Source organism: Oncorhynchus mykiss, chromosome 14 (assembly GCF_013265735.2).
Source record: "Oncorhynchus mykiss isolate Arlee chromosome 14, USDA_OmykA_1.1, whole genome shotgun sequence".
Taxonomy (NCBI): domain Eukaryota; kingdom Metazoa; phylum Chordata; class Actinopteri; order Salmoniformes; family Salmonidae; genus Oncorhynchus; species Oncorhynchus mykiss.
The window spans coordinates 15,192,228-15,264,316 of NC_048578.1; the positions used below are offsets into that span (position 1 = coordinate 15,192,228).

General features: G+C 41.2%; 2 protein-coding genes across 7 annotated transcripts; both read left to right on the forward strand.

The window, feature by feature from the left end:
* Positions 1–21,402: 21,402 nt before the first annotated feature.
* On the forward strand, positions 21,403–32,068 carry LOC110488893 (T-cell leukemia homeobox protein 1). Of its 4 annotated transcripts, none has more exons than XM_021561337.2 (5): positions 21,405–22,556; positions 28,072–28,290; positions 28,742–28,976; positions 30,989–31,169; positions 31,569–32,068. In XM_021561337.2, exons 1-5 carry the CDS (start codon positions 22,091–22,093, stop codon positions 31,635–31,637), a joined length of 1,170 nt encoding a protein of 389 aa, XP_021417012.1. In that variant the 5' UTR covers positions 21,405–22,090; the 3' UTR covers positions 31,638–32,068. The 4 variants fall into 4 exon arrangements, with proteins under 4 accessions (XP_021417014.1, XP_021417012.1, XP_021417011.1 ...); XM_021561336.2 differs by having other exon boundaries at positions 21,407–22,556; positions 28,739–28,976; XM_021561338.2 differs by having other exon boundaries at positions 21,409–22,556; positions 28,739–28,976; positions 31,715–32,066.
* Positions 32,069–36,662: 4,594 nt separating this feature from the next.
* On the forward strand, positions 36,663–57,766 carry npm1b (nucleophosmin 1b). 3 transcript variants are annotated; one of them, XR_005035942.1, is made up of 12 exons: positions 36,663–36,772; positions 37,074–37,156; positions 37,916–38,035; positions 39,769–39,862; positions 39,991–40,082; positions 40,215–40,270; positions 40,387–40,465; positions 41,826–41,924; positions 53,988–54,098; positions 54,940–55,018; positions 55,124–55,198; positions 56,400–56,450. XR_005035942.1 is itself a non-coding variant. In XM_021561340.2 (11 exons), exons 1-11 carry the CDS (start codon positions 36,721–36,723, stop codon positions 56,451–56,453), a joined length of 915 nt encoding a protein of 304 aa, XP_021417015.1. In that variant the 5' UTR covers positions 36,663–36,720; the 3' UTR covers positions 56,454–57,766. The 3 variants fall into 3 exon arrangements, 2 of the variants coding, with proteins under 2 accessions (XP_021417015.1, XP_021417018.1); XM_021561340.2 differs by lacking the exon at positions 54,940–55,018 and having other exon boundaries at positions 56,400–57,766; XM_021561343.2 differs by lacking the exons at positions 54,940–55,018; positions 55,124–55,198 and having other exon boundaries at positions 56,400–57,766.
* Positions 57,767–72,089: the final 14,323 nt, after the last annotated feature.

Genomic DNA, 72,089 nt, shown 5'->3' on the forward strand with positions numbered 1-72,089 from the left:
AACCCAGTCAAACAGACACCCCACTCACATACGTCACATCACCCGGTGGCAGACAGAGGCCAAACAAACAAAGCCATCTTATCCTTCTTCATTTGCCTCTTTGGCCTTGTGCTGGAGATGGCTCATCTGATAAGGGTAATCAAGTTTTAACATCACCAGTTCTATAATAAAACATGCACACAGCCAGGCACACGCACACACTTGTCACGTGCACACCAACACACACACACATTATTTTCTTCCTCAAAGGGACAACGAAAAGGGACAACGATATGAGAAAACATCTATACCACTTAAGTTGATGTGTTCTGCCATAACACTAACATGACACATGAAGCAGAAAATGGTATTTGGACATCATAATCACATGTTGTCTCAGAAGTTCTCAAAACACTTCCAAGTGAAGCCTTCGGTTATCTTCTGCCGGTTTGGAATGTAATGGTCCAAGTACATAATACATAATTACACTACTTTTATGGATATTGATGTGGGCAATGGGGCAGAGAGGATCGCACCATCAGAGCTGAGTCAAGGTCAGGCCTTGCACTGAGCTGCTTGAAGCTGGGATGGTAGCTACAAGTTCCAATACCACTGGGGTGCTGCCCTCTGGGGGAGGGGAGTTAGAGGAGTCTGGCCTGTTGAAAGTGTAACACACTTGGAAGTGCTTTGCTTCATGCTTTTTGAGATGGACCGTTCGCCTTTCCAGTTGGTGATAAGCTCTAATGACGTATTCATTCATTCGTTTTTGTTTATAACCTTTCTTGCAGAGTCTGCGGCAGTCCTCTTTGATAATCTTTCATGCACCATCTCATTACCGAATTATCACTTTTGTAGCAATTATTTACCCATGAAAACGGCACTGTAAAGGAAATTTGTCTGAAGTCACATTATAACCAAAACAGGCATTTTACATGAAAATTCTGCCCTAGGGTGTCCCAGTGGATTATGCAAATAAATGAAAACGTAATGATTATCTGTATTGTTTGCCTTTTCTAAAACAATATCAAAACGACAAATTATTTTAATTTCAAATGGAGACAAAAATAACATAATTAAATGCTAGTCTGCTGCCTCTGGGCATCTCAGACACCATCTTAAAAATGGTGTAAAAAGATTAAAAACAGAGCCAGGGAAAACGAAAGCACTTTTCCCAAGCTGGTGAAAGTGCACCTTACTCTGCTGCCCTGGAATGCATCCTGGGTAATGTGTTGTCTAGTTGTCTAGTCTTCATGTCCGTCATGTTAAATACTGCGAAAGACGGAAGACAAGTGGACCTTCTCTAGATTTATAGCCATTTAATGCTGTCTCCTATTTTCCTTTCAGTCTCATACTGTTGTAGTTGTTTTGAAACTAGTGCGTTCAGGTAATAATAGCAAAGTCTCCAGACTCGGGATTAATCCCACAGATGTCGAGGTGATTTATATTGAAGCCTTTACTCTTTTTAACGACTCCACGCTCCACAGGTCACGGCGCAATCCTAGAGGTCAAAAACCAGAGCGACAGGGTCAAGTTTAGGAAGACTTGTAACAGATGGTGTCCCAGTCCGGTCTGTCATTCTAAACGCATGAAGGGGGAGATAAAACACTTTCCACTTTTAGTTGACCGGTGTGCTTCTTTTTTGACCACCAGCCCCCCTCATATCACAATCCTCTTCAAAATGAGACGCCACGATCAAAACGACTGCAAAATGGTCTCCAAATACCACTTATTTAAATCAAATCAAATGCGCCAAATACAACAGGTGTAGACTTCACCGTAAAAGATCCTTATGCTACAATCAAATAACTCTGTCACTTCTCCCACCTTTATAATGACGGTCCTTATTCCTCAATTAGTAGATTCATTCATTTATATCAACATGTGCTATTAAACCTACAGTAAGTATTTGATTTGTTTATTTAGTGTCACTCAAATAAAGCATGCTACGTTATGTTTTACAAGTTTACCATCCTACTCTCATAACAGCTTGTTTGTGTTTTAATAACAGACACATTTTAATGTTGATTAAACCTCTTGAGTCATTTGGTATCGAACCATTTTAGATTGGGACTCCAATGATATATGAATTGAAGGAAAAACAACAGTCAACTGCAATGAACTATAACACAAACATAAAAGTATTTGAAATAATAAAGGTGGCTGGATATGAGATCCACAAGTTTGAAATGGTCAGCTGACTCTTGATGAAGAATTCCCTGATAGTGTACTTGGTTGCTTTCTGAAAACATGCTGGTGTAAACAGTCAGGGAGCAGCGACGCATCTCCACTTTACCAAGTGTTTACTCAAGTTACCGCATATGGATATCCCACCACATGGTCCCTTGACCCACCACAACAACATCTCTCTGCAATGACAACTTCTCTCTGCCCTTGAGAGGGGGGACACCATTCATCCTCCTTGGACAGGAATGAGGGATTGACACCCCTGACAACTGGATGCCATGCCAGCTTAAGTGCTGCACTCATACTTGGCTCACTGAAACCCCAGGCCCCAACCACTGGAGCGCTGCATTATTGATGCTGGAGACATGCTTAGCACTCACAGGCAACCAAAACACTAGCCCTCTGCCAATGGTGGTGATGTCACAGAAGAGAGGTGATCAGGGGCCTGGCACCAGTTAGTCACCGCTCCGTTCTTAAAAAGGGGTTAGAAGGGGAACCTTCGAGGGGGTGCAGCGGCGGGGGGGGGTGTATGATGAGGATGAGAGGGGGACGATGAGCTGTAGCACTCATCCATCACAACCACTTACGCGCCATAGGATCTGTTCTTTAGCTGCGGAGAAATTACGTTAGGCCCAGCTGCAGATACCTGCTGGCTCATTACAAAACTCCTCCTGCTGAGGCAGCACCGCATAGTGGGGCAAGAGTGTTTTATCCCCAAAACAGGCACCGAGTGAGAGACCACGAACAGTGTGATGCTGTCACACACGCAGCGAATTAGGCTGATTGGTCGGGATTGGTTTTGACCAAAAATGTTTCATTTGTTGCTCGTTTTCATTTTTAGAGATTTGAGGGTTGATGGAGGCTATAAACGTGGTTTAAATACCTTGTGGAATTAATATAATCACTTTAGAATAGTTGTATGATGTGTCTAGATAATCAAAGAATACTCAATCGCCTTATTCAGCTGTCATTTTTTATTTCATTTATGGCGATTGAATCAGAGTCACCAAGGCTTGAAATATATTAATGATGGTAGCTAGCGAGGAACTTGTGACTACACTTCATTAACTGCCATCACTCATGGATTTGGAGCTGAAGAGATACAAACTTTCCAGCATGATAGTTATTGTTTTGAAAGGTAGACTGAAAGTAACCAGGTTTTTTTTTGGACAGACATGCATGCTTTTACAGCGGAATCTGGGTATTAGACTGCATGCCTGATTTTTCACCCTTTGTAGAAAGGATGACAGGTGCTAAACATACAGTGCCTTGCGAAAGTATTTGGCCAACTTGAACTTTGCGACCTTTTGCCACATTTCAGGCTTCAAACGTAAAGATAATAAACTGTATTTTTTTGTGAAGAATCAACAACAAGTGGGACACAATCATGAAGTGGAACGACATTTATTGGATATTTCAAACTTTTTTAACAAATCAAAAACTGAAAAATTGGGCGTGCAAAATTATTCAGCCCCCTTAAGTTAATACTTTGTAGCGCCACCTTTTGCTGCGATTACAGCTGTAAGTTGCTTGGGTTATGTCTCTATCAGTTTTGCACATCGAGAGACTGACATTTTTTCCCATTCCTCCTTGCAAAACAGCTCGAGCTCAGTGAGGTTGGATGGAGAGCATTTGTGAACAGCAGTTTTCCGTTCTTTCCACAGATTCTCGATTGGATTCAGGTCTGGACTTTGACTTGGCCATTCTAACACCTGGATATGTTTATTTTTGAACCATTCCATTGTAGATTTTGCTTTATGTTTTGGATCATTGTCTTGTTGGAAGACAAATCTCCGTCCCAGTCTCAGGTCTTTTGCAGACTCCATCAGGTGTTCTTCCAGAATGGTCCTGTATTTGGCTCCATCCATCTTCCCATCAATTTTAACCATCTTTCCTGTCCCTGCTGAAGAAAAGCAGGCCCAAACCATGATGCTGCCACCACCATGTTTGACAGTGGGGATGGTGTGTTCAGGGTGTTGCTTTTACGCCAAACATAACGTTTTGCATTGTCGCCAAAAAGTTCAATTTTGGTTTCATCTGACCAGAGCACCTTCTTCCACATGTTTGGTGTGTCTCCCAGGTGGCGTGTGGCAAACTTTAAACAACACTTTTTATGGATATCTTTAAGAAATGGCTTTCTTCTTGCCACTCTTCCATAAAGGCCAGATTTGTGCAATATACGACTGATTGTTGTCCTATGGACAGAGTCTCCCACCTCAGCTGTAGATCTCTGCAGTTCATCCAGAGTGATCATGGGCCTCTTGGCTGCATCTCTGATCAGCCTTCTCCTTGTATGAGCTGAAAGTTTAGAGGGACGGCCAGGTCTTGGTAGATTTGCAGTGGTCTGATACTCCTTCCATTTCAATATTATCGCTTGCACAGTGCTCCTTGGGATGTTTAAAGCTTGGGAAATCTTTTTGTATCCAAATCCGGCTTTAAACTTCTTCACAACAGTATCTCGGACCTGCCTGGTGTGTTCCTTGTTCTTCATGATGCTCTCTGCGCTTTTAACGGACCTCTGAGACTATCACAGTGCAGGTGCATTTATACGGAGACTTGATTACACACAGGTGGATTGTATTTATCATCATTATTCATTTAGGTCAACATTGGATCATTCAGAGATCCGCACTGAACTTCTGGAGAGAGTTTGCTGCACTGAAAGTAAAGGGGCTGAATAATTTTGCACGCCCAATTTTTCAGTTTTTGATTTGTTAAAAAAGTTTGAAATATCCAATAAATGTCGTTCCACTTCATGATTGTGTCCCACTTGTTGTTGATTCTTCACAAAAAAATACAGTTTTATATCTTTATGTTTGCAGCCTGAAATGTGGCAAAAGGTTGCAAAGTTCAAAGGGGCCGAATACTTTCGCAAGGCACTCTAAATAATAAGAAATATAATCATCATTTTATTGGTCGCATACACGTTTTTAGCAGATGCCATTGTGGGTGTAACGAAGTGCTTGTAAAATACGGTTGTCCTGTGTCCCCAAAGATGAAATATTTCATCAACATGGTCTTTTTTCACTGTTTTAGCCATTAACACGATCTCTTTTACATCAGACAAGGTTAAGGTAATACAAGTCAAGCAGAAGATGGCTGTGAGATACAGTCAGAAGGACTGGGGGCCAGCTTATTGAAATAGAGCCATGATGGTACTATTTCTGTTTCCCCAAACACCCTCAGCTTTGTCACAGGATTATTATGGACTGACTTCAATGGCGCAGCCTCATAGATCATTCAGCCCATCATGGTGGCTGAGGGCTTTCTCACATCCTGGAAGGAAGAAGTGGTGTCTTGATCTGCAGATCCATATCAAGCCCTCACCCAAGTAACAAATGAGATAACTACACAGGGTTCATCGGTTATTGGAGCTCGTGCGAAATGATCGCTAAATCTATGTGGGAATACTGGAGTTGTCTCATTCTTGATTTTCAGACAAAATAAGAGTGTTGTGTTTGTTGTATGCTTGTTAGACCAAACGTGTTTTGATCAGTAAACTTGTGAATAGAAAAACACCAAAGTCCCCGATACACCTCCCCTCGGCGGTTTATGAATCCCCTCACGTTCGGCAGCTGTCATCAGGTCACCCAGAGGGGACTTGTGGGATGGATGACAGGTGGAACAGAGGATCAGGAGGAATGGAACAGCCTGGACTGCATGGCGACAAAACGTTTCAAGAGCCTTGATAGCTCCGAGGGGCCAGACAAGCCTGAGAGAAGAGATGCTGTCCAGACTCTTTCCCTGTTTTCTTCCACAAGTCACTGGGTGGAGGAGCGTGGTAAGGAGCCGAGTAGCTGTTGATCTGCAGACTGCCCTGTCTATGATCTCGCTCCGCTTCGCCGACACAATGGCAGATGGGAATGCATCAATATTAGCGGGAAGCCCCGACGTGTAAGGACACGCCGTGCAAAGTTCAACAGTGTCAAGCTCCTCTTTGACTCGGTTGTCTTGACGTTTTAAGGTAGCTTGCTTCTGCCCCTTTGAAGAGTGTTTCGATGTTGATGATTCCCCATGTCAACCTATTGTTGTGGTGGTTTAAATGTTTAGAAACCATCAGCTAAGACTCCTGAATGGACAGCACAACCCAGTAAGAGACCACAAGACTCAGAGACAAAAAGATACATGTATTGGCAATAAAGGTAAAAAATACAACATAAAAGCCCATCCAAAGAACAGGTCATTATAGGTCATTTAATATAGACAGTGGCTACAGGTGCCTGTAACAAGAGTGTTGAACAGTTTATAGCCCCAGCCAATGCTAGGACTTAACTCGAAGAACACCTGCAAGGCATACAAAGCTGTTATCATGGAATAGCATGAAAAAGAAATAACACGAGACTTAGTCAACCAACATTTTAATCCCTGGCATAAATTTACTTGCGTCCTACTCAAGGAAGTGACATATCTGGTTTCTTTGGGGTTCTTTTTTTATTACTAATTTCTATTGGCTAATGCATTTTCCTCCTGGAAAAAGGCTAAGTTCAACCAACAGAGACATTTCAAACGGCATGTTGAAAATAGTGGCTACTTTACTCTCTTAATCCAGATATTTCAATCTTGACACTTTTATGGAAGTACAAGGAAAAGAGCGTTGAAGTTGCATTACAGTGGAACAAAAACAATCCCTTGGCTACAGTAGCTAGGGATTTAGCCATGGTGGAAAGACGCAGATGTGAAAGATCAAGTTTCAGATGTGTGCTGATACACCAGTAGCCAACAAGCCTCTGCAACAGCTCACACTTTCCATAGGTTACGAAGCTACAGGAGGTGACACAGTGTCACATTTTGCTGTGATATACAGTATCAGTCAAACGTTTGGACACACCTACTCATTCAAGGGTTTTTCGTTATTTTAACTATTTTCTACATTGTAGAATAATAGTGAAGACATCAACACCATGAAATAACACATATGGAATCATCTAGTAACCAAAAAGTGTTAAAAGTGTTAAACAAAACAAATTAGATTTTAGATTTTAAATTATTCAAAGTAGCCACCCTTGGCCTTCATGACATCTTTGCACACGCTTGGCATTCTCTCAACCATCTTCACCTGGAATGCTTTTCCAACAGTCTTGATGGAGTTCCCACATATGCTGAGCATTTGTTGGTGCTGCTTTTCCTTCACTCTGTGTTCCAACTCATCGCAAACCCTCTCAATTGGGTTGAGGTCGGGTGATTGTGGAGGCCAGGTCATCCCATGCAGCACTACATCACTCTCCTTCTTGTTCAAATAGCCCTTACACAGGCTGGAGGTGTGTTGGGTCATTGTCCTGTTGAAAAACAATTGATAGTCCCACTAAGCGCAAACCAGATGGGATGGCGTATCGCTGCAGAATGCTGTGGCTGGTTACGTGTGCCTTGAATTCTAAATAAATCACAGACAGTGTCACCAGCAAAGCACCCCCACACCATCACACCCCTTCCTCCATGCTTCACGGTGGGAACCACCGGAGATCATCCCTTCACCTACTCTGCGTCTCATAAAGACACAGCGGTTGGAACCAAAAAAATCGCAAATTTGGACTCATCATAACAAAGGACAGATTTCCACCGGTCTGATGTCCATTGCTCATGTTTCTTGGCCCAAGCAAGTCTCTTATTATTATTGATGTCCTTTAGTGGTGGTTTCTTTGCAGCAATTCGACCATGAAGGCCTGATTCACCCAGTCTCCTTTGAACAGCTGATGTTGAGATGTGTCTCTTACTTTAACTCTGTGAAGTATTTATTTGGGCTGCAATTTCTGAGGCTGACAACTCTACTGAACTTATCCTCTGAAGCAGAGGTAACTCTGGGGCTTCCTTTCCTGTGGCGGTCCTCATGAGAGCCAGTTTCATCATAGCTCTTAATCGTTTTTGCAACTGCATTTGAAGAAATGTTCAAAGTTCTTGAAATGTCTAACATTCATCTCTGAAAGTAATGATGGACTGTCGTTTCTCTTGCTTATTTGAGCTGTTCTTGCCGTAATATGGACTTGGTCTTTTACCAAACAGGGCAGTCTTCTGTATACCACCCATACCTTGTCACAACACAACTGATTGGCTCAAACGCATTAAGAAGGAAGGAAATTCCACAAATGAACTTTTAACAAGACACACCTGTTAACTTCTTGGTGACATGGGGGCAGTATTGAGTAGCTTGGATGAATAAGGTGCCCAGAGTAAACTGCCTGTTACTCTGTCCCAGATGCTAATATATGCATATTATTAGTAGTACTGGATAGAAAACACTGAAGTTTCTAAAACTGTTTGAATGATGTCTGTGAGTATAACAGAACTCATATGGTAGGCGAAAACCTGAGAAAAATCCAACCAGGAAGTGGGAAATCTGGGGCTTGTAGTTTTTTTAACTCAGCCCCTACTGTGGATACAGTGGGATATTGGTTATGTTGCACTTCCTAAGGCTTCCACTAGATGTCAACCGTCTTTAGAAACTGGTTTGAGGATTCTATTATAAAGGAGGGGCTCATGAGAGCTGTTTGAGTAAATGGTCTGGCAGAGTGTCTCAGGCTCGTGACGCACGGTCCCGACAGACTTAGCTCTCGTTCCAGTGCTTTTCTACAGACAAAGGAATTCTCTGGTTGGAACATTATTGAACATTTATGGTAAAAACATCCTAAAGGTTGATTCTATTCTAAGTTTGACAAGTTTCTACGGGCTGTAGCGGAACTTTTTGAACTTTTCGTCCGACATTCTGGACAACCTGAACGCGCTTTTCAATTTGTTTACCAAACGCCATAACAAAAGAAGATATTTGGACATAACTGATGGACATTATCGAACAAATCAAACATTTATGGTGGAACTGGGATTCCTGGGAGTGCATTCTGATGAAGATCATCAATGGTAAGGGAATATTTATAACGCTAATTCTGACTAATGTTGACTACCCAATATGGCGGATATCTTTTTGGCTGCTTTGTTGTCTGAACGCTGTACTCAGATTATTGCATGGTTTGCTTTTTCCGTAAAGTTTTTTGAAATCTGACACAACGGTTGCATTGAGGAGAAGTATATCTCTAATTCCATGTGTAACACTTGTATTCTCATCAACATTTATGATGAGTATTTCTGTAACTTGATGTGGCTCTCTGCAAAATCAGTGCATGTTTTAGAACTACTGAACGTAACGCGCCAATGTAAAATGAGATTTTTTGATATAAATATGCACTTTAGCGAACAAAACATACATGTATTGTGTAACATGAAGTCCTATGAGTGTCATCTGATGAAGATCATCAAAGCTAAGTGATTAAGTTTATCTCTATTTGTGCTTTTTGTGACTCCTCTCTTTGGCTGGAAAAATGGCTGGATTTTTCTGAGACTTGGTGGTGAGCTAACATAATCGTTTGTGGTGCTTTCGCTGTAAAGCATTTTTGAAATCAGACACTGTGGCTGGATTAATGATAATTTTATCTTTAAAATGGTGTAAGATACTTGTATGCTTGAGGAATTTTAATTATGAGATTTTTGTTGTTTTGAATTTGGCGCCCTGCACTTTCACTGGCTGTTGGCAAGGTGGGACGACATATTTCAGAGAGGATAATTGAAATCTATTCCAGGTGACTACCTCATGAAGCTGGAGAATGCCAAGAGTGTGCAAAGCTATCATCAGGATCTCAAAATAAAATATATTTTGATTTGTTTAACACTTTTTTGGTAACTACATGATTCCATATGTGTTATGTCATAGTTTTGATTTCTTCACTATTATTCTACAATGTAGAAAATTGTAAACAATAAAGAAAAACCCTGGAATGAGTAGATGTGTCCATACTTTTGACTGGTACTGTACATTTGACATTTACACATTTAAGATGAATGTTTGACCATTAAAAAAGAAACATAACATGACAGCTGAACATGAAAACCTGAAATAGCTGACGGACATCGCTTTGGCACTATGACCATGTATAGGTCCCTGCCACTAGAATGCAGACACTGCAAGTGGATTGGCCCTCTTTGTAATCAGAGACTCAGTTGTAGTGTGGAATTCACAAACTTTAATCTCTGTAGTCAAAACCTTTCATCGCATATGGCTCAAAGGGTTGATCTGCCATCAGTTATCTTGCCTAAAAGTAAACACTCGAAAAAATGCATACACTTTGGAGAAACAGAAAATGTGTTTGGGATTATGTGAACTATGAGACACATTTTAATTGTGAGAAAGTTACACTAACTATAACTTAAGTACCACGAAGTAGCCTTCACATGACCACGACAGCTTGGCAGATAAATATCATGCAGGTAATAGGTTAACTTCAAGGTTTCACCAATGATTTGATTCATTCTATATCTTAAAAACAAGGTATTATCAAAAATGTCTGAGGAGATCCGAGAGAAGACACCCATTATGAATTTGACTACAAAAGGCACTGTAGGTTAAGAAAGGAGTAATGAAGCATACTCTCTCTATTAATACAGATTTAATCTTGTTATAATTAACAGCCGTTGATCTCAAATCTGCTGTAGATACTCACCTGTAGAATGAATGAGTGTACCTCTCAGGTCAGGATGTACGCATGCCACAAATTAGCTGTTGTGTCCTTCTTCAATCTGTTTGTAAAGGCAAGTCATGAAAATGTATGTGTGTGGTCTGTCATCTTTTTTTATGCTTCAACGGTGAAGCTCTTAACACACTGATACTCAACAATGACATTCTGCACGTGTTTTCAAGCCTCATATGACGTGAAATGCTTACCGTATGTTGAGATTTGTTAATCACCCACAGATGATTTGAATCAATGAGAAAAACAGTGATGTGCTTACGCGTTCTACTGCCTTAAGATTAATTTCTTCCCTATACTGAAAGTGCAATCGTTTCTTCATTAGTCCTTTATTTGTTTCCAAGTGTTCGTCTTCAGGGCTAACATCTAGTTTATTTGGATACTCTTAATTACACATGGGAGAATGGGTTCCCTTCTTAGAAAATGAATCTCTATCACCAACTCCTAAAGGGCGAAAATAACTTAGGGGTGGACAGTGTGCGATTGTATTTCCAAGATTGATGAAGTTAGTAAAAGACTGACCAGATCAATTTGACCCTATTTCGTCATCTTGTAATGAAGTCATTATATTGGGTATTTTTGTTGAACCACAGAAAGGAAAGATGATGAGGAGAAATGTTCTTCACCTGTTTGTTAGTTTGGGGATTTATTAAAGGAAGCCTGAGGTGATAGACTGAACCACAATAAATTACATCTATGGCAGTGTCTCTCCGGATAACAACATTTGGTAGCACGGTTTCCTTCAGGATCTTTTCATTTTTCTCTGTGTTATTAAACACAAAGATGAAACTCACAGAGGTCTACCATCAGGGACGGTTCTAGCCTTTTGGGGGCCCTAAGCGAGATTTGGTTGGAGGGCCCCCCACCTCACGGCAAAACATTTTTGTGGCCCCCCTCTTGATAGCAGAGAGAAACATTTGCATTTTAAAGTTAATTCTCTGCAATTCTGCACATTTCGCCACAGTGCGTAGAGAACATATTGCAGTTTTAAAGCAAGTTTTCTGCAATTCTACCTATTCTGTCATGGAGTCAACATAGATTTTGACCATTTTAAAGCTAATTTCTTGCAATTCTACACATTTTGTAATGACTTATGCCATGATATCGAAGTGAGAATGACTAGTCAGGGCCCCTCATGTGCCTTGTGTGATTAGATAGCTGGATCGGCTAAACACCAATCTAAAAATTGTTAGCTGACATGGCTAATTGAGTGACTGTCAGTGACTGACATAACAAGAGAAAAACTGCTGATGCACAACCAAATGTTGAAATTCCACCTGGTTAATTCTACTATTCTTACTCTCAATAGTAAGTTGTAGTGCTGAGCGATTAACCAAAATGTTGTATATATTTTGTTGTTATATTTTGAGCCTGTAGCTCAGGACCTGAAGCAAGGATATGCATATTCTTGATACCATTTGAAAGGAAACACTTTAAAGTTTGTGGAAAGGTCAAAGGAATGTAGGATAATATAGCACATTAGATCTGGTAAAAGATAATAAAAATACATTTTAAAAAAATTGTACCATCACCTTTGAAATGCAAGAGAAAGGCCATAATGTATTATTCCAGCGCAGGCGCAATTTAGATTTTGGCAGCAGTGTATGTGCAAAGTTTTAGACTGATCCAATGAACCATTATATTTCTGTTAAAAATGTTGTATCAAGACTGCCCAAATGTGCCTAATTTGTTTATGAATAACTTTTCAAGTTCATAACTGTGTACTCTCCTCAAACAATAGCATGGTATTCTTTCACTGTAATAGCTACTGTAAATTGGACAGTGCAGTTGAATAACAAGAATTTAAGCTTTCTGACAATATCAGACATGTCTATGTCTTGGGAAATGTTCTTGTTACTTACAACCTCATGCTAATCGCATTAGCCTACGTTAGCTCAACCGTCCCACATGGGACCCACCGCTCCTGTAGAGGCAAATGTATTTTTAAAGCCCTTTTTACGTCAGCAGTTGTCACAAAGTGTTTATACAGAAACCAAGCCTAAAACCCCAAACAGCAAGCAATGCAGATGTAGAAGCTTTTCTCTGGTCGGTCACTCAAGGCTCTGTAGAGAGGCCAGACCGGATGACACAAGCTATAGCTGGCCATCAACACCTCGAGACAAGGCTTGTCTCAAGTCACAACATAGTCACAACATCAAATCACAGATCATGGCTCTATCCTCTTCCAATGAACTACCACCAGAGGTCATGTCATGATTCATGTGTTTTATTTGTCAAAGAGACTTGTGGTCGAATTTTAGACCAATATTGCATAGCATGTGCCTGTTTCTGGTATGAAAAACACCTCATGAACATTCTCTCAATATTTTGACAGTTAAAGGTTACACACAGTATTCCCGTTAAAGCTTGACTCCTTAGATGCTATATACATTTTAGGACTTATAAATTAATAATATACACCCATTGATTCTTGAAGTGGATAACTTATGTCTCAGGAGCTAAGTTCAACTGTCATACCCCATCAGAACCCACATACAAGCTGGTTTTACTCCAATGGTTGTAAATAATGTAAGCAAACACTTTAGCCTCAAAACATGGTTAAAACTATCATTTTTGGTATCATGGACGGTCAGTCTTTGCATCCATAGCTCTGTCTATGAAATTGAGAGTGATTACATTTCTGCAGGCCCATCCCTCAGCTTTTTACCAAAACACATTGGTAACACGTTGTTCTTTTTTAAATTATGGACTTGCTTTAAAGGGACACCTGACAAAATCGCTCTGAAAAAACGTAAAGGTGGATGTCGCTAAAAGGGTCAACTCATCCATACATGATTGTCGCCATGGAGCAGTGAGAATACGGAGTACGTTAATTTGGTTTAAACTAAAGCCATTAAAATACAAAAAAAAAGAATACTGGTGCTTGCAAATGGCAAACTATCGGACTGACAGAGGCATGATGCATGGTGGTTATTGCATTGGCTTCATTATGATTAATAACATCGGAAGGATCCTCAGCTCTTCTTGTCGAGATGGAAAACGTAATTAGTCGGACTGGTTGGCGCTAAGGGCCTCGGCTTGGCTGAGCGCTCATGTTAAAACAGCTAGGCAGCTATAACAGAGATCAACGAGCCAGCATCCACCGTATGAAGTGTACGGGTAATGCATTCTGTTTCTTGACAGCAAAATCCGACTTATTTCAGATTTCCTCTCCCGCCTTGAGCTTTTATTAAAAGCTCTATTGAGCAAATAAATATTGTTGTGCAACAGAGGTCCTTTCGCTTTTTATGAACGACGGCGGCGGAAACGGCCCTGATGTGACAGAGGGCATTGAGGTTGGGAGGGAGAAAGAGACTGAGAGAGAAATGGAGGCAGAGTGCGTTTTCATCTGTCTGTTGGTGCACCTGCGTCAGGCACCTGTGAAATTGATATTATTAATGATAAATGTAGTCAGGGCAATATCCCCACGGCAGCAATGGTCACACTCACACTGACTCACAGGACCCTGCTCCTTTATGCCTTTTATTTTCCCCTCCTTTTTCCAGCCAAACATACTGTTATCATCGATCCAGCCTCAGAATGTTCTTTATGAAAAATGACTGCACCCTGTTGTATGATCCAGCTGAACTTTAAAAGGCGAGGGGGGGGGGGGGGGGGGGGGGGGGGGGGGTTGGCATGCCTGCACTGTTTGATTTGGCTACACCATGTTATATAGCACAGTACCTCAATGTTTTGGCTTAATTTGGTCTACCTGGCATTCCACCTTTTAGTGACACATTTTTGGAAAAATGTTGTGCTTGGAAGGCTACATGTTATTTTTTATAATGATTTTATAATACTAATGAGTATTTGAGATCACTGGGTGGCAAAATACAAAACACCACATGAACAACATGATTACTTATCATTAGAAGTGCACAACTAATTACCACTACTGTTTTGGTTAACAACTCCAGCTATTAACTGATGGGGAAGACTTTGAGCAGTCATCAATCACTCTCCATGCTCATCATCATAGACAGGGTAAGGAAAACATAAGCAATCAATCAATTGTTTGACTCGGCTTAAGTCTGGGTAATATAGCACATTTATTTAAACTCGATGCTGAGCATACGCCTGCCCCGTGACTCTAAATGACATCCCCGTCTTTCCATTCTGTTGTTTCGGCCTGGTTGAAATACATACTTATCTTTTTTAAATAGGGACTTCTTTATAAGGAGAGAGATCGAGAGAGAGGAGCCATGCAGGTTTTGTAATAATGATGTTTTCTCGGGCCTCTGTGGCTATGATGTCTATCACTCTGCTCCATCCCACCCACTTTCCTTCTCTCTCTGAATGGAGAAACACACTGTACATTTAAGGTTCTAAAGGTTCTAACCAAATCGTCCATTGAATTTTCCAAACCACTAGCCTACACACGTTGATGACTCAAACCGTTTTGATTTTACTCAGCTTGAATGGTCATTGTTGCATTCAGCCACCCCTCGTCCTAAAGCGCTATTATACTTGGTTGAAATCCTATTATGTATTGCATGTTAATTACATTTATGTAATTTATCAGCTCGGGATTTCCACCTTTCGGTTACAGGCCCAACGCTCTTCATCAGATCTGTATAGGCCTAAACCTCGGTCCGCTATGTTCTCCAGGCCACACTGCTTCAACAGAGCCTGGGGTGGCGAGCTGACAGCCGGCCGGCCGGTGGCTCCTCATTGCGGCGGAGGGAATTAAATTACTGCTCGTGCAGCTCAGTTTGTAAACAACACAAAGCCAATGATACGCCCAATTACACTTCAATGCAACGCATGTGTACAACCATGGACTGCCCTGAACCCAACAGGCAGCATAGCAGCCACAGCTCAACAAACACAAACAGTTTGGGATACAATTAATGAAAAAGGGATATGTCAACGTGCTCTAAAAACTAAAACACTCACTTTTCTGGCAAATGATACCTGTAGTCTGTGTGGAATTATGTTTCTGCTACACAAAATGTTTTTTTTCTCTCACAAAAATATGGATAACAGCCCACTGTTATTTAGGTTATTGAGCCACAACACACATTCTCATCAAGTCCTTGTTGTAATGTTTGTTATAGAATAAACCCCCAAAACGATCTGCAATTCATTTCTGACCTGTATTGCATCATTATTGCAATGCCTTATTGGCTACAGTAAAGCTGATCATTCATTGCTAATACTTTTCTGCCGTTTTCTTTGTTTCTGTATATCTGACCAGAAATGTGCAAATATATTTTTGTTCATTAAAGGCCCAGTTCAGTCAAAAACATGATTTCCTGTGTTTTATATACAGTATATTTCCACACCATGAGGTTGGAATAATACTGTGAAATTGTGAAAATTATGATAATGCCGTTTTAGTGTAAGAGCTGTTTGAAAAGATTGCCTGGAATTTCAGCCTGTTTTGGTGGGGTGGAGTTATGGTCTGCCTGGTGACATCACCATGTGGTAAATTTGTTAATAGACCAATAAGAAAGAGAGTTCCAAACCTCTCTGCCAATAACAGCTAGTTTTCAGTGTTTCCCTCCCCACTCAGTCCACTCCCACACAGTCCTAGCAATATTCTTGCTTGAGAAATGGCACTTTGCTAAGAAGCTATTTTTTGTTGTTGTTGTAATTATTTTTTTTTAAATTGAAAACCAATTACAGTAAGGTACTTAATTGTTACCCAAGTTATTTGATATTGATATAAAAACGGCTACATTGGACCTTTAAGATTTTACAATGAAATCATCGCATTCTTCATTGAGGTAATATTATTTTAGTTGAAGTCATAACCTTTTTTATATACAAAATAATAATTTGATCAAGTCTAAATGAGGTGAATTGCTTACCACCACTCAGACAGTAAGTAAGTAGGATGGAGAATATGTATCATGTATCTATCTGCACACTTATGAGTCAATCACCCAGCTCCAACTTCTTTGTCAATAATCTATTTGACAAACAGCAAGTAAGTTAAAATTGATTGATTATATCATGGGTAAATTATATGTGTCTAAATATCGTGGACTCCCGAGTGGCACAGCGGTCTAAGGCTCTCCATCGCAGCGCAAAAGGCGTCACTGTAGTAGCTTGTTCGAATCCAGGCTGCATCACATCCGGCTGTGATTGGGAGTTCAATTGGGCGGTGCACAATTGGCCCAGCGTCGTCCGGGTTTGCCCAGGGTAGGCTGTCATTGTAAGTAATAATTTGTTCTTAATTGACTTGCCTGCTTAAATAAAAAAATAACCAAAAGTTGCCCAGTCTCTAGAATTCACTTTGAAACGAAAAAGTTGAGGTTGGGAGTGAAACTGATATCTAATCGATACTAGAGGTCAATATTTCAGAAACAGTGCTGAAATGCTAACATTTCATGCATTTTGCCAAATGTAATAAATGGTTCCAGGTTTCAGAACAAAACACTTAAATGACCAGCATCTGCAATTCAAGTTATAAGATCTTTATTTACTTTTAATGAAAGATGCAAAAGTGGGAAATGATTTACTTTACAATGATGAACTGTTCTGATGAGGAAAACAATGTTGGTAGCTGTATTAGAAAACATCAGTAGCAATAATAATAGGCTATTATTAATATCAACGATAGCTTAATAATAAAAACATGCCTAGTAATAATATGAATACATACATTTATATAATAATAATAATAATTGAAAACTTTTTTAATTAAAGCATGAAATGTTAAAACAATATAACCACTACAGATCCTACAGCAGTCTTCATGCAATTTGACGAGTGAAAATAATTTGCACAAAAGAAAATCCTACATCCCAATATTGCTGTGGAGACAGTAACAATAGGCCATAATTATCCTCTTCTAATTAGTGAAGCAAAAGTCACCTTTTCCAGGGCCTTGTCAATTTACGTTATTCAAGATTCTTGAGCCATGCTGCTTCTTGTAGCCTACGGTCTGGTCTCTCAATACTCCTGAAGAGCCTGCATCTCAGCGTTTTTCTTTTTTTCCCAGAGTGGTCCGTCGACTAAGTCCGTTTACAGTTGTCTGATCTGGGCAGGAGGCGCCAGGTTATCCCCGGGGAGCTGGGAGTCAAGGACTGTAGCTCGAAATGCAGAATAATGTAATTCTATCTGGTCTGAATTCAACCTAATTACAGCAGAAAGCAAAACAGGCAGAGAGCCTAGCGAATGCAAATGGTTCGGGATGACATGCAGGCTCATCAGCGTAATGCACGACATCCTCGAGTGGAGAGCTTTGGAACAGACGCACCAAATAGAGCGAGCCTGCCTGAGTGACAGGAGTCAATGCAGGCGCTTTTCTTCCATTTTCCTTCGCCATAACAAAGCTAAACAACATCATATTCTCTATTTTCTTGTGATTATCGAAAATAAAGGCTATAAGAATAGACGTAACAGCAAAGTGATAATAATAACAATATAACAACATAATTATTGACTGATAGGCTATATACATTATTATTATCAGGCTATTAATATTATACAGTCTGTGCAGGCTGTTATTGGCCTATTATTATGTTAATAGAACCTAAAGATAAACCTTTGTACTAATTCTGAATATGTTGTCTGCTTTATGATGATTATTACAAATGCAGTGAGTCAAGGTATGAATAACCAATATCATAGAATATAGACTTCATATACAGCATCAGCAGCCATCAGTGACTGGTGCACAGCACAGAATATATACCTTTAGCTTAAAACGAGCAGACAAGTAAGTGCCTGTGCCCTTACAATGATCACAAAGCCTGTTTTTTTTCCAATTTGACGATTTTTTTTCACAATATTGTTTTATTGCCCTTTACTGTAGCATTTACATCATAATTTGACATTTTCTTAGAGGACTGACTTTCTATATGGCTCCTTTTTGTGCAAACTATCGCAGTTGTTTGCAAATCTCTTGAAGCCTTTTTCAGAAACGTTGCACACGCCAGAGGTTGGGGGGTCACTATAATATATCGGGGAACCAACTGTGACAAATTCCTTTTGTTTGTGCTTTGCTGGTACTTTATTACCCAGACGAGCAACACAGCCTGGAGATAACGATTCATCACCGGCTGCATGGAAGCCGCCATAGACATCGCCTCTGGGCAACCAGCTAAGGGCCTTCATATTGCCATTTGAGCAGGGGATTGCACGCAGAGAGCAGCTTGCGAAGGAGGAGGGCGGGGACACACACACATTTGAGGGAGAGGTTGATTAAATTGGTTTAAATCTTAATATGATGCAATCCTTGTCCAAGTTTAACAGAAATATCAGTGATTTTTTTTCTGAAGGCAAATGCTTCATCCACAGTTTCACGTGTTATCAATGTACCTTAATTCACTTACGGTTTAGGCCTATTGTTTATATATCTTGATCAAAAATGTTGGCTTTGAGTTTTATTAGATTTTTTCGAAACTGTCATTGTTTGGTCTTATTTGTGGATTATTCGATTGTGTTAGAAAATACAGGTTTAACTATGTTTTGCCTGCATGATTAGTTTCATTTCAGTATGAGTTGGTAATGAACGTAATGAAATGAAACACCAGTTAGGTAGGCTCACGTTGTCAGGTTCAATAACGAGAGAGCTTCTTAGGTTCAAATAATTAGAACATATGAGAAACTAGACATAATTAAAGGCTATATTATGTAGCCTCATTCGAATTTGTTTTGTATTTAACAGGGCTGTGTTTACACAAGTAGCCTTATTCCAGCGTTTCCCAAACTCGGTCCCCGAGACCCCAAGGTGTGCACGCCCCCCCCCCCCCCCCCCCCCCCCCCCCCCTACAGAGCTGATTCAAATAATCACCTTATCATCAAGCTTTGATTATTTGAATCAGCTGTGTAGTGCTAGGACAAAAACCAAAACGTGCACCCGTTCTGATATAAACCCGAGGACCGAGATTAGAAAACGCTGCCCTATTCTGATATGTTCGGCAATTATTGACAAAAGAGCTGATCTGATTGATCAAAAAAAAAAACGAGTGTGAAAAGATCAGAATTAGGCTGCCTGTGTAAACGCAGCCTTCATTAGTGACTATAACTCGCTGGCCTATAGATAAGAAACTGGACCGTCAATGAACACCGTTAGGCTCTTTGAAAGATAATTTAATTGAAGTCAATAACAGGGCAAAGAAATGATGCAGTTATGAATGCTTTTCACATGCTCTTCTCAATGAGTCCCTCCTCGATAATAAACGCGTCCAGGAGGGTAGAATGTAACAGATTAATCTATAATTGAGATAAGTCAATCAGACTAGAGTGTTCTGTTACAATACATATGAGCCAAGACTACATCAATTATTGGCATGATCAATTAGCCTATAAGGCAATGACGTGTCCCATTCCCATACAATTAGCCTATTTTAGTCAATCAAAATCGTTGTCAAGGTTTATCATAGACCTGCATTGCGCTCATTCCGCTAATTCACACTATGCTGCGTGTGGGTAGATTTAACTGTCGCGGGGTAAAATGCCACCTTACTATGACCTTAGGGCTCGCGCAGATACAGCGAGACATCCTCCTTTTGCTCTTGAGGTTTCATTGTGAAGAACGAAAGAGAGAGCCTCTCCAATAACCATTATGTCACCAATTGGATATGTTGTGTGATACATCATGGACGTTTTACACATTCATTTAGCCATAATGACGCATCCATCGCCCACATGTCCAGTGGCATAGCCTGTCGTCGCCAAGGTGATATCAACAGTTAGGCAGTTTAACAGCAATATCGTTCAATTTTACGCGCTTCCAATGATGGCTCTCCAAAATATTCGTCCCCTCTTTATTTTATTCGATCACATTTAAAAACAAACAAAGGTTTACACTACCCCCATTATTGTCGCTTCACGTGTCATCGTCCATTATTAATATAGCTTTAAATTCATACAATTGATTTTTATGATTCCCTTTAGCCAGTTTGAGCAGTTGAGAAATATCTTCATTCGCACGGAAGCTGAAATAAGTCCGTAATAAAACGATCATATAATCAATTCGTTTTCCCGGTGTTGCAGTTTTATTATGAGTCATTTTTCATGTTTATTAAATTTAGACTGGGCAATCCGTCCTCTTGCTTCAGGCAGAGAAAGGTTAAATCATTTGTGCCAATCAACACTGTGTTTTGCAATATCAAAGGCAAGCCACTATTCTATAATGGATCTTATTGGCATAATGTTGGCCTAATATCCATGCACTAGTCTATCTTCATTTTTTTTATGAAACGTTCCATTGAATAGGCCTTATTGCGGGGCCATGTTTATGTCTTTCTGAGTTGTTCATGCACAAGTGGACAAGTGCAAGATTCCCAGTTTTCTGTCCGAGATATGTTTTCTACTTGCATGACGCTGATGGAAGAAGACAACCTTGTCATAATCATGATTAAACAGCCTGCACCATACTCCAACTTCCCACCTCACTAACGGCTGTCTTCTTGATGTACAGAGTTCATGGTGTGCAATAAGGCGATTTCCATAGGCCTAATGGTAAATGAGTTGAAATTCTGAGTTAGGCTATTTGACTGCTATCAGACATACAATGAAAGGGCAATAAACAGAGATGTAAAATCCATAGTTACATAGCAATTAAACATAGTTCCATCATGCATGACAGTCCATATCTATTAGGCAGTTATTCATGTCATCTTTTTATAGTGGGATTAAGGTTGGTGATAGCCTACGTAGCCTAATTAAACACATTAATACATTTGATAGACTGTAATCTATATGTCAAACAGCACAGAAAAAATTGGACTGCTACTGGAAATTGGCTGCGGGTTCTTTAAGAGAAGAGAGCAGGCTACAAAACATTGTCTAACTGGAAATGCGGGGGCCAATGGATGACCGAATGGCACGATTTAGGCAGAAGGGGTGTCTCAGCTGTTGAAATCACTTCAAGACGCACTGTAACAGAGCAATCTTTTCCAATTAATACTCATGTTTAGCACAGTTAACACTTCATTTTGCTGCATCTTTTGATACGAAGAGGTTGAGTCGCAAATGCCCTCTGCTTTTGGACATGTCGTAATAATAATGCCAGAACAGGGCACCAGTATCCTCTTCAAAGGAACTTGGGAATTTCTCAAATTGCGGATTTGGCTGTAAGTAGTCTGGCTAACTATTTTACATGACCAATAGGCTATTAATCTATATCGATTACTGTGATATGTGCAAGCAAATATGTTAAAGGACATACTACAATGTGATGGATATGCATTTTAAGACTCCCAATCTATCCCGATGGATTATTAACATTGCATTTTAGCCTACTCCGTATCTATGTCTTCGGGACAGATAATGGCAACGCTTCGGTTGGTGTGGGTCGCGCACTGCTCAAGGAAGTATCTTTAGGCTAAAAAAACTGAACACAGACGTGGGTATAATTTATGCGCCTGATACTGCGACAGCACGGAAAACAAATATAGAGCATACTTTAAATAAAATCAACATATGAGTCGTTTTGAGAAGCTAATATCAATACAGCAATGGAGAACACTGGGATTGAAGAGGTTAACCAGACACACCAGCAACACGAGCCCATCAGCTTTGGAATAGACCAGATACTGAACAGCACTGACCCGTCCAGCAGCTGCATGCTGCCCAACCGAACCAGCGACACGGATTACACGAACGTTTACACCAATGGCTATAACAGCGTCTATAACCCGGCCTGCTCCATGGCGGCTGGGCTCGCTGGTTCCTATAACGTGAATATGAACATGAATGTGAGCATGAACATGAACGTTAATGTAAACGGAGGGAACGCCGGTGGTGTTATCAGGGTACCAGCCCACAGACCCATGCCACCGAATCCGCCACCTCCTAGCCATCCGCCTTGCCTCGCGGCTTGCATCCCCTCAGTGACTTCAATGACAAGTATGGGAAATGCGGCCAACTTCACCTTCCCGTGGATGGAGAGCAGTAGAAGATTCGCAAAAGACAGACTCACTGGTAAGATTCACCTACATTTCTTAGCATTTATGTTTATTTAGACTACAATTCTGTCACAAAATGGGACTATTGCTTAATGGATTTCTCCATAGACATATTAAATATTTTCCAGTGGAAAGGAGGTCCAAACTTAAATGGAATTCATAAAAAGGTCACCTTTAATTGTTGTTTGACAGTTTAACCCACATCCTTAAAAGTATGGCATATGCCTAGGATTTTGTTTTTAGCATCTTGACTTTGTCAGTTAAGAAGGTATGGTAGCCAATTTTGTGACAGACTCATTTATCAAACCATATGTGCGACTGGGCATATGGCATGAGGAATTCGATTCTACATCAAGTCCTGTCTATATCATATTAGTTAATTTAAAAGGCAAGTGAATACTTGCAGGTATTGTTAATAATTTATGTTATGTACATTTGTATAATTATATGGGTATAATGTCAACCGTTAAGATTGCGGCTTTCAATCCATATGCATGGAGGGGATAACGTTGATAAATCCCCTCGTCATCCTAATCAAATGAATAGCTCACCATACAAAATGGATGACATGATTTGAAGAGATGACTGTTTTTCCAAATGCAGAACACCTGATGTATTTCTGAATATAAAATACCATTCAACACCATCCAAGTGTGGTTTAATAATAGCAACATCAGTGTCAATAGGCTATAATAAAACATAATAGATTAACTGTTATGTCTGTGAGTATCGTTGTTGTTTATAGGCTATTATTATTGCTTATTGAAACAGTCTAATAACAATATAACAAGTTACTATAATAAAAAAAATTAAAACCAACCATTTTCTAGCGTAGTGTTATCATTATTACGTTTACTTTTTGAGGCATAGTAGCTCTGTCTTAGTCATTGCGGCAAATAGGCCTATAGCTTCGTCCAATAATAGGATCTAAATGTAACGATTCATTCTACGGCAAGTCATTGAGGATGCAGTCCTGCAGGTGGGCTACCTAAATAATTTTGTCTGGACTCTACTGGGCTATTTATAGGCCTATAGTTGTGTATACACCCAACTAAATAGAGAGAAGATAGCAACACCGTCACTATCAACACCTGACAAGCATGTTATTTTTTTTTGTGTTTAGCATTCACGGGGTTATTTGATATTTCCCTTTCCGCGTTGAATATCATGCCAATAAATGCAAAGCATCAACGCAATTCGTGTCCTAGGTCTATTGAATAAACGCTGTCTTGTTTTAATATAACTATCTTCAACACAGTGTTGAACAATTATCCAGTCTTACGTCCAGCCTAACTGACCCTTTGAAAGAAAACAAAAAAGGGAAAAGAATCGTGACAAATTCTTAACAAACTTTGAAGTATGACATCTAAACATTTAGCGTACGGTCGACAGTTTATTTCGCCCATAAACCATTGAATTGACTTTGTATCTTCACCACTGGGCTGTCAAGGTAAATTGGATAATATTTCAAATGCTTCACGTACAATTGTAAACGCTTCTATATCTCTATGACATTGGCAGGTGTAATTAATGATCTATATAATTTACAAAAATAAGAAGAAGTAATCTAAGTATGGTGGCTGTGATTGTGAATATAGGACCTACTGTATAGGTCTGCAGGTCCGGAATCATTTGACCAACGTTTTTCTCGCGTTTTAGGATATTGGAAAAGTGGCAATTCCTCAAATATTAGGCCTAACAAAAGCACGACAGATCAAAATATGTTATGCTTATGTCATAATCCTTTTCACATAGGCTCGGGTGTTTTCGATTAGCCAATAGAAAAAGGCACAACACTAAGGGTTGCATGGGCCATGATAGGCCTATTACAGCATAGGTCTACTGTTTCACATTTCATTTCATTTTAGTATTATAGAAAGGGCTAGTAGTAACTTAACTGCCGTGCAAATGAAAACTTAATTCGACGGGCTGGCAGTTCGATGGCCTGTATATTTTAGGCTACGATGACCATAACCTCACCCCCACGCGGCAGAGAAATTAGTTTTCCTGGCATGACGTCACCACCATGAAGATGGAAATGAAGACCATTATGTATTGGCTCGCATTAAATATTAACAATGATGTTCTTTCCTAATTAATTATTTAAACCAGAGAGCGATATGTCAACTGTAAAATATCTTATGTAAATATGCTTATCAATTGTATTCATAGTCACAACGGGCCACTTGTTTCATTTGGTTTATCTTTGGTGTTGGTTATAGCCTCATCGTCAACCATCCACCAAGACATTCCTTTTAAGTGATCACTTTTTGTTATCATTGGTGATCACCATTTGAGACAAATGCCTATGTTTTGAGATTTATTGAAAGTGCTTAAAGTAGGATATTACAGTGTAGCCATTTGTCAACATTGTTTGAGACATTTATTTTTTAAAATCCCACTCCCATCGATTTTCATTTGAGTTAATACTTTTTTATTGTAGCATAATGGGCAAATTGTATTTCCACGTTTAAAAATAATAAACATTGTAAGAAATATGGCATAAAATGTAACTCTTAGTTGCTGGATGGACTTAGCTCAGCAGTCAGCACTTGTCTGTTCGGTTGGCTTAACCTAAATTCATATCTGAAACCGTAAAGCGTTTCTTTGGATGCTTGAAATAGACCTCTCCTTTTTAAATAATTCCCTCTCATATTGGATTGCAGCGCTAAATTTCACGCAAGTGTCAAAGCAAGTGAAACAGCGAACAGGCCTACGATTGGAGATGTGATATTCACAACAGACCGGACATACTGTATCTGAACATATTGGAAGGCGCTGAAAGGGAATAACATAATTGATTGACTTCTTGGCAGTTTTCAGGTTAATGAAGCAGAGAAGTGCATAAACTGATTTTTCCCCTCAAGTCAATAAACAAAGTTGTTCATATAAGTTCTGGAGAAATGGGCATCTAGGATACTTCAAATCGAAATGTAGGCCCAGGGGTATTTTCATTTTTACAATATCTGCATGTATTGCCATAAAAACTGGTAAAATATTGTAAAATACACACTATAATCTTAAAGTAAGGTAACTGTAATTTAATGAATGGCATCCATACCGGCAATAATCAATGTATTTTGAGAATTTAGCATTAGGACACTGATTAGTGTCTATAGCAAAAACATTATATAGCCTACCATAAAATACATTAATGCCATGTAATTACACAACCACTAACATATACTACTACCGTTGTATGTACAATGTATAATACGAAGTGATTACATTGTACCTGCTTGCTGTACCTTTGTAAGGTCCCATAATAGACATTGAGGTAAGACTATGCCTATACATCTCATTGCATTAATATAACAGTGCTTTATCTTTGTCAGAAATAATGATCTTCCCCGCAAATACATTTGTTTAAAGATGGCGGCAGTAATGGTGGTGTTGATGGGGAACGCTGGACAGTTTTCTCGGGAAGTTGCTTCAATTCTCAGCCAGTGTTGCATGGGCAAGTGGCTCTGTTTTGTCTCATAGTGTAATAAATAGCAATATGTTCATGTTATATTTCAATATCTCCGTTAGAATCCTTTATATATATTTATTAGATTGCTACACAGGTAATATCCGCAGTGGGGAAGAGAGGCGCTGTCACAGAAATATGTTATTAGGTATAAGTGGTTTTATTATGGGCCCATATTCTCTAAGGTAGAATATTTTTTTTATAGCTTATGCTAAATCATATTACCCAGGCATCAGATGTAGTATTCTCCACCATTTCCGTCGTCATCCCTTAGAGCAAAATACATCAGAACAATTCCTGCAATGTGTTCTTGAAAATGTTCTATGCAACATTCAAGTGAAAATGAAATACAATTATTGAATGAAGTGAAATACATAACAAGATTTCTCTGGTTTGTGAAATTCAGCGACCTTGAGATTTTGAGGGAAATCTGGTCTACCACTCTCTCCATATTTGGTCTTGCCCAGTTATGGGAAATTACAGTATATCTTCAATGAATAAAATTATTGTGGTAATTTTCTGTGCATGCATAAACATTCGGACAACAACTTATTGATGTATTTTGTAATATGGGCTGATTATTAAACGCAATCACATCACATTATAACGACTATTACTGTAAAGAGGCTGAGGGCTAAATTGAACTAACTACCTTGTTCCATAAAGGGCTGCAGGTTTTGATGACAGACAGGTGTGTTCTGGGCTCTTGGCACACTGCTGCATTTAGTGGGACACTACCACACACTTGGTTCTTTATTTGGAAGCTGGTCATAAATAGGGACATCACAGACAAACTCAAATAAAAACCTATGGCATGATGTATTTTGTTCTACTGTGACATGAATCAGTCAATCATCATCCATAGGAATATTGTTACATTTCATATGGTTTAATTGTTTATTCTAAAAAATCTTATGTCAGAATTCAAGTTAGGTTGAAGGTGCCCTTTAGCAAGTTTGACTGGGTGGCAGTCTGTTTGCGTGTTACTCTTCGGTTGCATGTGAACGTGCTTGTATGTGCCTGGTCCATTAGCTGGTCCACAGATGGCCTGAAATAGAAGTCTAATGTGGTATTATCTGTACCCAGACCTGCATGTTGAGCCTGGAGCAGACATGCTTACTCCAAATGTGTGACCTATTCATCTCTATCCTCAGGCAAAGAAGGGTTGGACCCTCTCTAGATTAAAAATACCTTTTCCAAAGTACAGTCAGTGTTTACAATTCAATTACAAATGTGCCCAATTTACATTTTGAAATATATATATTTTTGAATCATGTGTGAATCATTTGTTGTTTGCCGTTGATGTTTATAACCAATCAGAGAGGTTGAGAGTGATTTGAAATGATTGTTGAGTGCATTATGTGGCTTGTGTTTCATTAGTGTTTCATCTCATCTCCAAAGTGCCTCAGTGGAAAATGAATTTAGATTGTTCACACTGAATCCAGGTTACTACATTCTCAACACAGTAGCATTGGTCCCCCAGGGCACCTATGGAGATGTTTTATAAGCAGTTTGGCTGCTGGTGTGCGCTCAGACAGAACTAGACCAATAAACATACTGTAAGACAACCAGGCAAACAGCTTGTGAGGAACAAGGAAGCCTGCTCCTGATTCCCTTCGACAGAAACGTCTGTTTTACATGTTATGGATGTAGATGGGTATAGGTCTTGAAAAGGGCTCTATATCCAAACATATTATATTACATTTGTGAATGTTCTGTTTACTCATGCCTGACACAATAGACAATATGGTATAAATATTTTACCATAAAATTGTACTTTTCTTTAGGTATTAAGTTTTAATGAGTAAAAAAGTAAACAAATGTAGCTTGTACAGATCACCTAAGTTACTATGTAGAACTGGATAGGTTAGATAGCCGACTGTAATGAACTGGCATCAAACCAAATGTGATACTTTTGGCCTAACCAATCAGCTGAAGGCACTTATTGTACTAAATGACAATCCCCATCTGAGATAAAAGCAATGAGAGGGTACTTCCTGAGTACCCCCACCTGCCCCTCACAGCTCCACATGGGTCCCTGACTGTGTCTCCCTTTCTTTAGCGGAGCAGGCAGAGGACAGACAAGCAGGAGACCCCAGTGGGAGGCCAGGAGCCCCCCCGGCCCTGCCAGGCCTCTGCCCTCTCCCCAAGGGGGACATCGGCAGGGTCCCTACCTGGAGCTCTATGGAGACATTAGCCAAACACTATTACCCTGAACTCGCTCATCTGCGAGACACTGGCCCACTTGCAGACTATCCCTTTCGAAAGGGTACTTGTCCAGGTGAGTCACTTCCCTGGTCTTCTTTAAAATGTGCCTTTCATCTTGGCCTGGTTGGTTTTCTCCTGGTTTCCATCAGGGATGTTAAAATACCAAAATGCTTAGGTCCATAGGACAAAACTCTGTGTACCGTTTGTACTATATGCATTAGATATGAGAAAAACATGAATATAGGACCTTTTTTTAACCTTGTAATCAATCATATTACAACGGGTAATAAATAGCCAGTGATGAACCATTAAATGTTGGCTAATTCCTGGTAAAAAAAAAAAAAGATACATGCTGGAATATTGAGTTGAATTAGGGAAGGACAACAAAATCCCCCATAAAATATACACAGGTGATCATGCATACTAAATCTATGGCAAAGGTATAATATGTCAGAGAAGGTTCTTGCTTGACCACGGTTTGTCTCTGAAAAATGAACATAGTCTCTCTCTCTCTCTCTCAGCAGCCCTTTCGCCCTTCTCTGTGACCCGGCGCATCGGCCACCCCTATCAGAACCGGACACCACCCAAGAGAAAAAAGCCCCGTACCTCGTTCAGCCGAGTGCAGATCTGCGAGCTGGAGAAACGCTTTCACCGGCAGAAATACCTGGCGTCAGCGGAGCGCGCCACCCTGGCCAAGGCCCTGAAGATGACGGACGCACAGGTCAAAACCTGGTTCCAGAACAGGAGGACAAAATGGAGGTAGGGGCCCATTACAGCAACACATCACAGCAACACATTACAGCAACACATTACAGCAACAAACTTCTAGACGTTCTTCAACACTTTCAGTGGTAAAGCATTTTTAATGGTTCCTTTTATGACATTCATTATTTCAAGAAAGGAGATATTCTTTATCAAAACTGCTGTCCATTGTACTTGCTGCATTATGATTTAAGCATTATGATGCATTAGACTGAAGCATTATGATAGATTAGACTGAAGCATTATGATACATTAGACTTAAGCATTATGATACATTAGACTGAAGCATTATGATGCATTAGACTGAAGCATTATGATACATTAGACTGAAGCATTATGATACATTAGACTGAAGCATTATGATACATTAGACTGAAACATTATGATACATTAGACTGAAGCATTACGATACATTAGACTGAAGCATTATGATACATTGACTGATGCGGGAAGTGACACAAAGTAACAACTGTGCATCCATTTAAATATGGTATGTGAATTGCTTTGCTTGTGGTGAGCAAGCTTTTGTGATGTGTTATATGAATATACTATATTCCTGTGGTTGATAATGTGCCTGGCCCATTTTTTTGTTGTGACAGTGAAATACCTTTTTTTTTGCTTAGCCTAGCTCCTACTTGTTTTTAGAGGCCAATTCCCTTGACCAAGCACAATTAGCCCTGTTCTTTAAAGGCTTTCTGGAAAGGTGCTGTCCAAAGATGGCAGCGTAGCCTAGTGGTTAGAGTGTTGGACTAGTAACTGAAAGGTTGCAACATTGAATCCCTGAGGTACAAATCTGTTGTTCTACCACTGAACAAGGCAGTTAACCCACTGTTCCTAGGCTGTCATTGAAAATAGGAATTTGTTCTTAACTGACTTGCCTTAGTTAAATAAAGGGAAAAAAAGCAATACTGACCCACTAGTCTGAATAGTTGAGTGCATTGTCCATGGCAGAAACTCTTCCCTTAATTCACTCAAACTGTTTTTTTATGGTCATATGAAATAAATGAGTGGACTATCAAATAATAATACCTTGCCTTTATTTAACCTTGATGTCAAACAAGGACCTAAAGGGAATGAATGTAGAAGTAGTTCCTGTTTATCTGAGTCATCTTGACTCATAGGCTCTGGCACACCTTGCATTAAAATGTGTCCTGTAATCCGATCTGGTGGACCTTTACCTGATATGGGAAAAGCTGGCACACGACACATTTTAATACCAGGTGTAAGAGTAAAGCCTGAGATCTAATTTCAATAGGTATTTGTATGCAAGGTGTCGACACAGGGCCATGTTTTCTATAGAAAACATCAAGATCTGTTTGAAGGACAATTAAATGTAATGGTACAGTTTGTATTTTAGTTGCATCTCTGTTGAATTCTGAAATTCAAAACACAGATGAAAAACAGAACGACTAGATGGCATATCATGAATAACCAGGGAATTGGCTAACTCACTTTCCTGATTTCTGAGCTAGTTTTGGTGTGATTTATGGTATTTCCCCATAGTGTGTAGATAGGATGTGCATGAAGGATGTATTTGTGGGACGGCTACGCTAGTAACAAGCATATGATCAAATGAACAGCAACGAAATCGGATTAGGATAATGTAGTTAGCAATAACGTGTGGCTAATGAAAGGAGGATGGTGTGTATGAAACAGCATTTTAGAGGTGTTTTTCTGACCCTGTTGCACATGCAGGCCTAACAATCACATGTAAATACATACAGTATAATATCCATGTGAGAATGACATACATCATTGTTTTCATGAAAATTAAATAATGGTAATCCAAAGGAAATAAGGGCCAAAAAGAATGAAGTAAAATAATCAGGTTATCCATTTTTTTTAATGTAGTTATTTTTAACAATACATTATCACTTTGTCGTGGACTGAATACTTGTATTTCAGGAAGTATTTGGCTTTTTGCATTTGAAAGTAGTATTTATGGTGACATACTGTATGAATATTTAGGCACTGTTTTGAAATTGCCCTTTTCCCCACTGTGGAACCAGGAGACAGACAGCCGAGGAGCGCGAGGCAGAGAGACAGCAGGCCAACCGTCTGATGCTGCAGCTCCAACAGGAGGCCTTCCAGAAGACCCTGAGCCAGCCCCTGCAGCAGGACCCCCTCTGTCTGCACAACTCCTCCTTGTACGCCTTACAGAACCTACAGCCCTGGGCGGAGGACAACAAGGTGACCTCCGTCACCTCCCTGGCATCTGTGGTCTGAATGATCGTGTGTGTGTGTTTGGGGGGGGGGCGTGTGTGTGTGTGTGTGTAATTCATAATAAGAATATAATAGTAATATTGCTGATTTTTCTAAGGGAAAATGTGGGTGGGCCATTTGTTGGGGAGTGACCACTCATATCTAGATGGATGCATATGAGGAGCCTGAGGCCTTAGCATTCAAATGTATTTTATGTAAAGACTGTTGCATTGTGGGATTGTACAGTAATATGTTTTGAATGATTAAAATTGACATTATATCCTTATTTAATCTGCATACCAACTGCCATTAAGGACAAGGACGAACCTATAGGATATGACGTTTTGTCTATGTATTTCTTTACAAACCACGTATTCTCTTTTATAGATCATATGTGGACTTCTTGGCATGGACAGATATACGTTTAGTTCCACTGAAATGGACTATGATCAATGAGTCTACTAAGTTTTTTTCAGACCTGATTCTGTCAAGTCATTTTCCTACCTTACACTAGATTTTCACTCTCCCTTCAGCTGTCTGTCTAAACAGAGGACGAAGCGAAATCCTCACTACCAGACCACTAACAGACACATCGGTAGATGCCTACCATCAAGACTGTCCTGTTGCCAACAGGGAGCACTGACTCTCAGCCATACGGCAACAAAACTGGATCCCATTCCTTTGCTTTTGACTTTGTACAATGTAGTAATGCATGTTTCAAATATTTCTGTGTGCACTTGGAATTGCCGTTGCAGTCACCAGCCTTCCAGGTGGATCCTTGCCCTGACTGCAGTTTGCAAGTGGTATCTGTTCGAGGATTACTCATAAGGTGTTTTACACCTTTTAAGGTGTTTTATATTAAACGATATCATGACTTTTTGAAAAGATGATCAACATTGGAAGCCTCTCTTTTGTTGTTGTTCTTTCACCAGAAAGGATAACTGCAACATTTCACGCAATCACACAGTTTCAGACGTTTTCATACCTCCTAAAGTAAGTGTCCTCTAATCTATCAACATGATGTTGTTGACTATGCCACACTTATTGGAATCTTTCAGTGTTTCTCATTCATTCCAATATTCCATCCTTATGACAACTTCATCTCCACAGCCAAACCAGCAGGCCATGTTTCACATAACACCAGGAAAGGTTAAACGTTTTGCATAGAGTGCTCTTATCAGTAAAGCGAGAGGTACAATATATACGTTTTATTACAACAATGTTTTTCTGTGAGACTGCTTGGATGCTAGTGATGCACATAAAGTCCGAATCCAACAATTAACCCAACGCAGCGAATTCTCTGGGAAACGAGGCCCAGGAGGGATGTCTTCTGAACAGTTTGTTCTAAAACCCTAGACCTTGGGGGTCTGTGATCCACAAATATCCATGTCTACCTAGAGACATTGGACAGTTGTCAACTTCCATTATCATCCATGTCAAGTCAAAACAAAAATGTCCTATCTGGAAGTACAACACACTGCTAATCTGGATCGATCTCTAGGGTGGGGCATTTTATAACTGCAGTTTTCTTGTTTGTAAATGAGGCTTTACTCTCTCTACTTCGCGTAGATAACAGATGGTTGCCTACACCAGGAAGTAGTACTATTCCATTGTGTAGTGTTCCCTTGTTGTACTGTTTACAAAAAGCCCAGAAAACACCGCCTGGAACTCAACGTTTGAATCCTGGCAAAATCTCACGTTCAACCACATCCATTTTCTGGTGATATCAACAGCATCAGTCTACCCAAGTTGGAGGATCTCCACAGTTCAAAACAACTGTCTGCCACCCTTTCTGCACGGAGACTGCGTGTTTTGTCGGTTTAGAGGGTGTCTCGCCTGGTTGAGATCCTGTCAATTGCAGGCAGTTGTCCAGGTGACGCCTACTCAACCCCCATTTCCTCTGCCCAGACCATGGGCCTCTTTCATCCTGCTGTCTCAGATGCCATTAAGACGTGACTTGGCCCATTTTACAAAAATACCTCATCCTTACTGTTTTCAAAATCGTGCATTGTGTTTTGCTACAGGTGCTTAAAACCTTTTTTTTCTAAAGCTGAGTATGTTTTTTTACCCTTTCCACTAAAGCGCCTTGCCTTATCCAATAAAATGTCACCACACAAGGACAAGAGCAAGAGGTTCAAAGTACATCAGGATTCCTATCAGGTACTCTGTTTTCAATCAGGGCACCAAAACAATACTACACATCATATGTTAGAACTGCAACTACCCTTTTCTATTAATAAAGATTCCCCTTTTCCAGTTTCTTAAAGTGTATCGAAAGCAAAAAAACTATATGGTCAGTTGTGATTTTGGACCCATTTACAGTCAAAAAGCCTATATAAAATACCTCCTTTGGATACCATACCAGCATTCACCCAACCTCTTCAGCTGCCTTTGTGTGAATGAAACCTGTGACGAGTTAAATACATAAACAAGTGGTTCACACTCAAAGAGAAGTATCGAAGACCTCTACATTTTCCAATTGGTTCCAACACTCAATCTGTTGAGAGTGTGAGAAAACAAAAAGGTTTTTGTTTTTTTGCCCTCTTCCTCAACCCTCAGTGGGGTCTGGCATCTTTAGTAGCATGTGTACGACTCCAAAATACTTCTGAATGAATACTTCTGAATGAATACTTCTGAATGAAGCACGGATGTTTTGTACTGAAGATTCGCTTTGGTGGGAAGAAGTCAACACACGTCAAAGATAAGCCAAAATGCTGCTGCTGATTAAATAAACCCAGTCCACAGGTCTCACAGGAGATTGGGATCTTTGTTGTTTTCCTGTTAAATAGACATAATCTGCAAAATATGTTTTATCTTGTCCTTAACTAAATTATTAAGAATAGCCACGCAATTTAGTTCTCACTCACTGAATAAAAAATTTATTTTTATTAAACAAAATGGATTTAATGTTACAAGTTGGGGTCGTCCTAAAGGTATATGTAGCTACTAAGGGCATGTGTACAGTAAGCATGTTGTTGTCACCAAACCAGAGACATTCTGCTTGGAGAAATAAATAGCATTAACTTTCAGTGTTTTAACACACACAATGACAAGCTAGTATAGTGTGATATTTCACCTCAAGTGGAACCTGACCTGTGGAGTGGCGGAGTCGCCTTGTCGTAATGACAGTAGTCTTTGTGGCATCAGTCCAGAGCTACCCGATCGTGGTGACATGAGAGTGCTCCCTCGTATGATTCACAGGGCGCCTGGAAGAAAAGTGTTGATTGAGTGCATGGGGCCATGTATCACCTGTATAAAGGGCTCTTGAGACAAGCCAGAGCAGACTTCGCTACACAAAACAAGACTTCAAACCTTAGGCTCTTTCACACATGCATGAAACACCGCCATTCCGTCTGGATGTATGATAATACAGGCGTCTCTTTGAGTTAAGCTGTATGTGTGATATGGGTCAGTCACCTTTAATGTGTGCTCTGTTTCTATTGAGTCGTGGCATAAATGCTTTTCACCTTGAACCTGCATGAGGTTGCGACACTAAATCGCTTTTAAAACAGGACAGCTGACAAACCAACAATAAACACTTAACTGATGTAGAAGACACAAGCATTTCAAAATCCTTAATAGGAATGAAGATACATAAAAATAATGTGACGCCCTAAAATTGCTCCTGTTCTTTTGACCCATTGCAACACTTTAAGTTAGGTTGGTCTTGTACCAGACAGTTTTTTTTACACAACGCTGAATTGACATGTTGTTGATAGTGTTTTTGTTTTTGCACAGCAAGTGGTTTATGTAATTGGAGAAATAGGGACAGTTCCTTATGTCAAACACTACTCCAATACTGTGCACTGACAAAAGTAGCAATATTATTGTAGTACATCAAATAAAATGGTATTTGTCACATGCGCCGAACACAACAGGTGTAGGTAGACCTTACTGTGAAATGCTTACTTACAAGCCCTTAACCAACAATGCAGTTCAAGAAAGAGTTAAGAAAATATTTGCTAAATAAACTAAGCAAAAAAAAGTTACACAATAAGATAACAATAGTGAGGCTATATACACGGGGGCTACCGGTACCGAGTCAATGTGCAGGGGTATGGGTTAGTCGAGGTAATTCAGGTCATATGTACATACATGTAAGTAGGGGTAAATTGGACTATGCATAGATAAGAAACAGCGAGTAGCAGCAGCGTAAACTGTTCAGCAGTCTTATGGCTTGGATTTTGAAGCTGTTAAGAAGCCTTTTGGACCTAGACGTGGCGCTCCGGTACCGCTTGCCGTGTGGTAGCAGAGAGAACCGTCTATGACTTGGGTGGCTGGAGTTTTTGATAATTTTTAGGGCTTTCCTCTGACATCACCTGGTTTAGAGCTCCTGGATGGCAGGAAGCTTGGCCCCAGTGATGTACTGGACCGTACACACTACCCCCTGTAGCACCTTGTGGTTGGATACCGAGCTGCTGCCATACCAGGCGGTGATGCAACCAGTCAGGATCCTCTCGATGGTGCAGCTGTAAAACATTTGGAGGATCTGGGGACCCATGCCAAATCTTTTCAGTTTCCTGAGGGAGAATAGGCATTGTCGTGCCCTCTTCACAACTGTCTTGGTGTGTTTGGACCATGATAGTTTGTTTTTGATGGGGACACCAAGGAACTTGAAGCTCTCGACCTGCTCCACTACAGCCCGACGATGTGATTCGGGGAGTGCTCAGCCCTCCTTTTCCTGTAGTCTACGATCAGCTCATTTGTCGTGCTCAAGTTGAGGGACAGCTCCTCTCTATAGGCTGTCTCATCATTGTCGGTGATCAGGCCTACCACTGTTGTGTCGTCTGCAAACATAATGATGGTGTTGGAGTCGTGCTAAACCACGCAGTCGTGGGTGAACAGGGAGTGCAGGAGGGGACTAAGCCCCCCTGAGGGACCCCCATGTTGACGATCAGCATGGCAGATGTGTTTTTGCTTACCCTTACCACCTGAGGGCGGCCCGTCAGGAAGTCCATGATCCAGTTGCAGAGGTAGGTGTTTAGCCCCAGGGTCCTTAGCTTAGTTATGAGCTTTGAGGGCACTATGGTGTTGAATGCTGAGCTGTAGTCAATCACTAGCATTATCACGTAGGTGTTATTTTTGTCCAGGTAGGAAAGGGCAGTGTGGAGTGCAATAGAGATTGCGTCATATGTGGGGCGGTATGCGAATTGGAGTGAATTGGAATTAGGGTTTCTGGGATGATGGTGTTGGTGTAAGCTATGACTAGCCTTTCAAAACACTTCAGGGCTACAGATGTACAGTGTTACTACACAGGTATAAAAGCAATATTAATGGCAAGTGTTTCACCATTACAAAACAGCAATATCACATACTACAGTAGATTTCAAATCTCAAGTATCACAGGATTATTTATAGTTCCTTTGCAATGTCTCCATCTGCTGGACATAAACCACAGTGGGGTTCCCCCTTTTTGTCCCACCCAGGCTTTGATTCGATTGGACGAATATGATTTCCACAACTTCCTTTTAGCTATCCCATTGGGTACCTGAGCTGTCACTTGCCTTTACGGAACAGAACAATAACATTCAGGGGGAAAATGGCGGAGGATAGCGTCCCAGATTTAACCAGACCTCAAATGTATTTATTTGGTGAGCACGTCTGTACTGCCACGATACATTTTACTGCACAGTTAGTAATAGCAGACACTTGTACTTTGTTTCATAGCTATAACTCTCCCAAACACACCAAATGTCTATATTAAGCTAGCAATGCATATGAGCTTCTCGCGCCAATTCAGCAATACCCTCTTTTGTTTGCAAGCTAGCTAGCAAGCTAGCAGGCTAGCTAGCTTAATTTGTTATCAATGATACTGTTACATTTCTGTTTTCAATGTAGAATGTCTACAGCTATTTGCTTAGAGTTTGCTAACCTGTGTGTTGTGAACATCAGGTTGTGCACTCAAATCGGACAAAAAGGAGTTCAAAGTCGAGGTGGAGGACGATGATGCGGATCATCAGCTGTCACTCAAAGCAGTAAGATTATGATGCCAGTTCTGAGATCGAGTTTCCATTACAGAATATCGTAATATTGTAGCTAGCTAGCTACTTGGCCAACATTTCATCATGGCGTTTTAAAACAATAATAATGTATTAGGTCGTGACAACTGATGCATTTCACTATGCTACAACAAACGTTACTGTGAGGTAATTTAATTTGAAAAATTCAACTAGCTGTATGTTCTTAAATATTCTTCATCAAGTCCATTTATTTTTTACACTTTCTGCAGTATATTTGTCTTTGCACCTGTGCAGACTGGCACCCGTTAAAGAATTTATTTTGACAAATACAATGGAAACTTGTATTTTATGTAATGGAATATCTAGTCTATTTCACCTGTTTCCCTTTTGTTTCACTACTTTTGGAAAATAACAGAAATCGCTTTGTACCAGTACAACACAATACCAAGTTCACCTTTGTCAACATAATGAGTAGAGATTTCTACTAGTCACAGTTCTTTGATGTGTATTTAAAGGAATAACACATTCATCAACAGACAATGTTTTTCTTTGTCTTCTTTGTTTTCTGCTCCTTTTCCTACCTTTGCAAATGACCCCGTTCCTCTCCTCTAAATAGATATCCTCATTGTAACATTCTTTCAGTCACTCTCCCTATTTGCCACCAAGCAAAGATGGTGATTGACAGACAAATGAGGGAGACTGGAGGGTGTTGGCGTGTTCCAACATGGAAAAACATACAATATCATATCTGTGAAACAGCTGTTGGTGTTGCAGGTGTGCCTGGGTGCGGAGGCCGAGGATAAGTTTCATACGGTGGAGATCGAGGGCGTCACATACGACGGAAAGACCACCAAAATTCCACTGGCTGTGCTGAAGCCGTCCGTGCTGCCCTCTGTGAGTGTTTTAGAATGATGAATCGCCCTAGTTCGTGCTCTTACTCACCTTAAGCTTTAGGAATGTTCTTTTAACCCTGTCCCTTATTCCACTTTTGTAATAGCGAAAAACACTCCACTCCATTACCATGCAATTACTCAAATAACGTGTTGTTACTGTAGTAATTACAGTGTTTCTACACAGATGCTACAGGTATTTTTGGCCATGACCCAAGTCACAACACTGGGCTGGATTCAATGAACCACACAACCTATTACTATCTTTCCTCACGCTACATTTGTGGCTATAGAGACGGCGACCTACGCTTCTTATTTAGTAAATATTTTCTTAACTCTATTTCTTGAACTGGATTGTTGGTTAAGGGCTTAATCATTTCACGGTAAGGTCTTCGGCGCATGTGACAAATAAAATTTGATTGGATTATGACAAGGCCATGCCAGTGATGGGCTAATTCTCCATGATGTCAGCCTGGTTTCTCCTAAAGCAAAGATGGGCAACTTTGATGGGGGTGGGGGCCACAAAAAAATCTGAACTCATGTGGGGCCGCAGTGGCTTGGGGGTCTATGCACCCACATCTATACCCACACATGCAGTCAGAGCCAGCCCTAGCCTTTTGAGGACCTAAGTGACATTTTTTGGGGGGGAGCCCACCAAAACAATTTATAATAATAAAATATTGCCGTTTTAAAGCAAGTTTTCTATAATTCTACACATTTTAACATAGGGCAGAGAAAAAGCTATTTTATAATTAACTTAATACAATTCTACAAATTTGTCCATGGAGTGAAGAGAAAAATGTGCAGTTTTACAGCTAATTTCCTGCAATTCTACACATTTTGCCATAGGGTGGAGTGAAATCTTTGCAGTTTTTAAAATGATATCTGAGTGAGAGTGACTAACAAAATCAATGGGGGGCCCCCAGCTAGACTAACTTACCAATAAATAAAAAGTGCTCTGTGACTGACACAAGATAAAAAAGTGATGCACAACCACATTTCAAAATTGCAGCTTGTGTATTCTAATATTCTAACTCTCAGCAGTAAGTTGAGACTGACAACATTTAGTTTTTTTTGGGGGGGGGGGATTGATCCACGATCCTAAAAAAAGGCTGCTAGTCGTCCATTCCTGTCCTAAAGTAATCCAGTTTGTGCATATTAAATGGAAAAAATCTGACTGCCGCCCTGATCCAGAGGTCCAGAGAACACTGTCGCCGTTTCTGACTTCTATTGTTGTAACATGCTTGGCTTGTTGGCTGCTGCGTGGCTTGTGTGTGTTTTGGTTCTGATTCAGGCTTGAAAACACTAGCTGTGAGTGGATAATTGTGTTACTTAATGGAAGTTATCACTACCTGAACACTTCAACAGTAGTTACTCTAATACCTACACCTGTGTTTTGTTTGGTTACCATCACCACCAGAACAATGGCCTGGCACTTAGGAATTCACATTCACAACCGGCTGCACCCACAACTTTTATATTTAACAAGCAGATACAAGTGAATAGATGTTTTGATTTGAATATGGTAATACATTAATGGAGCATTTGATAAGACCCTTTTGCTAGCAGATCCATGGGATTCCTTCCCCATGGGGAAAAAGCTAGTTTAATTTACATTCTCTAATGTCATTTGTGACGTACTTCTACGTTTGATAGTTTCAGCTGCTCATAAATGTGAAACAATTCAAAATATTGATCCTTTTGTTCCACATTTTAATGTTCTCCCCTGTTTGGCAGGTGAGTTTAGGAGGGTTTGAGATCACCCCTCCAGTAACCTTCCGTCTCCAGTCTGGCTGTGGACCCGTGTACATCAGTGGACAGCATTTTGTCAGTGAGTGACTCTTTATTTGCAGTCTGCTGGTTTAGTTGTTTGCGTACTCTCTTCAGGCTTGATATAAGGTGACATTTTGACAGTACAAGACATCAGCGCTGAATGCGTAACTTAATCTCAATTTGTAGGTGTGAAGGACTCTGATGAGGAAGAGGAGGAAAACAACACATCACCTGTGAAGAGGCTGTCAAGCTTGACCTCAGGGAAACGTCCTGCTCCGGTATGTTCCTCCTGTTGTGTTAACTCATGCAACAGGCACATAATGGGAGAAATATATTGTATTGTATTCAACTGCATACATACACATTGTTAACAACAGTTTTACATACATTGTGTTTATTTCCCTTTGCAGAAGAAACTGAAAATGGAGTCAGATGATGATGATGATAGCGATGAAGATGACGACGAGTATGAATGTTCTCATTTTGTATTTTTGGTTGTTTGGTGTGTCTTGCGTCATGTGCTTTTGATGGGCCACCATTAGATAGCCTGACAAATAGATGTTCTTGTTCTATTCATTGTAGTGATGATGACGACGATAGTGATGAAGATGAGAGTGAGGTGAAGGTACAGAAAGTTCCAGCCAAACCAACCATAAAGAAAGTAAGCCCTGTTATTCTCTGTTCACAAACGTAGCGACCACAAGACCTTGACTAATGACACTGGGTATAGATGATGTACCTAATATGTCCACTAGGTGTCATGTTAGACAAAGACTTGTCCATGTAGACTAGCGCCAATAGGAGACCCAACAAGTAGTATTATGTCATCTTAGATAGCTAGGATTGTGACACATAACACCAGACCTTGGAATAGACACAGGATAAGATGTTTCACAACATAATGTAAAATATTTTAGGCATATTTTATTGTCTTACATCAAGTTTGTTGTATTGCGTATCAGAGTCAAAGACCATTTTGTCAAATTCTTGTTATTATTGCAAGTCTGGTAAACTAGACATGTTTTTAGTGCTCTGATTTGCACTCGCTGACCGGCGGCCATTTTGCTGGAGACGAAGCGGGGGAAACGTTTTCATCTTGTTCCCTCTAGTACCCATCTGTTTTTTCGAGACTAAAACACAGGGTCTGCGGGTATAATGATCGGATTTCTCCTCTGTAATCTACCTGAACACTCACTGTTTCACCAGCACCGTGCAGAGCGAGACGCAGTAAAGACAACTTGATTAACACAGCCCACACGTCTAGGCTTGGGAATTCCCATTTCCTTAACCCCCCCGCCCCTGCCCCCTCTCCTCGATAACTTACCTAGGTCTACATGTCCTGTCCCTCTGTCCTCCTGCTGTCTATCTTTCGCTTTCATTCCTCACTTTATTCTCACACACCGCCCCCCTTCTCTTGTCCAACAGTTTCTCATCGCACCTGGCCTTTGTCTTAGAACCGTGTGTGTGTTTGTGTGGCTGTGTATCGTTGTGTGTGTTTGTGATTTGAACTGTGCCAGGCCGAGAGAGATGAAAGCGAGGCAGATGCACATACCTGATGTGAGCACTGATTGTAGCCCCAGGGCCAGATGACAGCTGAGCCTTTCTGTCACCTGTTGATTTATTCTGCTATCCCCTCTACAGACACACATCTTTATTCTACTTCCTCTTCTTTTCTTTGCTCTCTTAACTCTTTGTCATGCTCATACTGCATTATAGTGATGAGCAGTGACAGCATGGGTATTAATACGCTTCCTGGGTTGAAACACTGAGAGGATGGCGAGCATACTAATTACTGTTCCCCCAATACACTATTTTACTAATTTCCCATTTCCCTCCTTTTGAAGATCTGACTGAAGTAGTTTATATAGACAGGCAGGCAGTCTATTTTGACAACGGAAACACGTTTTTGCTGTCAACATGTCGTCATCCCAAATGAAAAGATTGAAAAAAAAGATGAAAAAGGTTTTCTATTTTGTATGGTGCTTCCTGCATGTCTCCTAACTAGTTCCGTTGTCTCTCAGAGCCCGGAGCCTTTGGGGAAGAAGCCGAAAAGTGTGACATGGGCGCAGAATGGCTCACCAGGGAAACAATGGGGACCATCAGCTAAACCTCAAACCAAGGTAGGTCAACTCTCACACCTGTTTAGACCTCTTTAGACCAACATGAAACCAGAGTAATTACTCACATCAAAATGAAGCACTGGTGTCTGCTCCCAAAAGTGGTATTTTCATTTGGCTGGTAAATCGTAGAGTTTTCAATCTATGGGTAGGCTGGACACCTGACATTTTTAACAATGTTTTTTTCTGATAAAAACTAGTTCATTGCATCCGCCGTGGAGCCCAGTTTCATAATATTACCATATGTCCCAGCTGCTTGCCGTAGTTTTGAAGTAATCACGGAATAACAGGCCTTATTTTAGGGCATTTTTCACCCTCCTATTAGTTCTATTGAGCACCAACTCACTTTCCGAACGTTCTATTTCCAGCTTATTGTTCTACGTCACAATGTCTGCTTTGCTATTGTTGGCAATGAGACCTGCCCACGTTGCTGGTAGTTCAAATGTAAACAACAACTAAAAGTTGTTCATGGAATTCTGAGGTCGTCCCATTGTTTTCTATGGGGGAAATATAGGTATGTCTACCTATTTCACCAAATATCTCGCAATGTGTATATTTTCCTTTTTTTAAATAAATTGGACACTATTTTAATCATGATAATCTCCTCTTTCTAATTATGTAAGGCTGGGCAGTGTATTCCATTGTCATCAAACGCTACACCAAAAATAGTCAGAAGTTACAATTTTTTCCTACTTCCTTGTTATGCAGACATAAGCACAATTGGCACCTTCGAGGTATGGATGTTACTTTCTACACAGGTTGTTATTTTTCAGTTTCGTCCTACGAACAGATTGTAGTGGTAAAATAAAAAGGGATACATTTTTTGGTGCCATTTAGGCTAAATGGAATTCTAAGGTTCACTCCAGTCAAAACAGGCACTGCCAACGTTCGATTCCATTCATTTGCTATGGGCGCGCACTAGTGTTCCAGCTTAGCCAACGCTCTTTTGACATTTTTCAGCCTTGAGTGAATTTTGACTCGTTCTATTGTCCAGCCTACTATTGGATAAGATCATGTGATTCCAAAATAGGCCTGGAGCTGAGGAGGCAAGGAGAGATTCCAAAGAGTTGTTTGTGGTTAGGCAGTTCCAAAGCAGACAGTTTAAAGGGGCAGTCCAAAAGCAGACAGTTTAAAGGTGCATTTGTGGTCTAGGCTTCAAAATAAACTCATGGAAAACACATGTTCTCTGCTAGCTAGTTTAAAGAGAAGAATCTTAATAACAGTGTTATGCTGTTGAACATGAAAAATGGAAGATATCTTTCAGCATATAGGAGTTGTGATGCGCATAGAGCAAACACATCAGCTGTTTGTTCCATGAAATTGCTGTTCATGGGGGACAGTATAGAAAATCCTGCGTGCCCTAGCCACATATATGTTAAGTATGTCACAAGAGACTACATTTTCTGTAAATAAATCTTATTAATACCTATGTATTTCCGTAGTAGTTACAGTCACATTTGAATGTTCACAATAAGACACATGCTTATTATGTAAGAGGTGTCTGCTCATAAGACCACTGTTCTAGAAGTACTTGCCAAACCTTCAGCAAGCTGCATTTAATTAAAGAACTGCAAAAGAATGTGATTAATCCAAGTAGCAATTAGCTCAAGACTGGTGCTTAATTACTCAGGTGGAATTTCTTGGACAGCGGCCTTACAAACCCGAGGATTGAACTCTCTCTGTGTTAAACAAACACATCTGACCCCTGAACACGTTTCCCAGGATGGGGTTTAAGACCACGACCTCTCGGCCTGACCTACCGTTTTGAGTTGCAGACCACCTTTGAAGCCAAAACACCCCTCCCTCCCACCTTTGCAACCTTCTCATTTTCCACCCCTCCTTAAGAATGCCCTAATCAGCCCCTCCACCCACCCACGTAGTCCCCCAAATGAGTCTAGCTTAACTTGAAACAGTAGCAGTGACCTTTTGTCGCAGTCATTTCTCTCTTGTGTTGACATAAAATAGACTAGACTCGAACAGCTACAGGTTGTTTTTGCCTTAATCAAATTACAAATGTACTTAAATTAATGTATGTGAACCTCTCATTTAGATATTAAAAACTTCATAGCAGTGTCTCAAATTCAATCTCATTTTCTCTCTAACAATATGTCAGGAAAGACGCCTTCAACACTTCCTGTCATGACAAGAAATTATCAAAATCCTCACAGCACGTTGTTTCGGACTGAAAACTGTACCCTTTGTACGTAATGTCAGACACTAATGCGGTGAGATGAGGTGAGGTGAGACTTGCTATGCTAATCACCCGGGGTGTTGCGTAGCCCTCGGGGCAGCGTGCGGTATGGTAGAGCAAACGCTTGCTAATCTAGCTAATTCTGTAATGGCCGCTGTTCACCACGTCACGACAGCCGTTGTTAAAATGCTAGTGGGGATTAACCAACAGGCTAACCTCCGAAACCTCCGCAGTGTTTTCCCTAAGTACATGGAGTAACCAGACAAATAAAAAAAATAGCCAGCCAGGGAGTTCTGGGATGGGGGGGTTTAGTTTTCCTCCATTTCCGCTCAGCTGCCCGCAGCCCTGTTCAGTGAGCACGCAGAGTCACTGCTACAGAGCAGGAGGGGAGGGTCGAGGAAAGGGTACAGTGGGAGTTAGAGGCTGAAAGGGAGGAGAGTAGGGCCGAAGATGACGCATGGCCTCCTGTGTAGGGGCTGAGTGGGTATGGTTGGAGAGTTAGTATCATTAGCTTTTATAACCTTCAGTCTTTTTACTTTTATCATTTTTTGGAGAAGATTGAGGCTTTCTCCACTACCAATTGTTCTTACAGTGATGATTCAACATCTTCATCACGTTTTTTCACAATTTATCTGCAGAAAGACAAACAATGGTAGCGATTCAGTTCCCGGCGTTCACTTTGAAGATCTGTTCAAAAAGAGGCATTCGTTTGCAAGCAACCCATCACTAGGCTACACTGACAAGTCACTTTAGAGATCACTGACGAGTCACTGTAGAGATCACTGACGAGTCACTGTAGAGATCACTGACGAGTCACTGTAGAGATCACTGACGAGTCACTTTGGAGATCACTGACGAGTCACTTTGGAGATCACTGATGAGTCATTGGCAGGTCTTGACATGGGCTTCCAATCCTAGGAAAATAAAAAACAAGATCTTTGGTTTATTGTCCCGATGAGAAGCTATGGACATATAACTACGTGGTATGATTTATGAATATCAAAGAGACATAGGAGATTTACTTTATTCAGTCAGATCGACACCTTTTATGAATTAGCCAACACTTGCTGTTCGGTCGTCAGTCAAAGCACAGTAAATAGCCTATGCACCCCGACTCCATGGCTGGCTATATGAAACACGCAAAATAAAATAAATTGTTTCAAAACACCATAATTAAGTAGATTTCAACTCATTGTACACATTTACATTACATGGGACGTGTAAATTCACTCACAGTAGATGATGAAGAAGCATCATGCTCTCCCTCCTCTGTAAAAAGAAATTTGACTGCAACCCCAGTGCACAAAATTAACCAGTACCGAGAGGCAGGACAGACAGCAGACTGACAAACCAGCAGTGTTCATCGCTCGCTTTGTGACTGACAGGCGCCTGTCCTGTCAGTAGCTCACTAGAACGTGCACATCATTCATTCTAGCGGGAAAAGGCTATATAAACTTTTCTGACAAGCGAATTGAATATTTTAAATGAAAAGAAGCCTAGTTAGTTTATGGAAACTAACTAGGCTTAGGGAAAACCCTGGCCTCCTGCCAGTTTAACCCCCCAGTCCCACCCTGCCTAACCCCGACCCCCTTCCCTCAGCCACCCCTCCACCCCTCTCCACAGCCTCCTCACACCCCTCGCTTCCTGGACACACCTTCTCCCAATTGCTCTCATTATGAGTGTTTGATGTCAGGGGCAGCAGGCAGGTTTCTCCCAGAGGAAGCAGGCGTTTTCTTAGTGCAGGTGACTGGTCATTAGGGTGGCTCGTCAGATCCTTTGCCAGCACCTTTCTCACCATATTTATTAACTCTTTGTCCCGTTGTCCACGCTTTATAGTTCCAGGAAAATGGGTCGATATGACTGTCATTTGAGTTTGTTGGTCTAAAGTTGAGTCATCTATGGTGTGTTAGTGCTTTTGATTGATGGAAGTTGAAGCAGGCTGCATGCTCTGTGATGATGCCTCCGAGCAGACGCCACAGTCATAAAACTGTAAGATGCTCTGCCTGGGATTCTCCTGAGAAGACCTACATCGTCAGTTTTGGCAACTGATGGACCCCCAGTTCAATTTGCATCTGTGTCTTGCCAACCTGTTAACGATTATTTTAATCACATCTCAAATTTTCCAGATTTGTCAATTGTGCTGCTTGAATAAAGTTGAGAGGGAAACATTTTTTTTTAGTCTTGGGAGTCGGAAGTTTCTCAGCGAACCGTCTTTTGTCTCCTTACCCGGGCTCCAAAGCCCTCCTACAAGACACCAAAGGGACAATTACTACTTCACTCAGACTTAGCCGGCAGAAGTGTCATCATGACCATGTGTTTGAATCGGAGGCAAGCGATTACCTGAAATGCTAGCGTGCAAGTGATTTAAGTCACATGTCCCATCTGTAATCAGTGTCTGGCGCAGATTAAACAGCATGCTCTGTCTATCTATCAGCTGTTTCAGGTCCACAGCTGTCCTTTGGAAGTGGAGAGCCGCCCCCAAATAATAAATACGCCGGACTTTTCTTGGCCGGGAGCCAGTGGCATTTGTTGTTTTTTTAGAGTCGGAGGTGTGAGGGTGTGTGTGTGTGTGTATTTGTGCGTTTCTTTTGTCCTCTAATTTGATACCTTTGATCTGTGCGATGAATGCCGATTTCTGCGGAGGAAAGAGAAAATCATTGCATTCTCCAAAGGGAAGAAAAAAAGAACCATGGTCTTGTTTTTTAACCTTTCGGTTCAATCTACTTCTTAAACCCGTGTCTACTTTTGTAAAGAGGTTTCTTTATTCATCCCACAATCAAGATACTGTATCTAGTCTCTGTTATTATTTCAGGTAATGATCCGTGTTTACACATTACTTTCAATATGCTTCAAATACAATGGTTTGAATTAGCAACAAGCCTCTTGTCACTGTCCGGATCCACACACTTGTTGTGGACGCACACAAACTGATGTTGCCGTGGTGATTCTGGGTGACATATAATTCGAACGTGTTAACTTTGAATATACTATCGTCATTGGCTCCCATCACTTCTTTAGCTGCTATCTTCACATCAGTTATTGTACAGTTGAAGTCGGAAGTTTACATAAAGATTAGCCAAATACGTTTAAACTCAGTTCTTCACAATTCCTGACATTTAATCCTAGGAAAAATTCCCTGTCTTAGGTCAGTTAGTATCACCACTTTATTTTAAGAATGTGAAATGTCAGAATAATAGTAGAGAGAATGATTTATTTCAGATTTAATTTCTTTCATCACATTCCCAGTGGGTCAGAAGTTTAAAAACACTCAATTAGTATTTGGTAGTATTGCCTTTAAATGGTTTATCTTGGGTCAAACGTTTCGGGTAGCCTTCCACAAGCTTCCCACGATAAGTTGGGTGAATTTTGGCCCATTCCTCCTGACAGAGCTGGTGTAACTGAGTCAGGTTTGTAGGCCTCCTTGCTCGCACACGCTTTTTCAGTTCTGCCCACACATTTTCTATAGGATTGAGGTCAGGGCTTTGTGATGGCTACTCCAATACCGTGACTTTGTTGTCCTTAAGCCATTTTGCCACAACTTTGGAAGTGTGCTTGGGGTCATTGTCCATTTGACTTCCTGACTGATGTCTTGAGATGTTGCTTCAATATATCCACGTACTTTTCCTACCTCATAATGTCATCTATTTTGTGAAGTGCACCAGTCTCTCCTGCAGCAAAGAACCCCCACAACATGATGCTGCCACCCCCGTGCTTCACTGTTGGGATCTTCGGTGTTCTTCAGCTTGCAAGCTTCCCCTTTTTCCTCCAAACATAACGATGGTCATTATGGCCAAACAGTTCTATTTTTGTTTCATCAGACCAGAGGACATTTCTCCAAAAAGTAGGATCTTTGTCCCCATGTGCAGTTGCAAACCGTAGTCTGGCTTTTTTATGGCGGTTTTGGAGCAGTGGCTTCTTCCTTGCTAAACGGCCTTTCAGGTTATGTCGATATAGGACTCGTTTTACTGTGGACAGGTACTTTTGTACCTGTTTTCTCCAGCATCTTCACAAGGTCCTTTGCTGTTGTTCTGGGATTGATTTGCACTTTTCGCACAAAAGTATGTTCATCTCTAGGGGACAGAACGTGTCACCTTCCTGAGCGGTATGACGGCTGCGTGTTTCCATGGTGTTTATACTTGCATACTAGTTTGTACAGATGAATGTTGTACCTTCAGGCGTTTGGAAATTGCTCCCAGGGATGAACCAGACTTGTGGAGGTCTACAATTTTCTGAGGTCTTGGCTGATTTATTTTGATTATCCCATGATGTCAAGCAAAGAGGCACTGAGTTTGAAGGTAGGCCTTGAAATACATCCACAGGTACACCTCCAATTGACTCAAATTATGTCAATTAGCCTACAAAAGCCATGACATAATTTTCTTGAATTTTCCAACTGTTTAAAGGCACAGTCAACTTAGTGTCTGTAAACTTCTGACCCACTGGAATTGTGATACAGTGAATTATAAGTGAAATAATCTGTCTGTAAACAATTGTTGGAAAAATGACTTGTGTCATGTACAAAGCAGATGTCCTAACCGACTTGCCAAAACTGTAGTTTGTTAACAAGAAATTTGTGGAGTGGTTGAAAAACGAGTTTTAATGACTCCAACCTAAGAGTATGTAAACTTCCGACTTCAACTGTATGTTTATATCGAACATTTAAAACAACAAAGATCTTTTCAAAACCTTTTGACATCATGCACCATCATTTATTGATTTAAAAAAATATATATTTTACCTTTATTTAACTAGGCAAGTCAGTTAAGAACAAATTCTTATTTTCAATGACGGCCTTTAGCACGGTTACATGTACACAATGATATGATTATTGTGCGTAGCCGGATTGATTTAATAGTTTGTTTAAAACCTTTACATGCTTTGCATGAAGAAAGATTTCCATAAGAATCCTTTTCACATGAAAAATCTCAAATCAGGCTACTGATGGGACTTTTGATAAATGCAGAAAATCGGCAATTAAAAGAAAACGTTAAACCGCAGTGGCCATGTTATTTTTGCGATACTGTTTTGATTCTCAGTTCTGACATGGAGTTTGTATGTGAAAGCTCTTTCTAAGATGTGTGCGTTCAGTTTTTCCGAACTCACTTCACTCGTGCATAAGAGGGGGACGTTTGCGCTACTGGTGCTGGCACATGTGCAGATCAAATACACCGCTGGACCATCGATTTAAGCTGTTTACATGTCCTAATAATTAGAGGGATTGCTCAGAACCAGGTGTTTTAATCGGTGTATGCTTACTTTGATTATGACCAATTTAAGATAAGCAGAGTAAGGTGTTTACTTGACTATTGCCATACTCGGCCTACTGCCATAATCAATTTTATATTGAATTATTAGTCTCCATGTAAACGTACTCATTAGCCTTTTACACTTGTTTGAATTGGCTTATATGGATAGGGCTAAGTTGAAATGTTTCTAACAGAGAAAATATGAAAAGCATATGCATGACCATCGTAGCAATTGAAAGAGAACAGCTTGGAGATCAGGGGGAAATTATTAGACCAAAGTTGAGGACACAACAGTTCACCTGACAAGACTGAATCCAAACACTGTTACACTGTTGATTTTATGTGAATTTTACATTTACTGTAATTTTCGTCTCATTTGTTGATAACAAATTCTGAAAGTATTCTGGATACATTCAGTAACATGATTAGAATATTCCTGGAAAATGTGTGGAGTAGATATTATTATTCACCTAAGTATTCAGCCCCTTTGCTATGAGACTCGAAATTGAGCTCAGGTGCATCCTGTTTCCATTGATCATCCTTGAGATGTTTCTACAACTTGATTGTAGTCCACCTGTGGTAAATGCAATTGATTGAACATGGTTTGGAAAGGCACACACCTGTCTATATAAGGTCCCACAGATGAAAGTGCATGTCAGAGAAAAAAACAGGGAGGTGAGCAAGAACCTGATGGTCACTCTGACAGAGCTCTAGTGTTTCTCTGTGGAGATGGGAGAACCTTCCAGAAGGACAACACTCTCTAGCACTCCACCAATCAGGTCTTTATGGTAGAGTGGCCCGGCGGAAGCCACTCCTCAGTAAAAGGCACATGAATGGAGCAAAGTACAGAGACATCCTTGATGATAACCTGCTCCAGAGCACTCAGGTCCTCAGACTGGGGTGAAGGTTCACCTTCCAACAGGACAATGACCCTAAGCACACAGCCAAGACATCGCAGGAGTGGCTTCGGGACAAGTCTCTGAATGTCCTTGAGTGGCCCAGCCAGAGCCTGGACTTGAACCCAATCGAACATCTCTGGAGAGACCTGAAAATAGCTGTGCAGCGATGCTCCCTATCCAACCTGACAGAGCTTGAGAGGATCTGCATAGAAGAATGTGAGAAACTCCCCAAATACAGGTGTGCCAAGATTGTAGCGTCATACCCAAGAAGACTCGATGCTGTAATCATTGCCAAAGGTGCTTCAAGAAAGTACTGAGTATAGTGTCTGAATACTTAGGTAAATGTTTTTTATTTTCTATAATTTACCCCCAAAAATTACAAACCTGTTTTTGTTTTGTCATTATGTAGTATTGTGTGTAGATTAATGAGTTGGGAAACAATTTAAACCATTTTAGAATAAGGCTGTAACGTAACAAAATGTGGCAAAAGTCAAGTGGTCTGAATACATCCCGAAGTGACTGTATGTGACATGAGTTTGTAAGTGCACATTTGGACAATGTAAGTGCACATTTGGACAAACGGGTGTTTGGCTTGCTTGTAAGACATCAAAACGTTATTTATTATAATCCTCTTAATTTACAGCATTTCCCTCACTCAGACAATAAAAAGTGTGCAAAAGTTGCCCAATTAGCAGGAGGGATGGGGGCAACCATCACTTGCGGTGCTGAAGTTCAGAACGGCTGTCAGTCAAAACCCATACAGCGCTGTGAAGCTCAGAGCCAGAGCTGTGATGTAATGTATAGCATTTTACTGTACAGCCACTGCATTCCAATTTAGGCGTATGTGTAAATTAAAGGTGATTCTGATCAGTGCCCAAATCTGCCATTTTCAACCCGTACAAGTGTAAAGGGAAACCACTGTAATGTCAAGACGCTAATACGCACAACTGGAGAGGTAATATGATGCTCTTCACAAAACCCTGATAGGAGGGTTTGGGTCGGGTGCCGGTCATTATTTTCACTGTACTACAGTGCTGGGGCGGGTAAACATTTTTTTTTACGGCAACTGTCAAGTGTTCACTAGGATCAAAAATGTTAGAAAATGGTCATAATAAAAAGCACTCTTTACTTTAGTTATTTCTTCAGTCGCCTGACAGAAAGCTTCTCCAACAAGGTCCCTCTCCCCTAGTTTCAAACACAGCTCCAGCCGTCAATGAAACCCTGCAATCACCGGTCCGGCATGTAGGAACAGGCTTCCTGCTTGTGTAACATGCAGCCGCGGCGTATGGCGTGTCAAAGTGTGTCACACTCACACACTCCTGATTGAGGACCTCTGGGGCCAAGTCCGCCCGGCTCTGGACACACCTGTAGCCCTGTTAATGCTATGTTGGCGGAGAGCTCTGTGAGGCTCACACACGCTGTATGCACACACTCATACACACAAAGAAAGGAAACTAGTGACATTTATGACAATCAAATGTCAGCTTACATAACTGCTATGAGGGGATAAAGTCTCTCACCACTATATAGGGCCTCTGAGTTCATAATATTACTCAATATTACTTATCTTCCCGTACAAAAAAGTTCATGAGAAGTGTTCGTTGGTTGCTTTTCACACTAAGCCGTAGCGCAAAAACATTTTGCGAAACGCGAGCAAGCGGTCGCTGCTTTTCTCATGTGATAGTGACCCGTTTCACAGTGTCAGTCTGGGGGAGTTAACCTGCCACTGAAAAACACATCTTTTTTCTGCTCCTCTTGGCAAACAACCCTCCCCAGAGCTCTGTTGCTCAACGCTAAAGTCTGGGCTTGCCCTCGACTGCTTGGAAGCAATAAAAGGATAATTTGTACCCACCATATTTGTCAAAAGGTGGTGTAATTAGGGTAGAATGTGGTGTGTGTTTGCTTTAATCCCCTTCCAGCTGGTTGCTCTCACCCCAATAGAGGAACCTTTCTCACTCACAGTAAATAGGTCAGGATAGGGGCTGGAACCAGCGCACTGAGCACAGCCTCGGCTGGCCAATTCATGAGCTACAACCAATGACTTGATGCCAGTTGGGAATAGGGATGGGCATTTTAAATTATTTCACTATTCAAATAATGATATTTTTCCTGATATCCGTGTTGTCGAAATTTTGTATTAAAAGAAAAAAAAACTTAATTGGAGACTTGCTTGCGTGACTCGAGAGAGAGCCAGCTTACTGTGCTCTGCTTGTTTCAGCAGAAGGCTGGGGGAAGGGCGAGAGAGGAGCAGTGGCCGGTGTGTGACAGTCTGTGTGGCACGGAGGAAGAGAGATAGTGAAAGCAGCCAAACTGACTTGCGCTAGGAGTTAGACAAACTTGTTGCTGCAATAGGTTATCCCATCTGTTAGTACCTGTCTTGACTGCATCAAATCATTGTAAAGAAACTAGCTAGCTACAGTAGCCAGTTAGTTAGCCGGCTAGCTAGCCTGTTAAACTCTGAGTGGTCGTTTTGGGCCCTGTACAGAGCCCGGTGAGAAAATGTTCAACAGATAATAGAAAGTGACATATCATTTGAAAGTTACAGGTTTTGTCTTTTTGGAAATCAAACTCAAATCTTACTGCCAGACAGGTGATATATTTCCATCAATGGATAGGTAGAGACTTCAGCTTCCTCCTCATATATGTAAATCATTCCTTTACGACATCGCACAAGCCCTGCGCCTCCATTAGGTAAAAGGTCAGACATTTTTTAAACATATTTTTTTTAATCCTTTTGGAACAGACATTGTTGACATATTTTATCTTAAACCTACACCTTCAAATTTCTTATTCCACGGGGACAATTGGGGGACCCCCCCCCCCATTCTTAATTAAACTAAATTTCAGTTTTTTTTTGGTCTGCTCTATCTCGGGCTCTGTAGGAGTCACATTTGTTTCTGATACATTTATCTGAATCCCACAATTCGTACCTCTCTAAGACCGAAGTGTACTTTATGAGGATAATATACAATATTATGCGTCGTCTATGAAATGCCACCAGTGGGAGTCAGAGTTTAACAGGCTAGGTAAAGTAGCAAGGCTAATTGAGGCTATGTTGGTTGATCATTTTTGCCTTCTCCTTCTCATTTAGCCAACTTAATTCCCTAATTTTAATTCCATTTTGCATTGATTAGAAATCTCCCACTTCACTTGCTACACATGGCCTCTGACTGTAGTGCCGCTGTGATTGGAGAGTAACAAAACGCTACACGTGTGAAATGTGTGTAGGCTACCGGTGGGTCTTCGTTATGGGGCGCACTCATACAAACTGTCATAAAACTGTTGTTTTCTAAAAAAAATTGAATGTAATGGTCTATCGTTGTAGGCTATGTAGCAATTTTTAAACAAAGCCTTTTCATTGTTAAAAATAGGCCCATATTTTTTTTACAGCTAAAAAATGAATACTCTCCCAAGTAATCGAATACGAACGTCCCCTTTAATTTTCAAATAACCATGCCCATCTCTCGTTGGGATCGTGCAAATGGCCTAGATGTCACTCATAGATACATTGACGGGATGTACTTGGAGGGTTTTGGCCAATGGACAGTGGTTTTCTTATAGGGCGGAGGAATACACTAAAAACCTATGTAGCCAACATTGAGACTAGTGCTTATTGACAGCCATTTAGACATAGCCTAAGTGTCAACCTTTCAGTTAGGCTGGTTAGTTACTGGAACAAGCACACCACTGAATGATACTGTGAATGATGTTGATCTTGTTTGACTTGCAGACACCAGTGGGAGGAAAAGAAAAAAGGCAGAAGGAAAAGTCTGGAGCTGGCCCATCCAATGTTCTCACCGTGCCCGAAATCAAGAGCAAGCTAGTGTCGGCAGCCAAAGAGGTAACACAGTTGTTTTCATGCTTCCATCATAGAGCTTTGAGAAAATGCTGCTCCATATCTTAAAGGCCCAATGCAACAGATTATCGCGATATCAAATAATTTATGGGTAACAATTAAGTACCTTAGTGTAATTGTTTTTCAGTTCAAATGCAACAAAAACAAAAAAAATCAACAACAAAAAACTATTCTCGAGCAACCATTTTGCTAGGACTGTCTGGGAGTGGTCTGAGTGAGCACTTATAAGAGGGGCCTAATGGGAGGGATATGTAACCTGAAAACCTATTGGCAGACATGTTTAGAACGCTCTTTGTTATTGGTCTATTAATTTATACCGCTTGGTGATGTCACCAGGCAAGCCAAAACCCCACCAATGTAAACTATGCCGATTAGAAAGTCCTGTGTAAATTGTATTTCCAACCAGCAACTATCAGGAAATAACTCTGATCACATATTTTCATAGTTTTACAGTGTTCATTTCATCAGCTGTTGTACTATATTATACAAAACACAGGAAAAACAGAGTTTTGACTGCACTGGGCCTATTAGCAAAAGTCCACGGGTTATCTTTAATAGTGGTTATTCCTCCCTCTGCATGGTTGCATACATAACATGCCATAAACGCCGTAGTTGTCTTGGTAACAAAAGTATTCTCTAAAGACAATTCAGCAGTACCAATTTAGGGAAAACGGATGTCCTGTTTTTCCCCTCTGAGGCTGCTCTCGGCCACTCTCCTCAAGAGTGTGTGCGAATAACCAGGTCTGTTGTGGGGTACTGACCACTGGCGCTCACACGGCCATGACGTCATACAGAGGGATTAGCTTATTGTCTTCTTCTCTTACAGCCACTTCAGACTGGATGGACCACACGTGTCAACTTTACACCGCCACCTCATATTTGCCTCGTGTGAATGATACAGAATTGTAGGCTATACATGTTATGTAATATTGGTAATAATGTTGTTTTCCCTACAGTTTGATTTAATGTCTCACCCAGATTAAACATATTTACTGTCTCTTTTCCATAAGGGAAAACCTTTTCCAAAGACCGAGCAGAAGTTTGAAAACTATGCCAAAAGTGCTTTCAGGATGTCAGACAGAAAAGTAAGTATTTTTCTTGTCTTGGTAGTGAAAGCGTTTTTTGTAGCAGCTGCATTGCAGTAGTTTAGATAACGATTGCCATTAATTGCTGAACATATTTTTTAAATATATAACACCTGGCTTAAAAACAAAATGTTTTGCCCACCGTGTCCCAGTTATTTCAGATAGTTTTGTTGCAGTGAAATATGTTCATGTTGGGTCTGCGGTCTCTTAAGGGATAGAATGGGAGTAGACCTGCTGAGGCAAAGTCTTCCCCATTGATTTACTGCCGTAGTTCTCTACCAAGTGTCTTTTGTAGCCCTAATGAACGGACCGGAGGTATGCGAATGGTACCAGTCTCTCACATGTTCAAGGTCTTTGACTAAGTGAAGGAATATTTCTCTAGATGGATTTAGGGCTACTGGACTCTAGTACTACCTGTTCTTAGAAATGCTGACGTAACGCAGGGACTCTATGTACATTTAGGATTGTTTTTACTCACGTCATTGCAGCACCTAGTTGTAGTTTACTTGGAGTATTTAAGTTAAAGAGTCCTTTTATGTTCACCACATGGTGCCAAGATGGTATTCACTAATCACCATTATATCCCAGTGTAGTTTCTGGGAACAATTGGAATTGGAATGTTTATGTCAAAAAAAAAAAAAAATGGGAATGCGTGTGTGCGTTTATTGTGTGTGTGTATGTGCAAGAGTGTGAATGTGTGTGCATTCAAGTGTGTGTGTGTGTGTGTGTGTGTGCGCTAGGAAGGGTCACAAACCAGGTTCTCTTTTTATTAATGAGGAAGCCTTTGAGATCCCACAGCCTGACATGTTAAGGCCTCCATTAAGATTGTGCTGTCAGCAGCAGCAGTTGTTTGTGCAGGTGAAAACTCTATAGACTGCAAGGTGCGGTCAGGGGGAGGCTTGATCCCAGTGTGTAGAACACATCTGTGGAAGCGATTTGGTTCCAAAGCCAAAGACTTTGAGATGTGTCAGACTCCTAGTCATTCTTTCTGGTATGTACTATTGCCCCCACCCAACCCCTTGTACCCCTAAATGCCGTCTCAGTTCATTGTTCCCCAGACAAGGCAAGGCAAGGCTCCCACTAAAGGCATTCTGTAGTAAAAGTGAGTCATGGACTCATAACGCTCTGCTATGCAGCACGTCATTTGGATGCATTGTAATTAGTCTCTCTCTCTCTCTCTCTCTCTCTCTCTGTCATACAGGTGGTTAGAGACCTCTGGAACTTTGTACAAACATTGAAAACAGAGAAGAAATAAGTAATTGTATTTCTTACAGTTACATTAGATACGTTTTGCTTTCTCTATGCTTTTATTTCCCCAAGAACATTGAAGGTGCGATGTTTAAACCCATTACTAAGAGCATCAGTGAATACGTGTAACAATGTCACCCCTGCTAAAGAACTGGTTGTTAGCCTACTGTTGGTGCCCATCAGGATACCATAGGCCTTTGAACTATGGTGATGTTTTGCCAACTGTTTTATATGTTAAATATGACCCAGCCTATTAAAGGAATAGTTCATACATAATTTTCAAATTGCATAGGCTGTTGTCCGTCGACCCAGTTTTAGGTGCATATGTGGGTTATTTAGTTAATTTCACCAGCATCTGGTTAGCTCAGTTAGCTAACCAGAGCTGGTTAGCATTCTTAGCATGTCCATTAGTATCATTTGTGGCAATGCTAGGATAAACATTACAAAGCAACCATATCACCCCAGAAGATGATCGGTAGTAATTAAGTGCATGATTTCATTACCGTTGCTTTGTGAAGTAACTGGGTTGATAGATGGAAGCCTAGGTAAGTTCGGAAATTATGTTTTTATCATGTATTTTTAGTTAACTGTTCCTTGAAGGATTGTGTTTGTATAAATCCTGAAGACGTTGTTTGTAAATAGTCCGTACAATTTAATGTGCTATGATGGCAGCTTCAGAATAATGTAGATCTGTGTAATTATGGTTTTTCAATCTCCTCTGGTTCTGGCTTCTGTATTTTAGTATATCGTGTTCATTTGAACATTTCTCTCTAGTTTAGCATTCTTTTTTTTATTTTTTTTATCCTGTAAACACGTTATGTTTTGGTCTTGTTATGTTCTAGCGAGGTTAGTTGTTAATACTGTACTGGAAAATATACTGCTAGTCAAGAACCCTCTTAAATTTGATGTCTTGGTAAGTGTATTGACTGTGGAATGATAAGATACTGTTGTTAACCCAATTATGAGTAAAAAGTCAAGAGAATAGAAATGGTTTATTAAAGACATTTCATCACTCACTGAGAAAAACGATCAATGAACCACATGCTCCTTTAACTGAAATTGGATCTTACATGTTTATTATATTTGGGCTGATTTTCAGTTGCATGGTGTGAAAGTCGACAGGAGGAAGAAAGACATTGGACAATTTCATGAGAGTACTTGTAATTTGATTTGCTATTTGAAGGATTCTTGATACGTACGATGCATGTCAGTTCATAGTGGTTGTTTAGTTATGGCTTGTTAAGATCAACGTATCTGTCCATTTTTATCTGTCTGTTTTTTATACCTTTTACCAGAATAAACCAAATCTAACCCTGTGGCATTTTTAATACAGCTTCACTTTTAGTAGAGTAATCAGACAGCTGTCTTCACCTGGCTTTCACACTTAGGCTCCTTTCACTAAATTCATACTGTAGTCTAAACTCAGTTTTTCACAATTCCTGACATTTAATTTGAGTAAATATTCCATATTTTAGGTCAGTTAGGATCACCACAGAATAATAGTAAAGAGAATGATTTATTTCAGCTTTTATTTTTTTCATCACATTCCCAGTGGGTCAGAAGTTTACATACACTCAATTAGTATTTGGTAGCATTGCCTTTAAATTGTTTAATTTGTGTAAAACGTTTCGGGTAGCCTTCCAATACCTTGACTTTCTTGTCTTAAGCCATTTTGCCACAACTTTGGAAGTATGCTTGGGGTCATTGTCCATTTTGAGAACCATTTGTGACCAAGCTTTAACTTCCTGACTGATGTCTTGATGTTGCTTCAATATATCCACATCATTTTCCTACCTCATGATGCCATCTATTTTGTGTGCACCAGTCCCCCCTGCAGCAAAGAACCCTCACAACATGATGCTGCCACCCCCGTGCTTCACGGTTGGGATGGTGTTCTTCGGCCTGCAAGCCTCCCCCTTTTTCCTCCAAACATAACGATGGTCATTATGGCCAAACAGTTATATTTTTGTTTCATCAGACCAGAGGACATTTCTCCAAAAAGTTAAATCTTTGTCCCCATGTGCAGTTGCAAACCGTAGTCTGGCTTTTTTTTATGTTGGTTTTGGAGCATTGGCTTCTTCCTTGCTTAGTGGCCTTTCAGGTTATGTCGATATAGGACTCGTTTTCCTGTGGATATAGATACTTTTGTACCTGTTTCCTCCAGCATCTTCACAAGGTCCTTTGCTGTTGTTTGGGATTGATTTGCACTTTTCGCATCAAAGTACGTTAATCTCTAGGAGACAGAACACGTCTCCTTCCTGAGCAGTATGACAGCTGCGTGGTCCCAAGGTGTTTACACTTGTGTACTATTGTTTGTACCGATGAATGTGGTACCTTCAGGCATTTGGAATTTTCTCCCAAGGATGAACCAGACTTGTGGAGGTCTACAATTGTTTTGTGAGGTCTTGGCTGATTTCTTTTGATTTTCCCATGATGTCAAGCAAAGAGGCACTGAGTTTGAAGGTAGGCCTTGAAATACATCCACAGGTACACCTCCAATTGACTCAAATGATGTCAATTAGCCAATCAGAAGCTTCTAAATCCATGACATTATTTTCTGGAATTTTCCAAGCTGTTTAAAGGCACAGTCAACTTAGTGTATGTAAACTCCTGACCCACTGGAATTGTGATACAGTGAATTATAAGTGAAATAGTCTGTCTGTAAACAATTGTTGGAAAAATGACTTGTGTCATGCACAAAGTAGATGTTCTAACCGACTTGCCAAAACTGTAGTTTGGTAACAAGAAATTTGTTGCCAAAACTAGTTTGGTAACAAGACATTTGTGGAGTGGTTGAAAAACAAGTTTTAATGACTCCAACCTAAGTGTATGTAAAATTCCGACTTCAACTGTGCATTAAAAATAATATATATTTTACCTTTATTTAACTAGGCAAGTCAGTTAAGAACAAATTCTTACTTTAAATGACGGCCTAGAAACAGTGGGTTAACTGCCTTGTTCAGGGGCAGAACGACAGATTTTTAACTTGTCAGTTCGGGGTGTCACATGACAAAGAATATAGCATTGGTTATACAGTACCAGTCAAAAGTTTGGACACACCTACTCATTTAAAAAAACATTTTATTTATCCAGGTAGGCTAGTTTAGAACAAGTTCTCATTTAAAACTGCGACCTGGCCAAGATAAAGCAAAGCATTGCGACACAAAAAACAACACAGTTACACATGGAATAAACAAACATACAGTAAATAACACAATAGGAAAAAGGTATGTATACAGTGTGTGCAAATGAGGTAAGATAAGGGAGGTAAGGCAATAAATAGGCCATAGTGGCAAAATAATTACAAATTAGAAATTAAACACTGGAGTGATAGATGTACAGAAGATGAATGTGAAAGTAGAGATAGTGGGGTGCAAAGGAGCAAAAAAATAAAAAAAATATATCTAACTGTATGGGGGTGAGGTAGTTGGATGGACTATTTACAGATGGGCTATGTGCAGGTGCAGTGATCTGCTCTGATAGCTGGTGCTTAAAGTTAGTGAGGGAGATATGTCTCCAGCTTCAGTGATTTTTGCAATTCGTTCCAGTCTTTGGCAGCAGAGAACTGGAAGGAAGGCGGCCAAATGAAGACTTGGCTTTGGGGGTGACCAGTGAAATATACCTGTTGGAGCGCATGCTACGGGTGGGTGCTGCTATGGTGACCAGTGAGCTGAGACGGCGGGGCTTCACCAAGCAAAGACTTATAGATGACCTGGAGCCAGTGGGTTTGGCGACGAATATGATGCAAGGGCCAGCCAACGAGAGCATACAGGTCGCAGTGGTGGGTTGTATATGGGGCTTTGGTGACAAAAACGGATGGCACTGTGATAGGCTGCATCCAATTTGCTGAGTAGAGTGCTGGAGGCTATTTTGTAAATGACATCGCCAAAGTCAATGATCGGTAGGATAGTCAGTTTTACGAGGGTATGTTTGGCAGCATGAGTGAAGGATGCTTTGTTGCGAAATAGGAAGCCGATTCTAGATTTAATTTTGGATTGGAGATGCTTAATGTGAGTCTGGAAGGAGAGTTTACAATCTAACCAGACACCTAGGTATTTGTAGTTGTCCACATATTCTAAGTCAGAACCGGACGGGCGGGCAGCGATCGGTTGAAGAGCATGCATTTAGTTTTTCTTGCATTTAAGAGCAGATGGAGGCCACGGAAGTAGAGTTGTATTGCATTGAAGCTCTTCTGGAGGTTAGTTAACACAGTGTCCAAAGAAGGGCCAGAAGTATACAGAACGTTGTCATCTGCATAGAGGTGGATCAGAGAATCACCAGCAGCAAGAGCGACATCGTTGATGTATGCAGAGAAAAGAGTCGGCCCGAGAATTGAACCCCGTGGCACCCCCATAGAGACTGCCAGCGGTCCGGACAACAGGCTCTCCGATTTGACACACTGAACTTTGTCTGAGAAGTAGTTGGTGAACCAGGCAAGGCAGTCATTTGAGAAACCAAGGCTGTTGAGTCTGCCGATAAGAATGTGGTGATTGACAGAGTCGAAAGCCTTGGCCAGGTTGATGAATACAGCTGCACAGTCTTGTCTCTTATCGATTGCGGTTAATATATCGTTTAGGACCTTGAGCGTGGCTGAGGTGTACCCATGACCAGCTCGGAAACCTGATTGCATTGCAGAGACGGTGGGATTCGAAATGGTTGGTGATCTGTTTGTTAACTTGGCTTTCGAAGACCTTAGAAAGGCAGGTTAGAATAGATATAGGTCTGTAGCAGTTTGAGTCTAGAGTGTCTCCCCCTTTGAAGAGGGGGGTGACCGCAGCTGCTTTCCAATCTTTGGGAATCTCAGACAACACGAAAGAGAGGTTGAACAGGCTAGTAATAGGGGTTGCAACAATTTTTGCAGATACTTTTAGAAAGAGGGTCCAGATTGTATAGCCCGGCTGATTTGTAGGGGTCCAGATTTTTCAGCCCTTTCAGAACATCAGCTATCTGGATTTGGGTGAAGGAGAAATGGGGAGGCTTGGGCAAGTTGCTGTGGGGGGGTACAGGGCTGTTGACCGGGGTAGGGGTAGCCATGTGGAAAGCATGGCCAGCCGTAGAAAATGTCTCAATCATCGTGGATTTATCGTTGGTGACAGTGTTTCCTAGCCTCGGTGCAGTGGGCATCTGGGAGGAGGGGCTCTTATTCTCTATGGACTTTACAGTGTCCCAGAACTTTTTAGAGTTTGTGCTACAGGATGCACATTTCTGTTTGAAAAAGCTAGCCTTTGCTCTCCTAACTGCCTGAGTATATTGGTTCCTAATTTCCCTGAAAAGTTGCATATTGCGGGGGCTATTCGATGCTAATGCAGTACGCCACAGGATGTTTTTGTGCTGGTCAAGTGCAGTCAGGTCTGGAGTGAACCAAGGGCTATATCTGTTCCTGGTTCTAAATTTTTTGAATGGGGCATGCTTATTTAAGATGGTGAGGTAAGCACTGTTAAAGATTAACCAAGCATCCTCTACTGACGGGATGAGGTCAATATCCTTCCAGGTTACCCAAGCCAGGTGGATTAGAAAGGCCTGCTCGCTGAAGTGTTTTAGGGAGCGTTTGACAGTGATGAGGGGTGGTCGTTTGACTGCAGACCCATTGCGGACGCAGGCAATGAGGCAGTGATCGCTAAGATCCTGGTTGAAGACAGCAGAGGTGTATTTGGAGGGCAGGTTGGTTAGGATCATATCTAGGGTGCCCGTGTTTACGGATTTGTACCTAGTACAACCCCAAATGAGATTGAGGGCATCAAGCTTAGATTGTAGCACGGCCGGGGTGTTAAACATGTCCCAGTTTAGGTCACCTGACAGCACAAGCTCTGAAGATAGATGGGGGGCAATCAATTCACATATGGTGTCCATGGCACAGCTGGGGGCAGAAGGTGGTCTATAGCAAGTGGCAACGGTGAGAGGCTTGTTTCTGGAGAGGTGGATTTTTAAAAGTAGAAGCTCGAATTGTTTGGGCACAGACCTGGATAGTAAGACAGAACTCTGCAGGCTATCTCTGCAGTAGATTGCCACTCTGCCCCCTCTTGTCGGAAAATGTTATAGTTAGGAATGGACATTTCTGGGTTTTTGATGGCCTTCCTAAGCCAGCAATCAGACATGACTAGGACATCTGGGTTGGCAGAGTGTGCTAAAGCAGTGAATATAACAAACTTAGGGAGGAGCCTCCTAATGTTAACATGCATGAAACCAAGGCTTTTACGGTTATAGAAGTCAACAAATGAGAGTACCTGGGGAATCAGAGTGGAGCTAGGCACTGCAGGGCCTGGATTAACCTCTACGTCACCAGAGGAACAGAGGAGGAGTAGGTTAAGGGTACGGCTAAAGGCTATAAGAACTGGTCGTCTAGTACATTCGGAGCAGAGAGTGAAAGGAGCAGGTTTCAGTGAGCGGTATAATAGATTCAAGACATAATGTACAGACAAGGGTATGGTAGGATGTGAATACAGTGGAGGTAAACCTAGGCATTGAGTGACGATGAGAGAGGTTTTGTCTCTAGAGGCACCATTTAAGCCAGGTGCGGTCACCGCATGTGTGGGAGGTGGAACGAAAGGGTTAGCTAAGGCATATTGAGCAGGGCTGAAGGCTCTACAGTGAAATAAGACAATAATCAATAAGCAAAACAGCAATAGACAAGGCATATTGACATTAGGGAGAGGCATGCGTAGCCGAGTGATCATAGGGTCCAGTGAGTAGTTAGGCGGGCTGGAGACACAGCGATTCAGACAGCTAGTGGGCCGAGGCTAGCAGGCTATCAGAAGGACCTTAGAGGGAAGTCTGTTGTAGCCCCCTCGTGCGGTTAGGTCAGTCATGTGGCGGCAGGGTAGCCTAGTGGTTAGAGCGCTAGTAACCGGAAGGTTGCAAGTTCAAATCCCAGAGCTGCCAAGGTACAAATCTGTCGTTCTGCCCCTGAACAGGCAGTTAACCCACTGTTCCTAGGGCGGCATTGAAAATAAGAATTTGTTCTTAACTGACTTGCCTAGTTAAATAAAGGTAAAATAAAAAAATTAAAAATGATGGATCAGCAGGGCTCTGTATAGTAAAAGGGTTCAGGCTAGAGGTCGACCTATTATGATTTTTCAACGCCGATACCGATTATTGGAGGACCAAAAAAGCTGATACCGATTAATCGGCCGATTTTTTTATTTGTAATAATGACAATTACAACAATACTGTGTTGAACACTTATTTTAACGTAATATAATACATCAATAAAATAATGGTTTAAATAATGCAAAAACAAAGTGTTGGAGAAGAACGTAAAAGTGCAATATGTACTATGTAAGAAAGCTAACGTTTCAGTTCCTTGCTCAGAACATGAGAACATATGATAGCTGGTGGTTCCTTTTAACATGAGTCTTCAATATTCCCAGGTAAGAAGTTTTTTGGTTGTAGTTATTATAAGAATTATAGGACTATTTCCCTCTATACCATTTGTATTTCATTAACCTTTGACTATTGGATATTCTTATAGGCACTATAGTATTGCCAGTGTAACAGTATAGCTTCCGTCCCTCTCCTCGCTCCTCCCTGGGCACGAACCAGCAACACAACGACAACAGCCACCATCAAAGCAGCGTTACCCATGCAGAGCAAGGGGAACAACTACTAGAAGGCTCAGAGCGAGTGACGTTTGAAACGCTATTAGCGCCCGCTAACTAGCTAGCCATTTCACATCGGTTACACCAGCCTAATCTGGTGACACAATTTCACCTGGTTAATATTGCCTGCTAACCTGGATTTCTTTTAGCTAAATATGCAGGTTTAAAAATATATACTTCTGTGTATTGATTTTAAGAAAGGCATTGATGTTTATGGTTAGGTACACGTTGAAGCAAGGACAGTCCTTTTTCGCGAATATGCACCGCATCGATTATATGTAGCGCAGGACACGCTAGATAAACTAGTAACATCATCAACCATGTGTAGTTAACTAGTGATTATGATTGATTGATTGTTTTTTATAAGATAAGTTTAATGCTAGCTAGCAACTTACCTTGGCTTACTGCATTCGTGTAACAGGCAGGCTCCTCGTGGAGTGCAATGAGAGGCAGGTGGTTAGAGCGTTGGACTAGTTAACTGTAAGGTTGCAAGATTGAATCCCCGAGCTAACAAGGTAAAAATCTGTCGTTCTGCCCCTGAACAAGGCAGTTAATCCACCGCTCCTAGGCCGTCATTGAAAATAAGAATGTTCTTAACTGACTTTCCTAGTTAAATAAAGATTAAGTAAAGGTGTAAAAAGAAAAAAAAAATTGGTCAAATCGGTGTCCAAAAATACAGAGTTCCGATTGTTATGAAAACTTTAAATCGGCCCTAATTAATCGGCCATTCTGATTAATCGGTCGACCTTTACTAGGGACATGTCAGTCGTGAACACAAACTTTGAGGAAATTATAGGCCTGTTCCGTGTATTCAACAGCTGAGGTGGGAGCTATGGCTTTTTTTTCGTACTGTTCCTACCATCATCAGCTTCCTGTTGAGAAGCTCCTGTCCCAGCTTGTGCGAAATAAAAAAGTTAGCGCATGTGATGTTTAAGCCATGGAGTCCCTGTGTCATGTCCAGGACAACCCACAATCTTTGGTACTTCTCAGGGGCTCCTTCATCTGGCTTCTCCGTATACACTTTCAAGTTCCACGCATATGATGAAGCAGCATCACAGGCAGCCCAGATCTTGATTCCATATTTTGAGGGTTTAGACGGTATGTACTGCCTGAAAGGGCAGCGCCCCTAAATTACATAAGCTGCTCATCAACAATAATGTTGGGCCCAGGGTTGAAAAAAGGGGAAGGCGGTCCACCCACTTGTCCCACACTGACCTGATTGCAGCTAGCTTGTTTCTCTGCTGCTGAGCTGGTCTGGTGTCTCGGTTATCGAAGCAGATAATCCTGGAAATATTGTGTACATTTTCCTGAGACATTGTTGCACGGAAAAGTTCTCTGCCACTTTCTGCATCCCACAGGGATTCTGTGGATTCCCCATTGGATCTGAAAACACCAGCATGGATAAGAACCCCAAAGTATGCATGTAAATTAGTTTGGTCCATCTCCTTACATCTCTCTCCAAAAACACGCCTCTCCAAATTAGTGCAGTGCAGAATGATTTTCTGGATAGTGTCTATGATGAACAGTTCAGAAGAACACTTTATGTCCTGCACATGAGTAACCGCCATCTGCGTCAGCCATGTCACATTGGCAGCCATGCGGCGCGGCTCCATATTGCTGTTCCTGAAGGCTGCTGATGAGCTGGTTGCTGACGGGTTGGTCTTGGGGCTGGCTGCTGAAGGGCTGGTCCTGGGGCTGGCTGAGGGTCAATCTCATCCTCTTCTTCCAACTCATTGTCAGACTCCGAATTGACAGAGAGATGATCCTCATATTCGGAAAATTCTTAATCTTCCAAAGTGGAAGACGCTCCTTCCACACTAGCTTCTTTCTCTGCAAAAATTATTTCTAAGGCCCCCTGAGCAGAGATTATTTTTTGCCATACTGATTGATTGTGGTACGGAGCCACACGAGCAAAGCTATTTATTTGTTGTGTCCCTCCCCCAATTTTAACCTGGATGGGGTAGAAAATAATGCATTTTTTACAATGTATCGAAATAATGTATTGTAATAACATTGTGCAGGTTCCCGCAAGACGTTGTGTAGTTTCACACACTACGAAGGGTAAAGAGTGCGAGAGAAGCGGGAGACAGGCAGACAGGCAGGGAGACAGACAGTCAGACAGGCAGGGAGACAGACAGACAGGCAGACAGGCAGGGAGACAGACAGACAGGCAGACAGGCAGGGAGACAGACAAGTTCTTGGTGCTCTGTTGAAACAGCAGGCCCAGGGAGGAGGAAGACAGAGTGAAGGCAAACCTTTTTGTTTCATTTTACTTGTTTTCACCTACACTCACACTTTTCCAAATGTTTATTACCCCAGGGTCCATTTGTAATATAATATAAATGTGTATGGGGGTGCACAGTGTGCACTCAATGAAAATATGTTATTTTACATGTTCTTCACAGAAAATGAGCCAAGGCCAATGAGTCTCAGGTTGAAAAAAATATGTTTATTTTAGTAAACATTGAAAATGAGTCCCACAGACCTGAACACCACACAGTGGTTAAAGTAATGATGGACTTCCTTTCTCTTTGCTTATTTGAGCTGTTCTCGCCATACTTTGAACTTGGTATTTGACCAAATAGGGCTATCTTCTGTAAAGCACCCCTACCTTGTCACAACACAACTGATTGGCTCAAACACATTAAGAAGGAAAACAAATCCACAAATGAACTGTTAACAAGGCACACCTGTTAATTGAAATGACTACCTCATGGAGCTGGTTGAGAGAATTCCAAGAGTGTGCAAAGCTTTCATCAAGGCAAAGGGTGGCTACTTTGAAGAATCTGAAATTTAAAATATATTTTGATTTGTTTAACACTTTTTTGGTTACTACGTGATTCCAAGTGTTTTTTTCAATTGTTTTGATGTCTTCACTATTCTACAATGTAGAAAATAGTAAAGATAAAGAAAAACCCTGGAATTAGTAGGTAGGTGTGTCCAAACTTTTGACTGGTACTGTATATAATGCTGGCTGGGATCACATCAACTCTGACAACAGTCCCCAACAGAGGGAAGTCCAGTCATTTCAAATGAAGAAGTCTGGCTCTGCAGGGACAAGGTTGCATAGCCATTGCGTTTGCCATGCAGCCATTTATTGGAAGGTGATTTAAAAATTATTTTGTGGCGTTGTTAACACAGAAATATAACATTTATGGACCACTCTTGTCTAGAATAGAGGACAATCTCAGAAAGTGAGCTCACCTGACCTGAGACACTGTCTTAACAATTATCTATCTACAATTATGAACTGGGTGGTTCAAGCCCTGAATGCTGTTTGACATTCCGGGCTCGAATACCACAGGTATGATAAAACATGTATTTTTACTGCTCTAATTACGTTGGTAACCAATTTATAATAGCAGTAAGGCACCTTGGGTGTTTGTGGTACAGTATATTGCCAACATACCACGGCTTAGGGCTGAATAACATACAGCTGACGGGTTATACACTGTATCAACAGGATAGAACAGCAGCCTCTGGTAAGACAAGGGGTGACGGTCTATGTATATTTGTAAACAACAGCTGGTGCACGATATCTAAGGAAGTTTCAAGGTTTTTCTCGCCTGAGGTAGAGTATCTCATGATAAGCTGTAGACCACACTATCTACATAGAGAGTTTTCATCTATATTCTTCGTAGCTGTCTATTTACCTCAACAAACCGATGCTTGCACTAAGACCGCACTCAATGAGCTGTATACGGCCATAAGCAAACAGGAAAACGCTCATCCAGAGGCAGCGCTCCTAGTGGCCAGGACTTTAATGCAGGGAAACTTAAATCAGTTTTACCTAATTTCTACCAGCATGTTAAATGTGCAACCAGAGGGGAAAAACTCTAGACCATCTTTACTCCACACACAGAGACGCGTACAAAGCTCTCCCTCGCCCTCCATTTGTCAAATCTGACCATAATTCTATCCTCCTGATTCCTGCTTACAAGCAACAATTAAAGCAGGAAGCACCAGTGACTCGGCCTATAAAAAAGTGGTCAGATGAATCAGATGCTAAGCTATAGGACTGTTTTGCTAGCACAGACTGGAATATGTCCCGGGATTCTTCCGATGGCATTGAGGAGTACACTACATCAGTCACTGGCTTAATCAATAAGTGCATCGATGATGTCGTCCCCACAGAGACTGTACGTACATACCCCAACCAGAAGCCATAAACTACAGGCAACATCCGCACTGAGCTAAAGGGTAGAGCTGCCGCTTTCAAGGAGCAGGACTCTAACCCGGAAGCTTATAAGAAATCCCGCTATGCCCTCCGACAAACCATCAAACAGGCAAAGCGTCAAGACAGGACTAAGATCGAATTGCACTACAACGGCTCCGACGCGCGTCGGTTGTGGCAGAGCTTGCAAACTATTACAGACTACAAAGGGAAGCACAGCTGAGAGCTTCCCAGTGACACGAGACAAGCTAAATTACTGATAAGCTAAATTACTTCTACGCTCGCTTCGAGGCAAGTGTCATGACTGTCCTGACCAGGTCAGATTACAGGAGACCACATCCCTACAGATTATCGCTCAACCCCAACAGAGGAGGAGAGATCTAGGGGTCTGAAGATGTGGGGGTTTTATGACCCCTCACGCCCCTGGTAAATCTCAGGCCACAGACAAATTCCTTTGTCCTGTTACTATGGAGAACCAGCCTCAGAACATTAAACATGAAATAAAAGGACTTTGGAACATTGGTTTCCGTCAGCCACAATGGTGGTCATGACGATAGATGGAATATGAAAATGTATGTCATTTTTGTTTTGTTATTAAAGGTTAATAGATGACGTTATTACGAAAACATTGTAACGTGAAGAGTTTTCCTAGTATATGTTTGATGTTTATACATTGTACGTTGTGTGGAAAATGTCCAAATCAAAGGGAATGTTTTGGTAAAGATGAAATGTTAAGTTAGTTGTCTAAAATTGGATTTGAGTAAAATGTAGACCTTGCCTCATTAACTTGGTACGCCCAGAGAATTGCCCTAAAGGCGGTTACGCCCACTTCTGACCCAAGGGTATAAAACCTGTGAGTATAGAATTTACAAACAAGACTACGTGACCCAAGCTGCAGCCAAGGTCTAAAAAGTAAACAAACCCAAAACGTAACGCAAGTTTGAAGACAAAGAAATATTTTTCTACCCAAGCTACGGATGAGTAGTTGTGTCTAAGCGGGTGAATTCAAGTCGAACCACCTAGCCTCCATCTCCCATCGAATCGTGGCATCTACACTGTTTCATTCCAACGCTGTGAGCTCTGAGCTACAGAGTTGTCTGTCCTCAGAAGACCCCTTCCAGAGCAAGGGTGAGGGAACAGACTCCTAAGCCAAAAGGACACTGACATCGGGAGGACGATCAGAGAGGTGCGCCGGAGTAGTGCGTCATCGAGCAGCGTGAACGGTCCCCTGAACGGCCTGCGCAGAGAATCCTCTGAAATCTTCCTCACGTAATTACATCATTATATTCTGACCCATAAGAGCGGCAGTTTGGGGCAAGGCTAGGGTTAGAATAGCATAGCTGACAAATTCACCCAAAAGTATATTTCTCTCGTGTACTTTATTTTTCCTCTCTCTCTTTGAAATTCCCATTTTAGGTAACACGCACCATAGTGTGTTGGCCCGTTATACTAAGTTCTAATCAATAGCCTATAATGTGTTTTGTCTATGTGTATCTTTTATCATCATTTTAGCTTTCTCGTAAATAAATATTCAACTAAGATTGGTGTGGTACGAACTCATTGGTGAGACCCGGGTCCGTGCAGATTCACGGACTATACGACGTTCGGAACGAGATTGTAGAGGTAACTGGTTAATTAGCGGCTGTTGTAAAATCGATATTCTGATATTCTTTGAGTTAATTTGGGGAATAGAAACTCAGGTTAATGAGTTAATAATTGCTTGATTCAGTTAATCACGCAATTAGAAACTTGTAATCATTCGATAGGGTTCGCTCTCCGCAGCCGATGTGAGTAAGACCTTTAAACAGGTCAACATTCACAAGGCCGCAGGGCCAGACGGATTACCAGGACGTGTACTCCGAGCATGGGCTGACCAACTGGTAAGTGTCTTCACTGACATTTTCAAACTCTCCCTGTCCGAGTCTGTAATACCAACATGTTTCAAGCCAACCACCATAGTCCCTGTGCCCAAGAACACTAAGGTAACCTGTCTAAATGACTACCGACCCGTAGCACTCACGTCTGTAGCCATGAAGTGCTTTGAAAGGCTGGTTATGGCTCACATCAACACCATTATCCCAGAAACCCTAGACCCATTCCAATTTGCATATCGCCCCAACAGATCCACAGATTATTCAATCTCTACTGCTCTCCACACTGCCCTTTCCCACCTGGACAAAAGGAGCACCTATGTGAGAATGCTATTCATTGACTACAGCTCAGCGTTCAACACCATAGTGCCCTCATCACTAAGCTAAGGACCCTGGGACTAAACACCTCCCTCTGCAACTGGAACCTGGACTTACTGACGGGCCATCCCCAGGTGGTAAGGGTAGGCAACAACACATCCGCCACGCTGATCCTCAACACGGGGGCCCCTTAGGGGTGCATGCTCAGTCCCCTCCTGTACTCTCTGTTCACTCATGACTGCACGGCCAGGCACGACTCCAACACCATCATTAAGTTTGCTGATGACACAACTGTAGTAGACCTGATCACCAACAACGACGAGCCAGCCTAAAGGGAGGAGGTCAGAGACCTGACCGTGTGGTGCAAGAACAACAACCTCTCTCTCAATGTGATCAAGACAAAGGAGATGATTGTGGACTACAGGAAAAGGAGGACCAAGCACGCCCCCATTCTCATCGACTGTAGTGGAGCAGCTTGAGAGCTTCAAGTTCCTTGGCGTCCACATCACCAACAAACTATTATGGTCCAAGCACACCAAGACAGTCATGAAGTGGGCACGACAAAACCTATTCCTCCTCAGAAGACTAAAAAGGTTCTACAGCTGCACTGTCGACAGCATCCTGACTGGTTGCATCACTGCCTCGTATGGTGACTGCTCGGCCTCCGACTGCAAGGCACTACAGAGGGTAGTGCGTACGGCCCAGTACATCACTGGGGCCAAGCTTTCTACCATCCAGGACCTCTTTACCAGGTGGTGTCAGAGGAAGGCCCTAAAAATTGTTAAAGACTCCAGCCATCCTAGTCATAGACTGTTCTCTCTGCTACCGCACGGCAAGCGGTACCGGAGCGCCAAGTCTAGGTCCAAGAGGCTTCTCAATAGCTTCTACCCCGAAGCCATGAGACTCTTGAACATCTAATCAAATGGCTACCCAGACTATTTACATTGCCCCCCCCACCCTCTTTTACACTGCTGCCACTTTCTGTTTATTATCTATGCATAGTCACTTTAATAACTCTACCTACATGTACATATTTTAATTCCCTTGACAAACCGATGCCCCTTAGCCGTGGTATATTGGCCATATACCACACCCCGCGGGCCTTATTGTTTAAATATGACCCATATTATTTAGAATATGGGTCATAAATCAATTACGATTCCAATTCATCACTTTGGAACGGTCACCACTTGGTGGCAGTAATGTCCATGGCTTACTTCAAAGCATGCTTCACGTCACTATGAATTGATTGTCCTTTACCTGTACAGGAGCTACAACCTTCCATCCGTGAGCTATGAGGATAATTTCCCCAAGTCAGTGTGTCTGTCCTGTAGGTAGTGAGAGCAACATGATGATGTGTAACTTTATGGTCCGAGGAGAGACTTGGAGGCACGTGGAAATCCCCCTGCTGTGCTTGACTTGAATTCCAGGCCAGGGTTTGACTTCATTGCAGCCTGGAGATACAAAAGAAAACATTAAATTATCCCGCACTCTTATGTTATGGAACGTGACATTACTGGACACATTTGTGACAATCTGTGAGGGGACACCATGGGCATCTGACCAGCACTGACCATCACTGTTCATATCTGATATCTATTCTTTGTGCTTTTCTGCACTACTGGATGGACTGGGTGTGGGACAGTAGGGATGCAGAGGATGTGTCGTTTCTGCAGAACAGTAGA

Excerpts from the sequence above, each read along its gene's own strand:
- LOC110488893 (XM_021561336.2), top strand. The coding sequence starts at position 22,091 with ATGGAGAACACTGGGATTGAAGAGGTTAACCAGACACACCAGCAACAC. Across the intron at positions 28,977-30,988 it reads AACAGGAGGACAAAATGGAG|GAGACAGACAGCCGAGGAGC; the intron begins GTAGGGGCCCAT and ends CTGTGGAACCAG. Across the intron at positions 31,170-31,568 it reads CCTGGGCGGAGGACAACAAG|ATCATATGTGGACTTCTTGG; the intron begins GTGACCTCCGTC and ends TCTCTTTTATAG.
- npm1b (XM_021561340.2), top strand. The coding sequence starts at position 36,721 with ATGGCGGAGGATAGCGTCCCAGATTTAACCAGACCTCAAATGTATTTA. Across the intron at positions 36,773-37,073 it reads ACCTCAAATGTATTTATTTG|GTTGTGCACTCAAATCGGAC; the intron begins GTGAGCACGTCT and ends TGTGAACATCAG. Across the intron at positions 40,083-40,214 it reads CAGGGAAACGTCCTGCTCCG|AAGAAACTGAAAATGGAGTC; the intron begins GTATGTTCCTCC and ends TTCCCTTTGCAG.